Source organism: Colossoma macropomum, unplaced genomic scaffold (assembly GCF_904425465.1).
Source record: "Colossoma macropomum unplaced genomic scaffold, Colossoma_macropomum, whole genome shotgun sequence".
In the NCBI taxonomy this organism is placed as follows: domain Eukaryota; kingdom Metazoa; phylum Chordata; class Actinopteri; order Characiformes; family Serrasalmidae; genus Colossoma; species Colossoma macropomum.
Window position 1 is genome coordinate 29664289 of NW_023494792.1, and position 72089 is coordinate 29736377.

Below are 72089 nucleotides of genomic sequence, written 5' to 3' on the forward strand. Positions count from 1 at the left end.
GCGGAAGGCAGGATACACCCTGGACAGGTCGTCAGTCCATCACAGGGCAGGTTGATGTTGTACTAAAAGTATTTTTCTCTGAAGCAAATATAATTTTTTGTTTAACATTTTATGAAGTAATCTAAAGACAGTCATCTACATTCACCAAAGGTTAAATGGTTAAAGTGTTCAGGTGTCTTATTTGGGCCACTGCATCTTCAGATAAACAAGAATATCAACCAAATTAACCAGTGTCTTTGATTTTTTTGTGCTGAAAGTTGATGAAATAGTGTTCTAATCAAGTGTAAATAAAATTCTAGTGACTGTGTCAAACCAGTGGTTTTTGAACACCACTACAGCAGGTTACAGAGGCAGCATTCAAATTTGTGTATGCCCAGTAAGGCCCAAGTTTTTCTCCAATCGCTGGAGCCATCCCTGCCGCAGTTGTTGATTAAATCCTAACTTCACTATAAAAGAGCCATGGAATCAAGATAAATGTTTGTGATAGAAAAACAGCATAATTTTGGTGTTGAATGAAATGAACAGCTATAACCTTGTAGAGTCTAGCAATCATGTGGACCTGTGTTATTGACCATTTGCGCAAGTATTCGAGGTCACCCTCCAAATTCCATTGTCATGGCTCTTCAGTATGGCTGCCATACTCTTCCCCCCTTTCTTTCTCTCTCTCTCTCTCTCTCTCTCTCTCTGATAGCAATCCTGGAGAACTGGGCTCAGAGTAGCCTGGGATGGATTAGTCTCCCTGTGCAATCAATCATGTTCCTTCTGTCAGCCATTTGGAGAGCTGCAGGGGGGCATCCTCGGCATCCACAATCCTCTGCTCCGAGGGGTCAAGGGCAAGTCTGCCATTGGGGGCTCTTTGGAGTCTGCTCACATGTGCCTCTGTGATGACTAAGTGGGAAACTCTAATTTACCGAGCCAATTGCAAATAAATGCGCACTTGCTCACATGCTCACTCTTGGACCTTGGGGCCTGGGCATATGGGTTCATTTTCAGCAGTCCCCAGTGGTTAGTTGACCTATTGGACTCTTTCCATTAGAAATTTTAGTCAGGGACGTTACTATGTAATCAGTTAAGTCATGATTTTCATGGAAGTTGTTTTAAAGATTGTTAGTGAAAATATCTGTGAAAAGTCCCTCTGGAGAACTAGCGGAGGCACAGAACTGTGCTGATATGAATTAAACAGAGGATGCAAACTGTTCCTATATTTTATAGCCACTGTTGGGGCCTATTAAAATCTTTTACAGCACTATTATGAAGTTTTAAGAAATGGAAATAGAAATCAAATTTCTGTGCATAAAAAAAAAAAATACAGTGATGCTAACAGAGCTTAACTAACGCTATTGTTTATGGGTCTATGAAAAAATGACATGCCCATCTAGATGATTAGCAGAATCATCTAAATCATCAAAATGGCTTTAGTTCCATCACTTAACAATAAATATTATGCCTCAGGTAGCAAAGACTGAATCTTAAATTAGTGTGTTTAACTTACTGGGCAAAATGAATGGAAATAGACTGACAATAAAAGGTACAGAACCATATTAGTCAATGCAACTGCATGTTATACTTTTTGTTTTCAAGTAATTGCAAGAATGCTGCTTTTTATCTGCTTATGATTTGATTTTTTAAAAACAGAAATAGTAAACCGCAAGCCACCTAATTTCAATAAAGCCTTTAAAGCCAATAACCTTTAACAAGATTAAAGTGGAGAGGGCAGATACAGCACGCATGTAAAAGGAAATGACTGCACATTATGCAAATGGATGCATTAAAAAGATAGCACTGTACAGACTTGCAATGGAGCCAGGTCAAACCATTCCATTCCCCCAAGACAGGTGCTACACTTCGTTAGTCTAATTTTCATTGATCATTATCAGACTTTTATGCTGGACTGCAGGCATCCTTGGAGAATGCATTAATGTGAAGAACCCAGGGCTGTTTTCCTGTAAATGGCAAACGAAGCGGCTCGATAACGTAATTTCAAAACCTCAGTCAGGACACCTCAGGTGAGATGGCGAGCAAAGACGAAGGCAGAAAGCTTTCAAAGAGATTGAACAATCGTGTCCATACACAGTCCAGAATGGCAGAATGCAAAACAGCTGAATATGTGCAAGAGCAGTGGTCCACAAAAAAACACGCAGGTGGGTATTTTAGTGATTGAAACATAGGCATACTGTGCATGTCGAATCTGGTCAAAAATGAATGAATTCATTTTATTTAATTATATTTTTTAATACTTACTTAATTTTTACAATGTTTTATTTTAAATTACATATTTCTCATAGAACATGGAGGCCCACACTCAACAATAAACTGAGCAAGAGATATAGCTGCTTAAATCTTTTTATTTCATGGAAAATTGCGTTGAGGACAGCATGAGCTGAAACATGTCTGTTTCTTTTTTGAAGGGAAATCAGGACATTACAGACCCCCTAGCTGAATTCAGTTGAAATGACACAATAAAGCAACTGATGCCAACTCAGCCACTATGACAGGTGGTTGTGTGATGTACATGTCTATGTGAACCAGTACAGTTACAACTAAACCATTTTACATTTTTGGTAACAGATAAAGCAATATATCCAAATCTGAAATTCTTTCAGTGATATGACGGATGTTTATTTATGTTATTTATTTATGTGAACTCCCCAAGTTGCAAGTGTATTTTAAAACAGTATTATTGAATAAGTACACAAACAGATGTTATGGAAAAATGTATGTATTTCTGAAGAAAAATAGAATACTGGCCGATATTTATTGGATATACTGGAATTTTTAATCCTCAAATATCAAAATCGGTATCGGTCTTAAAAACCCTGGTCGGTCGGGCTTAGATTGTAATCTGTCTGTTTCTCTTCATACTTTGTTAGCCCCGTTTTACTCTGCTCTTCAATGATCAGGACCCCCACAGGACCACCAAAGAGCAGGTATTATTTGGGTGGTGAATCATTCTCAGCACTGTAGTGACACTGCACCAGTATTATTCTAGCATGAGTGGACTACAGCAGTGCTGCTGTAGTTTTTAAACACTGTGTCCACTCACTGTTAACGATATTAGACACTCCTACCTTGTTGGTCCACCTTGTAGATGTAAAGTCAGAGACAGTAGCTCATCTGCTGCTGCACTAGTTTGTGTCGGTCATCTTCTTGTCCTTCATCAGTGCGTCACAGGACGCTGCTGTCTGGATATTTTTGGTTGGTGGACTATTCTCAGTCCAGCAGTGACACTGAGGTGTTTAAAAACTCCAGCAGCACTGCTGTGTCTGATCCACTCAGACCAGCGCAACACACACTAACACACCACCACCACGTCAGTGTTACTGCAGTGCTGAGAATGATCCACCACCCATATAGTACCTGCTCTGTGGTGGTCCTGTAGGGGTCCTGACCATTGAAGAACAGAGATGCAGAGTATGCAGAGAAACAGATGGACTACATCTGGAATTGTAGAACTACAGAAAGCATCTATACATTAAGTGGAACTGATTAAAAGCCCTTTCTCCACTAGATAAAGATGATATTGAGGCTGATATTGTTGCATAGGCAACAATGGAATCATTTAAGCAAGCTGATGGTCTTGTATAGTGTCATACGATTTTGCTATAGAGCCCAGATTTTCCCTTATTTTCCCTTTATTTTCTTCCCTACTTTGTAAACGTCCAAGAAACCAAATGACATCACTATAATAATTTGGCATAAAAGAAAACATAAGAGAGTATTGGAAACACTAAGCCGGCTTTGGTCCACTGCAGTTATTTGGCATTGTTGAGTCAGCATGGAATTTAAATCAGAATCATGCAAATTGCTGCTTGCATTTTCCATTGCTCATCATGTTGATCTGTCTAACGTAATGTTTCAAATAAGTCATCATGAGATTCCTCATGATAGAATGACGTGTCTTGACTCCGAAAGTACACCCAGGCCCAAAGACTTCATTGTAGAGCGCTGGCATGACATCATGTGTCTCAATTCTGAAGGCGTTAAGTGACCTCTGTGAGTTCTTCATCAAAGAGAAGGCCTTTTCCCCCGTCCTACCTCCCTCTGCTGTCCTGCGTGGGCTGTATGAAAATAAAACAGTGCTAGAGGGAAGAGGGCCAGTTATCTCCTCTGCTGCCTCACGCAGTCAGAGCTCCATGGTTTCAATTAGTCCCCACTTAGATGGGCTCAAGACAGCAAAACACAAAAGAAAGTGGAGCTGCTGGCTAGACACTGAACCGTGACCATTGTTCCATCTACAACAGCTTCAAGTATGATTTTTCCTGTTATGTTTTTGAGCACTCATGCTGAATGCCAGCAATCTGTACTTTATGAAAAAATATCAATACATGTCTGTACCTCAGTTTGAACCCTTAGAAGTCTAGAAGTCTCTGCATGTGTGCTATGTACCATCAACAATAGATATAAACAGGCAATCCAAAAATGTCTTTAGATCAAGGTCTGTAGACCAGGATTTGCAGACAAGAGCATGATAGGCAAAGGTCGGCAGACTGGAGGGTTTAAAGTCTGGTGTATGGCATGATGACTTAGGAAGATCTCTGCAGGCTGCGAGTGCAGAAGGATAAATCACTGTTCAAACAGACTGGGCCAGTGCTAATGTCGGTCACAATATGCTCTTGAATAAAGAACTTCATCAATGTATCCAGTCTCCTGACTCTCTTCATTTGGCACAGAAAAAGATCTACAACAAGCCTTAATCCAAGTCAGGTATAGACAATTTTCGAGCAATAATGTAACCTTTCAAAACTCTCAGGGTGTTGTGCTTACCCTCAAAGGCTATGGGTTCACCAAATGGCTGACTGAGGATCTGAAACTAAACACAAGTGACTCTTACAAAGCAAGAAAATACTATAAAATATATCTAAACAGCAATGTTTGGCCAGCACTGGAAATGTGATGTACTGGCCACTGCACGGTGTTGTTGCTCAAACATGATCATCAGAGGTTGTGATCTCATCACAAAGCATGCAAAACAACACATAAATAAGCCAGAGGCATTTTGGAATCAAGTGCTGTAGACTGATTAAACATAAATCAAGCTCTTCAGCTACAAGGTATGTTTGGGGAAAAAAAGAAGCAGCATTTAATGAAAAGAACACCTTGTCGACTGTTCAGCATGGGGGTATATCTGCTATGCTTTGGGTTTGTGTGGCAGCCAGTGGCACAGGAAGTGTTGTGAGGATAAGGGAAGACAGGATTCTACTAAATATTAACAAATCCTGGAAACTAATGTCCCACAGTGGAAAAAACTGAAGGTGGGGTTGGATTACAAAAAGATCATAACCCAAAACATACATCATAATCAGCTTTGAACCAAATGTTAAATTTGTATATAAGTAAAAAATGTGTATTAAAAGTTGCAGCAGTGTGTCATATTTAAGTCTGTTCCATGCAGAGGTGGTGTTAACTTTGTAATTTGAAAAGGGGTGACCAAACTATAGGCCATGAAACCCTTGAAGGGTTAAACTCCCATAATGTAACACTAGAGGTCTGTTTTTTTTTTTTTTCATTTTCATTTTCATTTCAAGTTTTCACTTAATACAGCAACTAAGGTAGAGAGAGATGTCCTTTATCACAAATATCTAGTAAGGTACTTCAGTGTAACATTGAGAATGCAGAGGAAGATGCAGACAAGCTTCATTATGTAAGTTTAAAAATTCTCTGAATCCACAGCCAGTGTAAGAATACAGGTGCACAACACCAGGTAAACTCAATCATGAACAGAGAATATATAGAAGCATATACACATATTCTCCATCAATATAAAGAATGCTTTCACAAAGTAAAGAACTCTTTAACTATGCAAACGGTCTATATAGAACTATTTTCTTTGCTAAAGAACGCTTGAAAAACCATCTTTAAGTGTGTACCTGAGTACCTGTGATGAATTTAGTTACCCTTCTTGCCAGGGTACCAAGCCTACAGAGCCGGAACAAATGAGTGGATCTTGAAATGGTGAAGATGATAAATTGGGTAGATGCAAACATCACAGAATCATCATGCATCATCACTTAAGTCAAATGACCACTATTTAAAAAAAAATTGCTATCCTACTTTCATGGTTCGGTGAAATCGATACAGGTAGTGAACCAGGGAATGGATAGTTCTCAGTTAGGATTGGTAACTGAACCATGCTGTACTGCATTGCCTAATGCAAAATGCCTTAAGTTAGGACTTGGCAGTATGATAATATTTATCATTATTGTGAAAAATTACATCACAATATGCTTTTCTGAGCATATCATGCATATCGTCAGTATTTAAAAGCACTTCTCAACTGCCTGTTTGATTATAAAGAGAGCATAATTAGACTGTTTAACTGGATTTAGTGCAGCACAGTATTTGAAATGTTGACTACAAATTGTTATATTCCTAGTTTTAGATGATTTGTTTAATGTGGCTCTACTTTGCATTTTCTAACTCATTTTTGCCTTATTGCCCACCTCTACCTTTAGTAAGTCAAGCCTGGAACAATAATGAGTGTGGATGGAATACAAAGTTCAAAAATATGATGTGAAGTTGGTAAGCATTCATAAAGACATATACAACACACAAAGACTGCACATAAACAAGAGAATGACACAGGAAGACTCTCCAGAGGTTCCTTATGCCCTATACAGTGCATTACATATGCACTGAAATATGGCTTCTACACCCAACTAGCACGATATATGTCCAATAGGGAGACATTTGCGATCCAGCCATAGAAGAACTAGACACAGGTGAAACTAACCAGAAACAGGTGCAAACAGTGTTTGAGAGGAGGAGCTAAGACTGAGCGCCAAGACTGAGATATAGCAGGTGAAGACAAATGCCGTTACTTTTACTTTGCAGAAGAAATAGTTTCTTCTGGCTTACTTTTTTGAGGGTGGACAACATGGACCGGCTGCTGACTGGCTACAGCTGCTAAAGGAGAACCCTATGCTGAACACTTGTGATATTTTAAACATCTGGTATATTTATATAAATTGTTATGGCTGTATTGATTCAAAAAACAATAATGCTGTTAGTCCACCAGACCCACTGAGTAACAAAAACATGAACACCACACAAGGGTTAAAATATGTGAGAGAAGAAGCATTTTGGCCAGTAATAAACAAAGGCAGTTATTCGGATACTCTTTGGGGCATTTAAATACATATAACTGGAAATTATTAGCAGTGTGTCATTTGTTTGAATTTTATTTGCTTTTAACAGGTGATGATACTTGGATCACTTCTCTCTCCAAAGCCAACAGATAATGAATTACCTTTAATTTAAGTGACTTCTAATACTCACTACAGAGCAAAATTAGGCTTTGAAGACTCATACATTTATCTGGGCTGCATATACAGCTGCCAAGTCATTTACATACTTCACCTAGCTTAGTCAGTCACAGTCCAAGTTATTGCTCACTGCTTGCAGGTTACACAGAACAATTTATTGGAAACAGTGTGGACCTGACACTGGCTTACTTTCTAATCATAACCACATTGTGTTCATGAAGGGCCAAATTGCCAGAGACAACATGTAGACTTATGCATATCTTTGACAAAAGTTAGGGTTAATCCGATGTAAAGTAATTTCAGAGGATTCACAAGATTTGACGTGTACTGATCCATATAAAAGTCATCTTACTTAGAGATCCTGTTAACAGTAATGCTGACTTTTCAATATGCCTTTAGTATAGGAAAAGTCCTAGAGGGTCAGTTCATGTAAGCCTAATGTAATTAAATAGTGGGTTTGCAAAGCTATTAGCAATTAGAGTGTTCACACACACACACACACACACACACAGAGGCTATGAAACTGTACTATTTGCCAATCAGTAACTGCTCCAACATATAGCTGTATCACTAGCTAGCATAGCTAGCCTAATTAACAAAAGATTTATTGACACTGACAAAAAAGGTCAATGTACCTTGGTTTACTGGAAGTGTACTTTCCCTCAGCTCTTTATTTGACACATTAAATCTCAATATGATGCATTAAGGAAATCTATTAAAGGGTTTTCAAGGTCATGGTGAAGGTCCTGGGCGTCACCAGAGGTCATACAAGGGATTTTTTTAAATAGGGATGCACTTGCCCTTGCTCCTTCTGAGCTAGTCTTAGTGAGCGATTTAGGAGTTCACAAGAAATTTCAGTGACCAAAAAAAGGCCCCTGGCAATATAGACATTAGCCCTGATTCGTTCACATATTGTATACTGACAGTGGTCAAAAACACAGCAGACACTCTGAGATGCTGCACACCACATATTGAATGATACAGTTGTATGCAAAGGTTTGGGCAAATGACATTTCGTTGATTTTTGAAGTGAAAAGAAATAAACGCAAATGTTAATGCACAGTTTATATTTGATTAACTTAAAAAATAGTAATTGTGGAATGTGCAAAAGTTTGAACATTATTAAGACAGTACTTAATAACACTCTATTTGGCAGATAAAAAGCTGTTTGTAGTCATCTAGGGGTCTTTCTGTTCTTGATTTAGCAATTTTCACCCACTCTTCAATACAGAACGCTTCTAGTTCAACAATATTCCTGGGTTGTCTTGAATTCGCAAAGACCTTACAATTCACAAGATCTACCCACAGATTGTCAGTGATGTTTAAGTCAGAGGACTGTGAGGGCCATTCCAAAAACTTCAGTTTGGATTTTGTGAAATACTCTCTACTGACTGTGTCAAATTTGCCTCCAGAATGTGATATTTTGTAGAATCTATTCTTCCATCTACCTCTGCTTTGTAGGCATCAATTAACATCATTTTCAGATCCTCAGTCAGCTGTTTAGAGGAGCCCATGGCTATTAAGTGTTAAAACAAGGTTTCAAGAATTAGAGCATTTATTACACTCTGGATTTTTCATCAACTTACAATTCCTAATGAAAATTCTTGACCTGCCCAATCAGCCCTAATGAGTCCATTAAGGCCTAACAACTTCATTCAGTTCTGTGACTTACAACTGGAAGTGTGTCTCAACTTGCACATGCCACAATTATTTTTTTGTTTTCTATTTTTAAGCGAATCAGATGCAAAATGTGAGTGCAATGACATTTGCAGAAAAGTGTTATCACATCAATTAAATAATTATAGGAATTGAAGATCATGAGTACATTTGATCAAACTCATTGTTGGGCTGGTAAAGTCTCCAATCCTGTGGCTTTCCACTCGTAAAAAAAAAAGATAGTTCTTCAAGGATTCTTCAGTAAAGGGAATGGTTCTATTCAGAACCATGAGTTCTATATAGAACCATTTCATGTTTAAATGGTTCTTTGCATGGTGAAATGGTTCTTCAGGTTGATGAATAATGTGTTTTGTATTGACTTATATAGAACCTAGAAAATTGTTCTATATAACACCAAAAAGGGTTCTTCTACTCTTACAATCTTGACATTGTAACAATAGCAGAGCCCTTTTCAGTGCTATACAGAACCATTGTCAACACATTCTCCATCAATCTGGAGACCCATTTCACTATGCAAAGAACCATTTAAACATGAAATGGTTCTTTATAGAACTCATGGTTCCAAATAGTACTAAATAACCCTTGAGGAACAATTTTTAAGAGTGTAGAGTACTTCAAATGAACTTTCCTGCTTTTCCATATGACTTTAGGATTTATATGACCACCAAACTGCCAAATGAGGACTCCTAGCACAGAAGCCATCACCAGCTGGAAGAGACCAGCACTGTGAGATCCTCCTTCCTACAGGACTGCTGTGAGCATAGCTATGTAAATGCTTGGGGATAAAGCATTGACAAGTTAGTTCACTGCAAGCATCTCTCACTATATAATTTATGACCTCTGTGTCGACAATATAGAGAGCTAAAAAGCCAATAAATAAAAACTCCCCTCTGAAGATTCTGGCCAAACCTGTTATAGATGAGCTCTAACTTAAAACTGTGAGAAAGTTATGTGCATTCAGATGAGTCTCCTGAGCAGACTGGTTCCAAAAGTTTTTTGCATTCTCACATACCGTACCCTAGACTCAATGTAATACCTAACAAAATCACAGCCAATAAGGTCCTTAAAACCACCAGTAAGTAATGGCATATTAATAACGGGGTTTTCCATGCAATTGGCCTGGCTGTCGATTCACACCGCCGCAAGGGAACGTATGGTGCATTAAATCTCTATCACATGCTAATTCAGACTCATTTCCTCAAATCTTAAAGGGCAAAGCACAGACCACCTCTTTGTTCACAGGCTTTAAAGTGCTTTAAGAGAGCTTGAGGGTGACTGGGTGCGACATTAATACTCTCACAAGCTGACCTGAGGCCTCCTTGGTCATCCTTTTCAGCTCAACTGTGCTCCATGCACAGACAACATTGAGGGCTGATGTGCCATTTCTACAGGAAAGTGTTGAAAGCATGTTTAGTTATCCTTATTCATTCAGTATATGTAGCTAAATTCAATTTCACGCTGATCTAAAGTAGAATCACCAAATGGTGATCTGTACTTTCCTTTCCAAGTACACTGTTCAACATGCATTACAGGTTGGATTACATAAGAAAGTGAACACATGCTGATAACAGAAGGGCATAAAAGCATAAAACAAACCACAAAGTCAAAAATGCTTATTGTAATAGGAATCAAGATAGAAATGGACACATTTACTGGATGAAATGAAACACTAGCTGGCTACTACATGCAAACATTCTGGAGATTGAACCTCTGTGGTGGTTTTATTCGCAGGGGTTGGTGGATGATGAGGAATGTAAACATTCATTTTTATTCTACAAACAAATCACTACCAACACATCTTATTTAAGCCACCACAATTCACTGCACTTCAAACAGGCCATCCGCCATGTTGTTACCTCCTCACACTGGGCGCCAACTGGGATTCCCAAAACTACATCATCTATGACTATTTAAAGTTACTGCTAACATGTGCAGGCCAGTTTTATCAATCATGAAAACAAAAATAAACAAAAAACACGACCGCATACAGTCCTTGGACGAGTTTTTAAATGTGAACAAAAACTTCATGGTGGCAGTTGGGGTTTCTCACAAACCCCTTTATCAAGGCTTAACAAACTTGTACCAAGAACTTAGCATTTTTATTTCTACTTTGTCATAACACTTCTTCTCTTACAATAAACAAGCGTGTTTCTTCTCGTGTTTATGGTCCTTGGCTGGAGCAGCGTGCGTGATTACATCACAGACATCAGCAGCACAATTAAAGCCATTCCTCTCACATGGAACTGGATATTGCCAGAAACCATAAGCTTGATAAACAACAGATGCCTCTGCTACAAAAAGCCATTTTGTCCAAATAAGAGTCTAAATAAACCGATGCGCATTCAATGGTAGCTCTTCTTCTGGGTAATTTTTCCTTTTCAGTTCTCAATCTGAAGTGAAATGTTGTGTTAAATGAGTACAATGCATGCACTGTGTTTGAATTTCATCGCTATCTTTCTCGGATATCTGGATTTTTTATTTCAGGCTTCTGTTACAACACCAACATATACAACGTCTTTGTGACTCTTGGAAAAGCCTTGTTTTAGTCACATGTTAAAGATGATCTCTGATTATGTGAGCATATTCTGGCCTGGTATCCTTTTTCACAATCAGCCAATATTCAGGCTGTATTCAGCTTGAGATGCATTCAGTAATCTATCATATTCACTGATATTTTTGAGAAGAAACCTGCCTCATCGGTTCGACAGAATTCACAATTTCATATCGTTTACATTTTCTTTCATCAAAATTCTCTCACTACATCACCCAGCATGCACTACTCGAATACATCATACATGGGAATCCCTGTGGTGTCAACCAACCCTAACTGGTGACCCAGCCACTGAGCTATAGAAAAATGGAAAGAAGTCTGTGACTTTATTGAACAAATAACGGACACCAGAGACACATTTTTACACTTTCAGCCTCAGAAAAGAAGTCAAACTGAGGTAAGGTGTCTAGATAGCCAGATAACTACCTTGCTAACTTTAGCTTGTAGCTTTCTGTTCTCACCTGACGAGTAATACATTCTATCACCTGTAATGATGACTTAAAGATAATTATTATAATTACATGAGTGCAGATAGATAGAAGATATTTGGCTTCCTGGCACTGACCTTAGCTATCTCCCTTCCTTCCTAGCGAAAAAGAAAAAACAAAAACAAAAACACTAAAATTCACCAAAAATCCCAAACCCAAAGCAATTGTAGTGTTTCAAAAATTCTTCCTACGTCTCAGATACTTCTTTGGAAAGGGGGTTTCCTAGTATTCAGCCTGGAAAATTTCACTTTAGAGACAGGCCCAGATTATCATGTTATAGGCCCCTGGGCGTAAAATGCTTGGTTGGCCCCTACATGGCTACCCTTTTTTCTGGTGGTCACCTAATTTGAGTGTAATTGCATGTTCCAACTAAGCTGCAGTATGTGGTACACCAACTAAAATCAGGTTATTTAAGTGGTTCACACCTCCTGAATGACATATTTCTGTTAAGTGTGGTAGCCTGATGTGAAGGTAAATTATGTCTCATTTATTTGCTGTTGTCCTGGAGGAACTGTGCTGACCTGCTCTGGTCAGCAATATTAAGTTGCCAAACAATACATTTTCCAAACACCCTCTGGCATGATATGAGGTTATAGCCTATTGTTGACAGCAGTGCAATCATCATCCTATATAATTCAACTCCCTATAGTGGTAAAAAAAACAAAACAACAGCAAGATTACATAAACATTAGCGAGAACTCAGATTAATAGAAACCCAAGAAGTTTTCATAACTCTTGATAAGCACAACAGTTATCCCTGTGAATTAAACTACAATAAATTAAAATCAGACAGCTGTGAAGTGCATAACAAAAAACAAAGAACACAACACCAGCAAACTTAAAAACCCAAACCATCAAGCATCCTAAACAAAAGCATACTGCCACGGCGTGCATGGAAAATGTACATGGACCATTTATTTCTTACCTTTGATGCACAGCAGTAGATGGTTCACAGATCACTGTTGACAACAACACAGCAACTTTTTTCAGTTGTAAAAGACACAGAATGATCCGGGCTTGCCTAAAGACCCACTGCAGAACCACTGTAAGATGTGAAAAATCATATTTACAACACAGGTAGTGATGGTTACATTTTCCATTTTGGTTCAAATGTCTACTATTTGAACCAACAAATATTGTATAATATTAAACTTTATTGCAAGTCTTGTGTAAAAGCCTGGATATCCTGGATACACAATTTCAATTTGTCTTTAATGACTAGAATTTTGATTATGCTGGTTGCTGTAGTGATCATTTCAGAGTATTAAATACACTCTACTGTTCAGAGTCCTCATCTTTTCATCTTTTCAGTGACACCAATCAGATGTATTTTCATCCAGTGCCAAATCACTGCATCAGGGAAAAATTGGCTCAAGATTTACACTGTCTGCTTTTCTTCAAACTATAGAGTTGGAACAGTTGTTCCATGCTATATAACTCTGACCAGAGTGAAGTCTGACATGGGACTAGTCTCTGTAAACCTCTGTCACAGTAAAGGAAGCCCACATGGGCACAATAATGGAGAAGCATCTTTTTACAATGAAACCACAGAGTGGGTCAATTTCTCTCTCTCTCTCTTTCTCTCTCTCTTCAGTGAAATTCAGTATGGTTTATTGCCATGACCATATTTAGCTGCAGAACTGGCAAAGCATCAAAGAAATAGAAAATATTTGATTATGAGATCTAAATCTGTTCAGATAATGACAACAAATCATGATGTTCACTTTACCAACCAAATACTGCATTAGGCATGCTTAAACTGAAATAAGAGTAACATCCCGTGTTCTCTTCACTTCCTGCGACTGAAGCTGCTAGAGTTTCACTGTGGCCATGTCACTAATGCAGAGCATGCCCCTCTCTCAGCTGTTCTCCTTGGGGACCAGTTCCACCTGGTTCTCACACAGATCTCATCTTCATGTGCACCGTGTCCTCTAGTCACAAGATTCCAGACTGATTTTGTGGGTGGGCGTGCGACCGGAGGCACGTGTGTGTGCCTATGTGTGTAGGGCCTATACTGGCCTGTGCAATGCCTGACTGACAGTGTGGGAATGTGTGTCATTAGATTATATCTGCTCTTTGCCTCAACCTGCTTTGTGGAGTTTGTACTGACCAAATGTAGATGAGGAGGGAGTGTATTGAGCTTTTCCAGAAAGTGGTTATGATACCGGTGCTCTGAATTTGACTGGGTGTTTGAGGGTGATATTGGACATAGTATTGTCATTATGCAGGTCAGATACATGCAAATGTTGCCTTTTGAAGTCTGGTTATTTATGTTAATGCAATATACACTATTAAGATCATGTTAACTATTAGAGAACATGTTTAATGTGATGCTCACTCCACCATTTAACAATGAGTTTTATGCTAAGATGCTTTGGAAAACCCAGTCCTGATTAGTTGTATCAGGTGTGTTGGGAACAGGGAAAACACTAAAATAAGCAGAACAGGGGTTCTGCAGTTACTGCACACTAGGCAGCTGCACAGACCTTTCCAGCTCATTCCGAAGACATTCATGATTGAACTTAGTCGGCAGCAATGTTTATGTAATTGCGCCATTCAAACATTCTTCAGTAAGTATCACAGGCCCTAAAGTGCAGACACAGCCACTATTTGTCTGTATTGCTGACTCTGAACAGGATGACTCGTTTGTGCCAAATTATGATCCTTCAATCTGCATGATGCAAAAGGAACCTGGATTTGTCTGACCAGCAACTCTTTCTCCATTTCTCAGTGGCTTTCTTGTTCTTCACTGGCAACAGTTGGCTGTTGTAGTCTATTTAAGACCAAGTCCAATACGTTGTGATATCAGAAATGACATTCTGCACACCACTGCTGAATTTGTACGTGATTTGTCTAGATGTGTTTCTTGCCATTCTCCTTTGAGCCCTCTGATCCATGTGCTGTTTTTGTCTGCAGGATCACTGTTAAGTTTTTGCATTTTGCACAATTCTTAGTACTTGAAAAAACAGCTATTCCCAGTATGACTGCTATTTGGGAGATGCTAGAGATGAGTGCTATTGTGCTATGTTCAAAGTCACTAAAGTCACGTTTTGCCCATTTCAATGTTCAGTGGAATACTAACTGATGCTACAAATGCTGTAGTACAACATGACATATGACTTGTTTGAGTAAATAATTTAAAGTCTAAGTTTCTCTTTCAATGTAGATCAATATGTCGGTTCAGTTTTATAGGTGCAGTGCATTTTATAACAGACATCGTTACAGCTCTATGGAAAGTTAGGTCCAGACCCCAAGAAGCTGAGGGCAACAGTGGCAGTCAAAACTCTATCAGAGCATTAAGAACCAAAAATGAGAGGAGCCAAGACTCAAAAGAGGAACCCATCCTCCCCTCATAAAGTTATGATAGTAGTACACTCAAATTATAGAGTAATGTGAGAGAAAAACCAATAACTGATATTAAAAGTGAAATATCTGGTAGACTACTAAGTGTACATTTATGTCACTGCTGTCGGAAGAAAACCATCTCCATCTTATCGTTTTTCAGTTTTTGGCATAATTTGAAAATGCCTGTCGCCCTTTATGAAGAATGGCCCAAAATGACTTGGGGAAAAAAGTCTGGTTCCACTGACTTACACTAAAAGTAGAGTAGATTTTTTTCCTTTTCCTGTCAAGTTTTCATTTTGGAGATACAAGGTTTTATTCCGACAACAGCGATATACTAAAAATGATAATAAAGCATTGTTAAGTAAGTAGACAGCTTATTTGAGTTATGAATGTAATCAGTGGAGTTAAAGGGGCATTCTGGACTAAAACAAGCATTTAATGTTTGTCATGTTAAATAATATGCACTGGCTCAGCAGTACCTCAGCTTCACTGGTTTGACAGACTTTTGTATCCTTTTTGTGTTTTCATACATCAGTGTTTTCTCACTACAATACCCAGCACTGCACAAACACGTCAAACAACCACCAACGGGAATTCCCCCAATCACGATAAAGAAATCTACTCATGTATCACTGATGAAGAGGCTGATAAATACAAACATTCAGCTTCCTAACAGTAACAATGGTTACCTGGCTTGCTTCTGCATTAGCCAGCTTTCAAAAGGTCCTCCCACCTTCAAGATACATCAGTCAGGCCTATGAGGACACCACTGTAGGGGGTGAGTAATCATGTTTACAACAGATGCAGCAATGGTCAAAACTGTAATTTTGTCCAAAGTGCCTCTTTAAAGCTCATATCAGGGCCTTAAATTGGCTTAGCGTTGACCAGCATATTCCCCTCCTGACCCGTCATGTATGGATTTATCACACTAGCTTTATAATCCCACTTTCTTTTTGGTGGCGGCAAGTGGAGAGTGCTAGTGCAGAGATACTGTGTCCATGTCTGTCAGCAACCAGCAAATAAAGGAGCACGAGAGCAAGAGCTGGGGGTCCCTCTGTGTTCCAGCAGATCGTAATCTCTGCTAAGAGCTTCTTTGTTCGAGCCTTTAACTGAAACTTAATTACCACTGAATGCTAAAGGAACTTACACAGCCTTTTTAGAGTTGCAGAAGCTGCCAAGTGAAAGAAAAGGCATGTTTCTTTTGGACATGTGCTCCTTCTGTGCCGTCAATTTATCTTAAGTTCCACAATTTAGATGAGATTCTCCCACTGTGTCCTTGAAATGGATGATAGTTCTTTGATGGTGTGATGCACCTGAATGTATGGAGCAGCGTTATGTCTAACAGGCCCAGCAGAAAAAAGTGCCCTGCCACCACATCGTAATGGTATGAAAATCTAATGACCCCTGGAGGGAAAAGCAGTAGGCGTCTCACATGCCTCACAAGATCGCTGTTTCCAAAACAACCTGTGGCGACGCTCGTCTATCTCAGCTCCCAGAGACAGTAAATAACACCACAATACCTTTTTCCAGTGAGAGAGAGCTCTTACATAAGAGCAAAAAGACTCCCTGATACTCAGCGTCAAGAGAAAAATAGAATTAGTGAATGGATGGCTATCTTCTCTTGTGGTTTATCAGATTATCTGTGTTTGTTGTGACCTCAGATAACCTCTGTGACCCCTCCTGGTCGCGTGGTTTCATGTTTGGGTTGTTCACCCTCCGCCAAACTTTAATGCTCAGAAACAATCTGAACTGTCCCGCAGTAAAAGTCTAGACAAGGCCTACTTTTTCTTTTTTCCCATCTGGCCATAAAGTGCTGTTATTATTCTCGCTTTATGGCTCCTCTTCAATTAAGCGGAGCGAGAGTTAAATCACCTTCACGCTTGCCTGATTATACCTGATGGAAATCACAGGTATAGAAATGTTCCAGCGCTGTTGATAATGAGCATCCTGCATCTCTTTAATGTTCTCAGGCTGCACACATCAAACGGTCCCTTCGCCCGCGGCCTCTTATTATCATTATTTTCAACCCCCCCCACTGTGCGTGACTAGGCTTGGTTAGGTGAAGTGCCCCGACCCTGGCCTTTCACTCCACACTCATTTTCAGTAGCGGGACAGTGACGTGGGATGAGTGAAAAGCCGGTTAAAATGATCCCACATGGGTATTGGTGCTTTTGGTTCTCTCTCATTCATGCTCTCTATGCGTCTCTCTCTCTCTCCAACTCCAGTAGGCCTTGTTTGTGTACTTTGTCAGCTTCGGTACAAAAGGACAGTGTGGTTAATAGGGCCTCACAGGAGCTGCAGAGCATTTAAAGATAACAGCATCAACAACGACCCCAGATGAGCAGATTCTTCAGAGGTGAGCAGGAACACTGTTACACATCACAGTGTGTGGTTAGGATGGTGAAACATATCAGGCCATGCATCTACCACAGGAGCGTTCTCAGCATGTGTGGCCCAAATCTCCCTCCGTGGGAGTCCTCTTTCATTCTCATGCTGAGTCTTCAAGGTAAAGCTACGGTTAGTGCTTTTGATCGATGAGCAAATCAATCAAAGACAATCCTCTGACCCCTAACAATCAGACGTCTTCAGACACAATGTTCAACATGTTCGGCATACCACAGCGTGGCGTCATTTCCTGTTCCTCACCTATTTGTTTTATCCTTGGACATGTCCGCTGTTAACGCTGTTAACGACTGGGTGTCAGGCCTTTTTATGGCCATCCTCACATCACGGCTCAAACAGAAACTCAGCTGACTCACTGTTCAGGCTCCTACTTGTTATACTTTAGCCTATCTCTCCTTCAGTATCTGGCATTACATAAGTACATTTTAACCCTATCAGACCGGCTATCAGACCATTTTTTCCCAGTGAAATAAAACACTGAGCTATCACAGTAAAACTAACCATCTTTTTATAAGTTATTCTTCTATATAATATGAACAGATATTTTTCCATTTGAGTGTTAAATTGTAATTTATCTATATTTCCAAATATGTGTTGCTTGCTGGCTAGTTTTACCATTGCTTCATAGCTTGCAGAAACCTTGAACTTCAGCTAAAGCTAGCACTTATGTAGATAAGTTATCTCGCATTTTGAGACCCTTTCTTCTGGCTTTAGAGGTTTTACGGTTTTATGTTTTTGTTTTGTGCTACAGTTTCTCAGTTATGTTCATGTTTTGGCAATAAATCCTGACATTAACGATCACATCTGAAGAGTGACGCAACTGTCTGTTGCTTGCACTGAAAACATACCTCCAAAATGTACAGTTTTAGCAGTGAATTTACTTTAAAGAAAGTTTAATTACAGAATATGTTTTTACAACTACAGCCACTTTGTGAAAATGGACCTTTTTTTCCACCTTTAAACTACTATGTAAATTAGCAGAAAAACTAATAGTTTGTCCTGCTGTTTTGTGTATCAACAACTGCCTGCTTTTGGCTCTTGCAGGTTGTTTAAGGACTAACATGTACCCTTACAGTACACTGGAGTACTTACTAAATGACAACTCATTAGCTGAGGTTGTGCTAAATCTTGGGATAGTAAATCACAGTGGATGGTAAAATCAGAAGGCAATCACAAAGGCATACAAAAGCAGAAAGGCCTTAATGTAGGTCTAAAAGAATTAACTATGCAGCCAGAGAAAAATCTCTGCAGCAGAGATTTCTGTTCCTCTCTGTCTGGGATGAGAGCCACTCACACAAATCTGAACCCTAAAGGTCCTGCATAATGAACTCCCTCACTGAAAAATAATCAGAAGTGACACAAACAGTGACAGCTTGAGAAATGATTTGACAGTGTATGTTCTACCAAAGTCATATATATAAGGTTGCATGACAATTAATTTATTAATTAGAGGTTACACGATTTAATTTTTACTGGTCGACTAGTTATTTTAAAAAGCAGTCGAGTAGTCCATTCGTCATCATTACAACATTAAAAGAAACATGAGTGAATTATCCTACCTTGGATAGGATATTACGAAATGTCCTACCGTAGCGCTTATAGGTAGCGCAGCACATAAAACTGTATGTATGACATTTTGATAGGCTATTTCACCGTATCAGATAACGCTATCAGCAGCAAAGCTTCAGGTATGATATTTTCATGGCCTAAATCAGCCCATCAGAAAATGCTATACCAGCACCAAAATGTATTGGTAGGATATATTGATTACATAAATCTCCTTAGTAGAAAACGTTACCAGTATTGAAAGAGTAATTATGATATTGTGAGTCTGAGTCTGTTCTAATTTAACATTAAAAACACATGAACATTTGGTAGCATAAATCTCCTTATCAGTAACGTTAAACGTTACCAGCATTAGAAGAATAATTAGGATATTGTGATCGCCTAAAGCAACTTATCGGGGAGTAAGTAATAATATTAATTGAAAATATGCACTGAATTAACGTTAAAACACAACAAAACGTTTGAAACATTAAGTTACTACACTATAGTAATAATATGCGCATGCTCAGTAGGACCGCTTGATGGTTAGGACAAATTGATAGAGCACCGGCTCTAGCAGCAGATGCTGTGGTTTGAGGTGTGAAGTGTTCACCGTAGAAGAGTTTCTTTGTTGTATTTCAGCACGTTTCAGTCTCAGGAACAGAGTTTCCACCGAAATACACAGACAAAACTGTGTGCTAAAATCACCACCGCTCTCAGAAAATCACTTCTCACAGGGAGCACAAACTAGCTGAGCCGCGCTCAGACACTAGTGCTTCTCATCGGGAAACAAACGACTGCATCATTATAAGTGACAGTAGGAAGCAGCAAGTAGCCAACTCACCAATAAGGCTTTCAGAGAGAGCTATAGGCCTACAGTCGCTGAAACATGATATCCTATTTGAACAAGTTATTCCCGAATTATGTTTGGAACTGCAGATAACAAGTAAACGTGGTATACTTTGCCGACCGTGAATTTGAGAGGGAACTGAATCAGAAGCAACACCGGTACGTTTGTTTTTGTTGCGCTTGTCGCGCTAAACGCTCTGTGATTAGTTGTTTTGATTGGTATCATTTTGTGTAGCATTTCCACTGTAATAAAGAACTTAAGGCATCATGTTTAGCAGAAAACTGGTTTCTGTTCTCACCTCCTGCCTCTTCACTGCAGTTTTTACCACTGCTGTATTTCACACACTGTCCTGGAGTTATTAGTCGAATAGTCAATTAATTTATATATATACAGGTATCTCACACATATTCACTTGCAATAAACTTATCTCACCCATTCTTTTAGATGAAAACAGATATGTTTAAAGTAGATTAAAGGCCTACCTGTTTTTTTACCCAATTTAGTCCTGTCCATTTCCACCCGCTGGTTAGCACCACCGCATTGTTTCAAACTACCGCTAATGCAATGTCCCTAGACAGCTTGACACCCTTGGAGACAGCTTAATGTGAAAGGAGAGTGATACCTGGCAATTCTGTTGGGCTACATCAGCTAATAATAAATGGTTTTATTCTGATGATTGAAGTGTAAGTACTCAGGCCTTTATCTCCAAACAGTGATAAATAATTATAGGATTTTGGGTGCAAATCTGGGAGTGGACTGCTATGATACAAAAGACTGAGCCCCTGGCACGGATGCGGGCCCCAGTTATCAACGCCTGCAGAAAGTTACTTTTGGTCACATATCACCCCCTAATTTTTGTGTTCCTGATATTTTTGGGTAAATACAGCAGTGGACAGATTTAAAGTTCCTTTACTAAACTGAGCAAACTGAGCAGGCCTAAGCAGTTGGGCAAATGATTCAATTTGATCAGACTTTGTGTATTTTTTCCTTTTCACCGGAAATGTAGTGGAGCATGAGTGGAAAGGCGGCAGGATTCATATACAAGTGCAGTTGCTCTCCCCACAGACAGGACTTCAGCTCTGATCTCTCCGTGCATCCATCAGCCTGAACCTCTCTGCCCACTCACCAGGCCGGCCGGCCTGACGCAGCTGCTGTTCCGGAGCACTACGGCATATGGGCGCAGGGCGGAATGAACCGTGTTACACAACTAGTGTTTTCTGCTTGAACTCAAGGCGTACGTCCTGTGCCTGGGGCATCGGGTCGGGAGGGAAGTGAGCGTCAGCCACAGTGGCTTCGGTCTGCTGTGAAATAGCCAAAGCTTGACAGAGCCTCATGTGACGCGCTGTGTTAATGTGACCTAAAAACAGCATGACAACAGAAAAGAGGAGATTTGTTATACAAGCGATGTGTGCTGGAGGATGCTGCACAAAGAAGAGAAGATTAGATGAGAGAGAAGAGGAGAAGAGAGAAGAAAAGAGGATATTAGATGAGAAATGAAAGGAGAGAAGAGGATGAGAAAGGAGAGGAGATGAGAAGAGAAAAAAGCAGCGGAGAGAAAAGGAGAGAGGAGAGGAGAGGAGAGGAGAGGAGAGAAGATCAGCAGGCCCAGATCACCAAGTAATCAGCTCAATGTGGTTACCTTTTTCAGTGGTGAAGCATTTTTTAAGATATCTCAGCAGATTACATGAGGGCTGTGCAGCATCACAATGGCAGTGTACTAACCACAGTGTCATGCATCTCACCTATGAATGCATTTACCTGTGTGTATTTTATTTTATTTTTTTTCTTTTTGAAAGAGTGTTTGGTTCTGACCGACCAAGCTGGGCTTATTTACAGTCAGGTTTTAATTGGCTGTAGAAACAAACCCCTTGAATTAAATATTTCTGTATGGTAGCTATATATATGTATATATATATATATATATATATATATATATATATATATATATATATATATATATAGTCTTTTGTATATCTGATGCTTCAAATTCAAAGTATATTCACAGGAACATTAGCTTGATGGAAAAAAACAGAAAAAATCTTAGGACAGTGGAATGGTTGCTAATCAGTGCTTGGAGGAGAAAATGAAACAGATGTTCAGGAAAGAAGAGAAGAGTAGAGAGAAAATGAGGGAGAGAAGAGGAAACAGGAGAGAGAAAAGTACAGAAGAGGACAAGAAAAGAGAGGTGAGAAGATAAGAATAAAGGAGATGAAATGAGAGAAAAGGAGAAAGGATACAAGAGGAGAGTAAAAGAGGAGACGAGACAAGAAGAGAACAGAAGAGAGGTAAGAGGAGGTGAAGAGGAGAGGACAGAAAAGAAAATAACAAGAGAGGCTAGAAGAGGAGATGAGGAAAAGAAAAGAGAACAGGAATGGCAAGTAGAGAAGAAAGTAAAGGATATAAGCAGAGAGGGGAAGAGAGAAGAAGACAGGAAAGAAAAGAGGAGAGGAGGAGTGCTGAGAGTGGTGCGTATGCTCTGCTTGTCAGCTGAATGATGGATGAAGGCTCAGTGATTACAGATCAGGTTCTGAGGGACAGTGATTAACTCTGATTGTGTTGAGGCCTCTCTCTCTGTGAGCACTCAGACAGCTGGGGTACAATCACTCCATCCTTCACGCTCTTCCACCTGATCTCAGGTCAGACACGGGGCCAGACAACAGCAGCCAATTAGTGAAATTACACAAATCTGGACACTCCTTAACCATCCCTCAGGAATACGCTTATAAAAACAGTGAAAAAAATCTGATCACTGGAAGGTGGACAGTCACTAGATCACTACATGGCTTTTTTATTTTTCAGTTCTTCTTTCAAAATGGAGTGGGACAGTGTCAAAAAACAGCTTTTCTTAACCATGACAACCCTGGTAACACTACAGTACAACAAAGCAGAGCAACTGTCAGCTACTTTTAATCTTTAACCATCCAGGTAAACATCCCACTGAAAGTCCTGGTTGCATTTCACCATAAAAATATATGAATGCTAAAGGTTTAAGTGACAAATATTCACTTGGTGGTTTGTTCATTCAGCTCGATTCAATTCTTGTACAGCTCAAACACTATATCACTCAAAATGCTTTGCTTAATTCTGACTATTATAACTCAATAACACAGGATGATGTTATTGATTTCTTTAGTTTGCTCTACAAAAGTCGTTTCCACAGTTCGATAAGGATTCTCCCTGCAGGCACACATTCTCTGCCATGCTCAAAACTGGCCTAGCCAGGGCTAGAGTGGGACTTGTTTTCGAACCAGCCCACCCCAAACTCTCCTCCCCCCCATCTTCAGTTCTTACTCTTTATTATTTCTATGCTACACAAAGATAACCACTAACTAGCGAGTGATAAGTTGAAAACTAATGAATGCTTTTTATCTTAAATATGACATTCATGACACTCAATATGCTGCAAATTAATGCTGGCTAAGTAAGTTTAGTTTCATATTTCTCACTGCCCACCTGCTTGGACATGTCCTCATCCTCCTTAAGTAGCTTTTTTATTCTTGTCTTCTTGGTGCCACCTTGATTTTTGTGCAGCTCCCACTGATGTCCATCTTTATGATTCACATAAGAAAATGCATCCTTAAGGCAAAAAATCTACCGTGTCAGCCAGTACCAGATTCACAACATCGCACTGAATTTGATATGCTAATCTATGGAGGTTTCACCTTACAGGCATCTGAATGTAGCTGCTACATCATTTAAGGTGGAATGGGAATGGAGAATAACAAGCTAATGTCAGTTTCATCTAGTCTCTCCGCTGTATGACACTCAGTTACAATCAGCAAAGTGGCAAATGAAAGCATTTTAAATATAGATGACACATCTCATTTATCTCATTATTACAGTATGTTTTTTTCCTACATCACTATGGACAGAGTCTCCTCTCAGCACCACACTGCACTCAGTCACATGGAACTAACCACTCTGATCTCGGTCAGGTCAGATTTACATGCTGGACCTGAGCACTGCGGCCAAGATGTCCACCTCCAGTCTTCTGCTTCATGAGCTGCTGTTGTAAATGTCTTAATTACTGTATATATTTATCTAGCTGTCCTAATGCAGATAAAGCAGACTCGCTTTACATGGACAGCATGTTAATGTTTTCCATGTTTACTGCAGTGAACTTGGATAAACAGATGAAAACTAAATCAAGAAAATTAATCAGGAAGAAACATGCAGATCTACCGTGACAGTAAACAAAATAGTTTAGAATGCCCCTTGGTCCTGCGTCCGGCCTTCAAACTAGCCCTTCTCTATTAAAAACAGCACATTGTGATGACTCATGAACTTCATTCTTTCTCTATTGCTGTAAAACACGGCCGTAGTTAATGTGCATATCAAACAGAGTGTTCAGAAAAAAGGATTTAGAGGAGAGTGAAAGGAGACAGAATGTAGAGGGAAGAGAGAATGAGAATATTTAGAGCTGGTAGATCAGAAGGGTGTTTATATTAGTGATGAATGAGGGCCTGTACTTTCATGAACTTCCTCCTTCACTGCACTGCACTGCACTCTCTCAGCCCTTCACATTTGGTCCTGCATGTGAAGAGATGATTAAATCAATTGTTTTATATATGAATAGTAGGAAAAATCCCCTTTAAAGGAGAATTTCACACATTTTCACACATTTTTCCAAATATTGCCTACATCGAAGATGGTTTCATTTGCTGCTGGTCATTCTTTGACATGCAAAGCTGGAACAAAAAGCGTATTTCTTCATTGAGTTTTTCTGGCTAAACTGGAGATAAAAGAACGTTTTTGTGAAAAACCAAATGTACACAGTTTTTACTCATCCCAGATGTAGTCGATCAGGCAAGACATGTCTAGTGTCCAAATTTTGCTTCTTTAGTTTTGCACTGGAGCCACAAGGCTAACGTTGCTAACAAACACTAGAAGTCAGTAGTCACCTAATTCTTTGTAAATACATTCTCGAAACTTCTCTCAACTTGCTCAAACTGCATCCAGGTCTTAAACCTCCACAGACTTACTGATGTGCTTTAGGATAGGGAATGCTTGACTATGTAGCTGAACGCTGGGGGAATTCCACAGATTTGTCCGAGTTTCTATATAATTCAATGGTTGAGATGTAAACAAAGTCGTTGAGAATGGTCTGATGTGAAATGTTTCTTTGAAGAGAAACTCTTTACAGTGGTGGTGATAGGAACCAGGGGTCATGATGTCCACCACAAAAATATAGCCATTTTACTTACTATCCAAAACCTTCAACTAAACCTACACGTCTTCTAAGATTTTATATATGATGGTAATAATAATAAAATAGTGGTAAATCTAAAAAACTCTTGTCCAAGAGTTTTGAACGTACAGTATAATGATGCATCTCGATTTTTAAAGATTTTTATGTTTCTAAACAATTTAAAAATGGCAGCTGCCAGCTATATGCAGCTATCACCATGTCCTGAGATATCTTAAGACATGTCTGAAAACACACTTATTAAATACCTCTTAAGGCAGGTCTTAAGAAATGAAGACATCTATAAGGCATGTTTACAGACACAGTCTTAAGGTGTCTCAAGATGCATATTATTTATTTTTTAATACAGGGTAGCCACAAAATTTAAAAAGTCATACATTTACTTTAGCCATTCTTTATACTTTACATACCTTTTCAAGGTACTTACCCTTAAAAGCAATTACTGTTTTTTTTTTACAATTACTATTTTACATTGTATAAAACAATTAATGATGAATAGACCAATAGGAATACTCCAGAATCATTTCAATAAAACTTTCTTACAATAACTTACATTACCAATTTGGAGACATTTTTTTGACTGCAGTGACTTAAGAATGAACCTTGTTCACTTTAGGAGCTACACCTACCTTAAAGGTCACTATCTGTTGTCACGTATGATTTGTTAGTCTCCCTCTACCTCGTTCATCTTTGGTTTCTGACCAGCAGACTACAGCAGACACATATGATCTGAGAGGTGGACCACTCTCAGCTCAGCAGAGACACTGATGTGGTAGTGTGTGTGGTGCTGGTATGAGTGTTTTGGACACACCTGGAGTTTTACACGTCAGTGTCACTGCTGGGCCCACCACCCGAAAATGTCCAACCAAGGGCGGCTCCTGTGGCCAGAAACTGACTGCTGATGAAAAACTAGAGGATGGCTAACACAAACTGAACACCAACAGATGGGCTTCAGTTTCTAACCGTAGACCAATAAGGTGGAAGTAGAATGTAGGGGTTTCTAATAAAGTGGGCAGTGAGTGTAAATGAATACATGTAGACAAAATTCATAACTTGTGTTCACTGCATGTAAAATACGCAGTGCATGATTAAAAAACAACTAGACAACTATGAGTACTAAAATCCATTAGCCTCTTTTTCTTCTGTGTTCAGTGTTCAGTGTTTACTGCCACACTGTGGTGAAACAGATGCATTGCATTGCTCTCTTGTACTGGCAGTGAGCTTGGAGAAATCAGCTTGGTCTAGCTTTGCTTAGCACCCAGAGTGAAAACATCCTTGCAGGCATGTCTTCATTCATTCATTCATTCACTCACAGAGCTCGTCGCTGTAGTCTGCTGTGCCTCTACAGAGCTGCAGGTTAGCGAGCTCAGGGCCCTGTCACCCTGATGAAGCAAACAGGGCTGAACTGGACACAAGCAACAGCTCCTCTCTGGCAAGAGAGCCATATGCAGCTATTTGAGGTTAGGCGCTGTCAGCACAGTTATAGCCTGGGGCTGAGCCTCCATGGGACAGAGCACATTACAGATGATGAGAGGAAAAGGATGTGGCTCTGGAGCTCACTCAGATGAGATGAAGAAAACAACGAGCACGCATTTTGCTACTACTAAGTCCACTACAGCATGAACCTATCCAGCAAAACATCTGATATTGTCAGTAATTTACACTCAGCTGAACAAGCTAAACATGGCATTTTTTTTCTTCAGATTCACCAATATTTTCCACAACTGTGCCACTATAAACATTACATATAAAAACTCATAAGACACGTGTATGATCACTAGTTGTTCTGGATAGCAAATAAAATAAAATGACTGTATGGCTAATGACTGGATTAAGTCATGGCCATGACTTAGTAAGGCGTGAGAACAACATCCTAATGCGTGGCCACGACTTAGTAAGGCATGATCTCGTTACCATGCCTTACTAAGTCGTGGCCATGACTTAAGTATCTCTTTCCTATGCCTTGCTAAGTCGTGGTCACACATTAGGATTTCGTTTCCACTCCTTAATAAGCCGTGTCCATGCATTATTTGTATTTATATGGGACGTCACCAGCAGGGCTCTGTACAAAGTCCATGCTGGTCTGGTGCTGGCTTAGCTGCTCACCCAGCATGGTGTTTTGGATGCTGGTTGGCCAAAATACCAGCATCCAAAAGTCAACATATGGTTTTGATGGTGATCAGCAAAACTTCCGTTGCTGATGACCTGAATACCAGGTTTTGCTGGAGACCAGGTATGCTGGTCTGTGCTAGTTCTTCTAGCAGTGATCTCAACCAATGAATTATGACTTTTCCTGACTTAAGGTTTGAAAACTAGACATACTGTGGCAGACTGACAATTAGTTGCGGTTGTCATGTAATACAGTATATGGGTGTTTGGTTGCTTCTGGTTGGTCTAACCCACCAACAGGCAGGTTAAAATCTCCGTCATGTTAAATGTCTCCTGCTGAAGACAATGTTGTTGAATACAGGCTAAACTTTTAATTGCAGATCTTGTGATTTGCACTTCTGATATAAAGTAATTAATCTTTCAGCCTTACAGTGAATTGAATAGAATCACTTATGGAAACTTTGAAAAAATGGTGGTATTCCTCTTAACCTAATGGTTTGAGTCAAATGCGTGTATTTAAGCATGAGATTTGCATGATGGTGGGGTATTCACTTCCATTACTTGGTAGTTAGATTAGCCTTATAGCTTTAGTGCAAAACAAGAAGCAAACTTCAGACACCAAACAAGTCTTGACTGAGGGACTACATTTGGGGTAAGAGGAAGCCTGTAAATTAGATCATCCACTGAACTCACTTTGAGCAGTGCTATTTTAGGTACTTGGTAAACAGTTAAGCAATGTGTGGTATTCTGATACTACAATGCCTCTGTCTCTCCATCCATGCGGCATCCTGTACACTGGGTGCCAGGAGTGGTTAGGTGCCAAATTTTTCAGAGGCCATGTTAATAAGCAGTGCCGAACATTGGGTTCTTGTTCTTTACAGGCCACACACTTTATAATTAAGGACCTATCCACTAAAACACTGCTGTGCGCTTTTAAAGAAGGTACGTTTTGAGAGAATGGAGCTGTGGTACTTCTTGGGGGAAAAGCAATTTCTTGACTGGGTAGGTAAATAATCCAGTATACTACTATCTGATACCTTTTCTCCAGTGACTATGTAAGCCATGACCATGTTAACTTGTAGACAGCATCAGTACAATAATGTTGGACCACTGAGTTTCATATGTAGAACAGTGCTTCTGACAAGTAAAAGAGTATTGTACAGTAAAACAAAGGAATTTTTACTGTGTATTATACTGGCTTACATGTCTCTCAAAAAACATCCTAAAAACTCCAAATCTGTGTTTAGATGTGCTCAAAATCTCTTGTTCACTCAAAGCAGGTCTAGTTCTGCTAATGGCATGTTATGCATTCACCCCATCTAGTGGCCATAGGATAAAATTGCATCAAATTGAAGGAATTCAGTCCTTCCAAGTGTGTTTGATGTTGGGCTGTTTCCCAAATCCAACGTCTGAAGTCTCAGTCTGCAGTCTGAGATTACAAACACAAAGTAAAACAGTCTTTATAAGTTCCTAAGGCTCACACTTCATGATTTCCCTGAGACAGACTGTGGCGTAGCAGGACGAATCCAAATCAAAAGACAGTGTCAGGCTGGCTGTGGAGTGAGAGGGTGATAGCCCCATGACGTGCGGCTCCTCTTTAACATGGAGGCTATAGGTGATGTCATAAGGGTAAGCCAATAGTGGGCGGTAGCACCCAGGAACGTTGAGTTTGAGTGAGGTGATTCTGAATCGGCATGCACTCAGACCGTCCTGCGCCAGCCTGTCCTGATACCACTTGCCAAGAACGTTCTCCGGATACTTCACACTGTTGCCTGGCATGGGGAGGACCACCTGAAGGATGATCGAACACACAAAGAGACAAGCAATCAGACAAGAAAAGCATAGATAAGGCAGGGAATATACAGCGCATAATTAACAACAGCAGCTTTTTTAACAATAGCAGCAAATGATGTTTTTAAAGGGGGATTCCAACTATTTTTCAAAATGTCTGTTCAGAGTGGTTTGATGTGAAATGGTTTACTGTTGAGAAACTTACTGACTTCTTTACAGTGGTGGCGATAGGAACCAGGGGTAACAATGTCTACAACACAAATATAAATTTTATTTACAATCCAAAACCACCACTAAACCAACATCAGTCTTCTATGAAAATTTGACAATAATAAAATATTAGTAAACCTTTAACAAAAAATTCTTTAGGGTTATTTTGCATTTTTACATTCTTCATGTATCCATTTGCCATGTCTGAGTTGGAAAAAAAAATGCATTTTAGGCCTATGCCTGATCTTAAAACTCAAGCATCAGGCAGTTTATTTATAACCCCTTAATGTAATAACTTTCTGTGAAGGAGCTTTCAAAGCATTAAACGCTTCAGACGTCTGGTTCCTATCACCACCACTGTGAACAATTCTGACTCTGTAAGTTTCTCCATAACGGATCATTTCACATCAAACCACTCTTAATGAATTTGTTTACATCTTAATGATTTAATTATGCTGATTTTTTTTAAAAATACGTGGAATTCCCTTTCAAGTTACTTGAGTATCGGTTAAAATATTTGTCCTACTTGACATCATTTTACAAAGATATTTATCTAAATTTAAGAGGAATAGAAGAGAAGAGAGTAGCTGGACCTGTTCCAATGAGAAGACATTGTCTTTTTCTTCTGCAGGTGTAACAACATGGACCTGAAGAAAGATAAATGTAATAATAAACATGACATCTTCTTGTATCTCAGACTGAAAGTAGACTATTATGAACTGTCCAAAGGTTGTAGTAACAAATTCCATTTACTCTGCACCAGGCACTTAAGAACACTGTACTTCTCTATTCTAATGCTAATACGTATACTCATACTCAAATGTACCTGCGAGGAGAATAATCTACTTTTTACACTTTTTTTTACTCATTTTTGGGTTTAATATGATTCTGCTCTGTTTTGTGATATTCTGGACTGTTATGATGTTACTCACACCTCTCACTTTCCAGCTTCAGAAATTTTTTTTTTTATTTTACATCAAAATAATCTGAAAAAGACAATAATAGAGTTTCACAAACTTCACTACTTCTACTCAAGTGATTCTTTGGTAGCTACTTTTAATTGTACTTGAATCAATATAAAACAATGTGCCTTTATATGAATATGGTTTAGGGTCAAAACAACTAATAGACATTATTGATAATGTTGAAAAATCACTGGCAACAAATCTTATCAATTAGTTGTCACAATGACATTTGTGCACCTCATTTACATCACTTAAATAAAAGAGTGAAAACAGACAGCAGAGACTACAGTACAGGGTTATGCATGGAAAGACCACATTAGCATAATTTAAAACGATGTTTTTTCTAAAATGTGTAAAACTGAGCTCACATTTGACAGCAGTGTGAATGTCATTTGTGAAGGTCTAGAGAAACACAAAAATAAAAGCTCAACATGGTGGAGTAACCTGCAGTAAAACTAGTCAAAAGTTAAAAACAGCATGATTTTGTCTGCTTTCCAGCAAGCTCTATTTTGGTTTAGCAAAAATAAATACTGGCTGAAGAGATGAGCTGCATTTTTGTCTAATATGGCTAAATTGCACTTACTTGCTGCTAACGCGGTAATGCATACAGACCTGCTCATTCATACGCATACGTTGGTGATGCTGCTGATTACTGCTGTGTTGTCAGCAAACTTGATGATTGTGTTGGAACCGTGTTTTGTGATGCAGTAGTTGTACAGTGTGTAGAACACGGGTAAAAGGACAGTCTTGAGGGCGTCCTGTGCTAAATATGAGGGAAAGGTGTGGTCCCGCATCCTAACAGACTGTGGTCTGCAGGTGAGCATGTCCAGAATCCATATGCCCAATGCGTGACTTATTCCAAAAGTGTTTAGTTTGGAGACCAGTCTGGAGGAGATGAGGATATCAAAGGCAGAGCTGAAATCAGTAAACAGCATTCTGACACAGGTGTTCAATCAGTCCAGGTGGCTGAGTGAGGTTGCATCGCCAGGGAAACCGCATCATTAGTAGATCTGTTCACGCAGTAGGCAAACTGATGGGGGTCCAAACTCGGAAGACTGCTCTATATCAGCTTCATATGAAGCACATCATCACTATGGGTGTGAGAGAGATGGGGCGGTAGTTATATATGCTTGAGATGATGGGCTTCTTTGGGACTGGAATGATGGTTGCGGCTTTAAAGCAGGCGGGAATGGTCCACTGAGCCAAGGAAAGGTTGAAGATGTCCGTGAAGGTGGCAGCCAGCTGGTTGTCACACGCTTTCAGGATACGACCTGGAAGGCTAGCTGAACCCACTGCTTTCCAAGTGCTCTCCTCTGGAGCTAGTATGAGTGCCGACTCCTCTGTGGAGGGAGGCAGGGCAGTGGTGGTTAGCTGAGCCTGAGCAGTGGTCTCAAAGCGGGCATAGAAAGTGTTCAGTTCAGCAGGGAGGGAGGCATCTGTGGTCACTGAATTACTGACTTTGCTCTTATAGTCAGTGATTGCTTGGATCCCCTGCCACAAGCGTCAGGGATCCAAGTTGGTGTTGAAGTAGGCTGCAATTTGTGTGCTGTACTTGTGTTCTGCATCCCAGATGCCAGCCTTTAGGCTGTGTCTGGCTGTTTTAAGCTCCTCACTGTTGCCAGATTTGCATTGCATGCTTTCAGCAGATTGCGGACTTCATTGTTCGTCCACGGTTTTTAGTTTGGAAGTGTGCAAATTTGCTTTGTTTGAGTCACATCATCCACACACTTCTTGGTGAATCCAGTGACAGATATTCATTTACATCAACCAGAGTCTCTGTTTGCTGTCGTTTTGAACATGTCCCCGTCAGTACACTGAAAGCAGTACCATAACACTGACTCCGCCCCTTCAGGCCACAAACCGTTGCTCTAACCCATTTCAGCAGCTGCTGGTATGTGGGCTTCCTCAGTAGATGAACGTGGTCACTCTTACTGAATGGAGGCTGGGGGTGGTGCTGACATTCGTGTAGACATGATCCGGCATGTTTTCACCTTGTGTCAAACAGGAGACATGCTGATGGAACTTGGAGAACACTGTTCTGGAATCAGTCTGATTAAAATCCCCTGCGATGATGAGAAAATGTTGTCCAGTGTGGAGATTTGTAAACTTCTTTTCTGTGTTTTCATGTGGATGGATGTTTTTTTTTTAAAAATGCTAACGGTACGCGTATGTTTACTGCTGTTTGATGAGTAGTAAACATGCTTTATGGCCCTGCATGCCTGACATGGCTGATAACCAGGCTGCCTCTGTGTACTCGCTAATGTCAGGTTTCTTTACCTGATGTTACAGGCCACACAAACTAATGCATTTATCTTTGCTTCAATCATTAGAGGAGAAATATTTTGAACAGCAATGTGAAGTTCTTGTAGAATCCAACTACCTCCATAACAGTACTTGGACTGCCATGTACGATTTGTTCACGCACTGTTTTTTGTTTTTTTTTTGCTTTCTGCACACTGAGTAAAATAGCATTTTAGAGGGCAATGCAGAAGGCATCCTGTGGCACAGGTAAACTTGCTATAAGTACGATTCAGAAAGTAGTGTAGGTGTTTTATGTTTGAAGAGAGATTGTGCAAAAGGAGGAATAATCCTTTGCTTAATTTGTTAAAAGAAACATTATTTAGTTAATAGTTAGTTCTCGACAGACTACTGGCTGCACCAACCCCCACCCATGATCAAAGCCATAATGAACTGGTCAACTGGTGGAGATCATCATTAGCTGCAGTCCTAGTATCATTTTATGCTACTCTAGATTCTTAAAAATAAAGGTGCCAAAATGGGTTCTTTGCAGGATGCTACAGAAGAACCACTTTTGGTTCCCTAAAAAGGTTTTCAAAGAGTTTTGCTTTTTCAAAGAGCCATTTTTGTAAATGTGATGTGGGTGAGAAATGAACCTTTTTAGTTCTTTAAGTTTAAAAAATCTCCACACAATGTAAAGGTTCTATTAAGAGTTAAGTTGTTAAAGAACTTATATTATCTGAAGGTTCTTTAAACTTGTACAAGGTTCTCCACAATCACAAATCTCTTTTCAAAAAAATGGCACTGCTCCAGGAACCTTTATTTACTTACCTCTGGAACTGCCATATTACTGACATGCCTATCTAGTCAGTCCTTACTTGTTCTTTAAACAGTACTTCAGTCGGTGCTACAACAGTTTTCACTTCAGCTAAAAATCTTGACTGGACTCACCTGAGCTGTGTCAGATTCTTCTGTTGCAGAGTTATCTCTCTGGGGCCTGGTGCACACCAGATCTCCCTGCACAGGCCGGTGTGGCAGTGTATTCAGCCTGTAGGAGGCTGCCTCGTTCCACAGTCGGCTGCAGTAGGCATGCAGGTAGAAGACCCTCATGCCGTGGGGCAGGCTGAGCCAGGCTCGCCCGCAGCCCTCCTGACCGCTGCCGTAACGGTGCAGCGCCCGCAGCATCAGCCTCTCTCTAGCTTTATATGCAGGCATCAGCAGCAGGCTCTCTTTGGCATTGCCTGAAGAACAGTGTACAATTGTGTGCAAAAGTCTGAGCACCCCTGAATAAAATACCTGTTTCTTTTTAATTTTCTGAGAGAAAATAAGTGCACACACTTTAAAGGGAACAACGTTTCATTTTCTGCAGATTTTAGTGCACAATTTCTATTTATTTGCTAAACTTGACACATTGGGGGGGGAAAAAAATCAATGTTTTATAAAATATAATATCTCCTCCCAGTATGTTAAATTCAGCAAATAAACAGTAGTTGTGCTCTCTGTAGAGGATATGTAACTGACTTAGAAATCGACAAAATGTGTAATCTGACCAACGGTGCAGTTGCATCCAGTTGAATGACTAGTAACAATGGAAATAAATCTTATATCTGGGAACACAGGTGTGTTGTGATGGTGGGCCACTTGCCTGTGTGGAGAAAATGCCGCTTTGCTTTGTTCTGGAGGTCTTCGCCTTCCTCCGGGCTCAGGAACAACCTGACAGCAGCAACCTGAGAGAGACACACCATTTTGCTGTAGTGGGTTTGCCAAGTGCTTAAGTATAAGGCCGGGTATTGTGTAACTTTTGTCAATACTGATACTCGGCTTGAGCAATATCCAGAAACAATGAGCATAATATTTTGTTGTTAAAAAATCATGGTAATCGATAACATCGCCTCACCCTTGGCTGCGGCTTAGACCTTGTTTACATTCTGTTTTAGCATGAGCAGATTTTATGAACTGTTTTCATGAAAAGCACATATTTAATAATGTAATACTAAGTAACAAATGATTTTTTCTAGAAACCACTTTGCCTCTCATTTTGAAAGTTGTTACTGCAATCACATGCTCCTGATATTATGAGGTCATGATGACTTGCACACTAATATCGCCCCCTGCTGGAGAAACCTAGACTGCAACAGGGGCTCTGAATGAGTGCACTGCAAAGCCACGTCACGCGCTTCACTAATTATAAAAAGGAGATGTTTTCCTTCGTTACAGCAGAGTCATTGTGCAGTTCAGCTATAGACGCCTGTGGGAAATCATGAAGTAATTTATTTTCATAATTTACAACTCATCTGAACCGTCACGACACTTAATCAGTGCACAGAATGCTTATAATTTTCCCCAGTTGTAATTTTCCTGAGACAGTGGAAAATTGAATCTGTCACAATTTATCAGATTAATAATCCACCCCATAGTAACACACTGTTTCACTGTAAAAGACAATAAAACAATGTTTGTACATATTGTTTAATGTTATTCAGCAGTTTGGTCCTCTTTAAGTTCTCTTTCTCAACACGGTGATTATTGGTGTCAGTTAAGCCCATCGTCATGAGCTTACTCTTCAATCATTACTGATGTCCAGGTTAGGCCCCATCACCCAGGCCTAACCAACACCGCTACCCTAACTTTGATGCAGATTCCTGCATGATACTTCTATCTATACCAGCGTGCTCGCTGTCCTGAGCACGCAGTGTCACTAGTGATTGTCAGAGAAAGTGCCTCCTGGCTCAAAACTCCATCTTCATTCAAACTGATTATACTACCAGTATATTTCATCATATTATTATAACACCATCTATTTCAAGGCTCGTTTTCCTGTCTTTGAACCACAAATACAAACTGAAAGAGTGGTTTAAAGGGGAATTCCACTGATATTTCTAAATTCCTTCATAATTCAATCACTGAGATGTAAACAAAGTCTTTTTGCATCAAATCACTTTGCTGCTTTTTAGGGAAACTTGGACTTTGATTTCTTTACAGTAGTGGTGATAAAACACAAATACACAATTTTATTTACTATCCAAAACCACCGCAAAATCTATGTGTTTTCTAAATTTATGTAATGTTGATATTGATAAAATAATGGTAAATCTGAAAAAAAAAAGAAATCTTCTTTGGGGACTACTTTGCCTTACAACACCCTGCATGTATGTGTTTTTACCAACCACTTTATGTAATACCTTTCTGAGAGGGAGCCTTTAGAGGCATTAAACTCTTCAGATGTCTGCTTCCTCTCACCACCACTGTGAACAATTCTGACTCAGTAAGCTTCTCTAAAATCATGCATTTTACATCAAAGCACTGTAAGTGATTTTGTTTACATCTTAATGGTTTAATTACACAGATATTTTGAAAAATCATAAATAAATGTGCATTATTCTAAATTTGGCAGTTGGTGAGAGTAGCCAGTTACACCTGGGGGAGAAGTTAAGGGAGCCAGTGAACAAGCCAGACAGTTTAAACAGCTGCATCCCATGTGAGCTGCCAGGTCATAAGGCGTCTGCAGGTGTATTGTTCCTTTAAAGAACATCATTTTTATTTTACATGTGAAAAAAATATGTCTCTCTGCTCAAGCCGCCAGCTGGAAAGGAACTTCCGCACTTGGATCTGAAAAGTGCAGCTGTCTCACTCTCATGAGATTATAACGGCCTGTGTCATCAGGACACAGGTCAGATAAAAAAATCTAACCAGGATGCATTGTACTGAGCCAGGCAGTGATAGATCAGTGCCGCATTAAGTTGAAGAAGTCTATTAAGTGCAATGGTGTGCACAGGTACTGAAATTTGATATTGAATGATGCCAAATTGTCAATACTATGTACTATGAAAAGGAATCTGGTTGGTATCATAAAAGTCTAAAATTTCTAAACCCAGCCCTACTTAAAGGGGAATTCCACTGATTTTTAAATTTTCACCAGAACTTAATCTTTGAGAGATAAACAGTCATTCAAAGTGGTTTGATGTGAAAAAGCTCATCATAGAGAATCTTTATAACTCAGATTTCTTTACAGTGCTGGTGATAGGAACCAGGGGTCACAATGTCTACAACACAAATATAGCCATTTTATTTACTATCCAAAACAATCTGTGAACATTAAGCTTTTCAGACGTCTGGTTCCTATCACCACCACTGTGTACAATTCTGTCGGTTAAGTTTCTCTAGGTAGTATTAAAGTTTCACCTCAAATTTCACATCATCTAATGTCTTTACATCTTAATGAATTTATGATGCAGAAACATCAGTGGAATGACCACAACACAGGCAAAATGAGCACTGTATAATAAGTTCTCATGTCCGCTGTGTGTGGATGGGCCACACTTGCATAGAAAAATATATCAGATTTGACAAATTCAAGGTCTCAAAATCAGGGGAATCGGTACAGATTTCTACAAATGAAAACAATCAGATTTGTTTAACAATCCACCATTCTCCATTTTCCCCATATATTGAATACATCTATTGCCAGTCACTCCTTAGAAGCACTAGTCTTGACAAAAAGGTCCTCAGAACCTGAAAAAAAACTTCACTGAGTGCATCAGCTAACAACAAAAAAGATCAATAAAGTAAACTGAAAAGTCCTCTTACCGTATCTTCCTTCAGAAGTGCAAGTCCAACTTGGTCAGCTTGAACAGTCTGGCTATTTCCAAACCTCTGAGGTCCGTAATAATTCACAAAGCCCCGAGCCTGCAAGGAGTGTTGCCAGAAGTCAGCAGAGTTATTTCATCTGGAGTTCACTCTGACAAGCAGTGATAATGTGAAGTCAAAATGAACTGCTCACTGATGAATTAGATTCACCTTCACATTCTCCACAGCCTCTTTCACAAGCACTTCCAGGTCTGATGAACTACATTTCCCATGAGGCTTCAGGTCCCGGATGACAAGGTCAAAGTGGTTGCCCTGTAGCCTCCCGAGTCGAAGTGGTTCGGACACTGGATGGATATTAGACAGCTGCATTCCTCTCCTCTCAAACTCTGACGTCTTCTCCAGCAACCTACCACCAGACAAATCCCAAAACACTGTAAAAACACCACAATACACACAAAAATGTTACATCAGGCTTTTCTCTTTTTTTTTACATATTTTAAAATGCATCGACAAAGCAGAAAAATTAAATGCAAGATGGTGCATGATTTAAACAACAGGGCTTTATCGAAACAGAACTATAAGGGGTGAGACTTTATATGAAATGTATGGTGTAAAACAGCTAAAAGTAGAGCTGAGCAATTTTGGGAAAACTAATTGTGACCTTTCTTGAAAAATATTGCGACGGCGATTTAAATCGCAATTTTCTATAAAATAAGCTCCAAACATGTTATTTTGGCCAAGAAGACCACAATATCTACTTTTCTGGCTTGAGGCTTAAACACTGGATGTACTTTGCCAGAATGTTGGTTAGTTATGGTTGTGATGTCACATGGGTTTTTGGCTGCTTCTGATTGGTCTAATTTACAAGCTCATGTTATTAGTTTAAATTTCCTCACTTAAAACTTGACTATGTTGCTTATAATGTAGGCTGTGATTGAAAAAGTAGTAAAATTGCACTCTTTTGAATTGCAATTTTAATATTAAAAAAGAAATAATCCTTCAGCCCTAGCTAAAAGTGTATAATTTTATAAATCATAAAACACATCCTGTTTTGAAGGTCCCTCTGTTGTTTTTATATAATTCAATGGAAATATGTATAATGTACAAAACTGGAAGTTAGCAAGTAAGTCAACATTTATAAAAGTTTATTATTGTGTTTTAATGCTGTTTCATTTCATTTTATATCTAGATAACTGCAGTTGTGCTGTCTGTTTTAACCCAGCGTGACCATCTTTGTGGAGGAGTGTGAATTGTTTTCACAGCAGGGAGGTTTTCATCCCTCCATTTTATTCATAATTGTTGCCTAGCAGTTCAGCACAGGTTCACAACATTTCACACACAGAGAGCCAACAGTGCCCTAGTTAATCTGATACAGTTATTGGGAAAAACAAACATTTTAGTTACATATATGTGAATTAAAAATGATTAGTCGATTTCCATCCCACCAGAGGAATGGCTACTAGAAGGCCTGCAGAAAGAGGCTACAAATGTTTTGATAATATCAAGTAGTGAAACATGAACTGCACATAGAAATACACGTTAGATGCATGTGATGCACAACCTTTTAACTGTGAGATCAGTGACATGCAGAGTGGAGTGGCTTTATGGATGGCAACGGCAGATAAACGAACACATGGCAGAGAAATGATGTTTGGAGAATATGAGTCTTGATGGTCATATCTGGGTATGTTCTGCCCATTACCTCTCTGTGGAGATCTTCTTCACTACCATGGACTGGTAGGTGATGGCCCTTTTGTCTTTGATGCCAGCATAGGAGAAATCAGATGGAAGAACTCCAAGCACTGCTGCCATGTAGCTGATGGCCTCCAGAGTTTCAAGGTTTTCTTTTTTCAGTGTGAAACCTTTTTGAAAAGGAGGATTAGACATTGGTACAATCGTATTCAAAAGTTGGGTCAAACTTTTGGTCAAATGACACGTTTTATTAATTTTCTAAGTGAAAATAAGTTACCACATCCTCTACAGAGAATGCACACATTTTAACACACAGATACTAATTATTTGAATTAGTTGAATTATTTGAATTAGTTGAATTTAACATATTAGGGGGAAAAAGTGAACATGAAATTTGGCCTGTGAAAAAGTTATGGAAGATTTTATACAGTATTTTCTGTTTTTTTTCTGTTATGCTAAACTTAGCAAATTAAGTAGAAATTGTGCACTAAAATTTGATGAAAAAGGCCTTATTTTTATTAGTTACATGTAATGGTTACATGTAATTTGGACTGGTAATGTTCAAACCTTTGAATATGACTGTATATGCTGAAGATCACAGAACAAGAAGAAAAGATGAATAATCAGTCAGTTCTCACTGGTTTTTACAGCTTGTCTGATTTCTCACAAATCTCTAAGACTTTTCAATTGAGATCTTTCACTGAAAACTGTATGACACAAATTTGGTTTTCTTCTAAACTAGGTGCTTTATGTTGGTTCTCCACTTCAGATCCTCTAATAGTCACAAACGAAGCATAACATTGGTTCTAAAACCCTTCTTGATTTTTTTTAACCAGGTGATGAGAAGTGCAGCTGTGACAGGACTACACTCTTAAAAAAAGACAGTTCTTCAAGGGTTCTTTAGCAAAGGGAATGGCTCTATATAGAACTATTTCAAGCTTAAATGGTTCTTTGCATGCTGAAATGGTTTCTGAGTTTGATGGAGAACGTGTTGTACATGGTTCAATTCAGAACCTTTTTGAAAATGGTTCTAAATAGCACCAAAAAGGGTTCTTCTGTTGTTCGAACACTCTTAAAAATTGTGCTTCAATGGTTCTATATAAAACCACGAACACTCATAGAACCCTTTGCATGATTAAAGGATCCTCTGCATCATGAAAGCGTTGTTCAGATGGATGGAGAATGTGCTGTAGATGGTTCTATATAGCACCTTTTAAAAAATGGTTCTATACAGCTCCCAAAAGGGTTCTTCTATTGTTATGGTGCCAAGCTTGTAACAATAGAAAAACCCTTTTGGGTGCTATATAGAACCCTTTTCAAAAAGGTTCTATACAGACCCATCTATAGCACATTCATGCACATTTTCCATCAAGCCTAAGAACCTTTCTGTGATGCAAAGAACCCTTTAGTCATGCTAAGTGTTTTTTAAGTGTTCATAGTTCCATATAGAACCATTTTCTTTGCTAAAGAACCCTCAAAGCACCATCTTTCTTAAGAGTGAAGCTTGGCATTGTAACAATATTAGAACCCTTTTTGGTGCTATACAGAACCACATACAACACATTCTCCAACAATCTGAAGAACCATTTCACCAACGGTTCTAAACAAATCTACTCTCTTTTTAAAAAACCCTTGAAGAACCACCTTTTTTAAGAACGTACTACTCACCCTCCCTCTTTCTCTCTCACCTGTGTAGGTCTCCACCTGCTCTTCACTGTCTGAAGCCGTCCTCTTCCTGCTCTTCTTGCCCTGGTTTCCTTTCTCTCTCAGCCTCACTGTAATGGCAGTCTTGTCCTGCTCTGCAAAGCTCTTCGTCTCCACCAGCTTCCCAAACCTCCTGCTGACGAAGTGGTGGACGGACGTCCGGTGCTCCTTGCTGTCATCAGGCAAGAAGGTGAAGGCAGAGCCAGGAACTTTGGCATCTATGAACCTGAAGAAGTCCTCTGCTTCCTCCTCAGAGACCAGCTGAGAAAGCTCTCTGAAGTCTCGGTCCACTTTGACCCGGATCTCCGTCTGGTGGGTGACGGTCATTAGAAAGGGGTAGTTATGCCTCACTGCTCTGTGCACACTGGCTCGCTGCTGCTTGTCAGGAAAAGTGCCAAGGGTCATCTCAGTGTCCTCTTTTTGTTCCTCACTACATGCCACAGTTTTGCTGGCAAACTCTTCTAGTGCCTCATTGACAGAAGAGCCCAGAATTACATTCAGGTCAAACCCCTCCTGGCTCAAAACTCCATCCCCATTCTGGACCATGCTGGCCATACCAGCAGTGACCTCACCCAAGGATGCTTTTTGGGAACACTGTCTGACTTCAGTACTAGCCAACTTTGTGGGTTCCTCTGGCCTATCTGTCCTGTTCACAGGTCGCCCTTGGACGTCTAATTCAATGACCACGAAGTCTCGGGTTGAGTTTTTGATGCTGCCACAGAAACCTTCGTGGTCAGACATAAAGCAGGGCTGAGTGTCCCTCTCCATTCCGACTCTAGGTTCGCTAACTGAAGACAGGACTGTTAAACACTCGTGTCCTTTAGAGCGGAGGTCTCGGTACAAAGAGGCGACATTTTCACAATATTCACATTACGATACGCAGTAATTTAGTTATTAAAACGTCATGTTCTTTAAATATCTTCTGCCGCATAAATATGAACTGAACACGTTGTTCTCGGAGTTGTTTTATTCACCAAAAGCCAAAACGCGAAGTCCAACACACACAGCGCGCCACACTCACCCACCCACATGCAGTAAACAGAGGAGAAGTTCCGGCCCGCGTGCGCAGCCCGAGAGGAGGAGCTCATCTCTCTTAAAGGCACAGAGACTCTAAAAGCGACTTAAAGCAGTAGTTATTAAAAAAAACCTCGAAAAAAGCTCCAATTCTGTAAGTTTTAAAAGATGTTTTGGGTGTTGTGTGAAATCTAAACTAAGATACGGCGCAAAAATGATGACATGTGGCATAAAAATGCGCTCAATTTTGAGCTTACCTATTTTAATAGTTCAAAGGGGAACTCCGCCGAATTCTCAAAAATTCTGAATTGAATGGTTAAAATGTAAACCAAGTCATTTACAGTGGTTTGTGTGAAATGCTCTGTTCTAGAGAGGCTTAACGAGTCAAAATTGTTCACAGTGGTGGTGATAGGAACCAGATGCCCACCTCTAAGAACTCCCTCACAGAAAGTTATGACATGAAATGGTTATAAATACACTGCCTGATGTCTGATATATGGTTTTATTGTAGTTTTGTGATAAAGTTTTTGCTTAAAATATAATTTAAGCCATGTATTTTAATCCATTCACAGCAGAAAAGTACAAGTAGGGCATTATATAAAATAGTCCCCCCAAAAAAGTATTATTTTCAGATTCACCGCTGTTTTGCCGTTTTTAACACTGCATATAAAAACTCATAAGACGTGCAAGTTAACTGGTGGTTTTGGAAAGTAAATAAAATGGCTGTATTGGTGCTGAGAACCAGCTGATCTGTGCTGGTTTATGATGGTCTGGTGCTGGTTATAAAACAGGAGAAGAAATTGGACTTTCAAAATGACTACCTGACTACTGTGTATATGTATAACAGTAATGATGAAAAAAAAAAACCCAAATCATTTAGATCCAAATTAGTTTTTAAGTTTCTAAGTCAGTCACACTTTAAATAATTAAACCTTTGTCACTGATTATACAATGCCACTGAAAACACAACAAATATATGTGAATGTACAAACTTCAAAAAATTGGGACAGTATGTGAAATGCAAATAAAAACAGAAAGCAGTGATTTTCTAAAAACACAATGAACTATATTTAAACAAAAACACTACAAAGACAAGTTTTGTACTTGCTTATCAACACATTCATACACTTACCTCATTACCTCACACTCATTCTGAAATTGGGGCCTGCTAGATTGGCCTGCCTGCAGTCCAGACCTGTCTCCCATTAAAAACTAAGCTGAGGAGTTGTATAGCAGAAGAATGGCAAAGCATTCCACTTTTCAAACTGTACTGACAGGTGTCTTCAGTCCCTGAACGATTATTAAATGTTGTTAAAAGGAAAAGTGATATAGCAGTAAACATGCTCTTGTCCCAACTTCCTTTTGGAAGGCATCAAATCTGGAATGAGTGTATATTTACAAAAAAATTGCATAAAACATCACATACTGTGTTCTTGTACTATTTTCTATTTAATACAGGTCAAACAGAATTCACTAATCACTGCTTTCTGTTTCAGTAGCCCTAGCTTTTTTAGAATCAAAGTTTGTATGTAGGTTAATCTTAGTGAAGCCTCACTTTTCACCCTTTTTCACTTAGGGAGTTCAATCTGCTCGAAAAGCAGGTAGATTTATTTGAGCATAAGCAAAACACATTGCGAATTAAAGCTTGAAAAGAACTCAGTGTGTATACTATCCCTCAAATTTGGTAGTCAAATTTTCTTTCACATTCCATGCGCTTTAGACAAATGAAGACAAACAGATACGTGCAATTTAAATATTTTAATTTCCCTATCTCAAACATTTTGATTTGTTAAAAAAACACAGAGACTTACACTGAACAACGATGTTGACAATTCATTCTGAGACTTCATAACACTCTTGTACAAGAGAAATGTTAACAGTGGTTTGCCTGTTCAGTAGATGGAGCTCTCCTCTGAATTCTGCTATTTGTAGTCCATTCCCTTCTGAGAGGTTATAAAGGAGTAGTGCAACTTTTATATTTTTTTTTAGAAAGATTGCTTTTGTGGAATGTGTGTTTTCTAAAGTCAAATATGGTGCAAAATTGGTGATCCCCCCCAGGCTTCCATTGGCATAGAACAAGTCTGTGTTTTTCTAAAAGCTAACAAACAGTATAGTGCAATATTCTCCAACAGCCGGGCTATTGTTTCAATACGATGCCAAAATCTGAGGAAGAACACAGATTAGTGAAGCTAACAGAGTCAGAATGCTAACAGCTAATAAAATTTTATGCAAAACATTTTGGTGAAGATACTTATTCGTGATTCAAATGACAATGATATAAGGATGATATTGGACTGCTGAACATGCCAGTGGTTTTAGACCATTTTGAACTCTGATAATTGAATGTTTGCATTTGCAATGTCACTTTCTGTGCACATCTTGTGTAAGAAGCACACATTTCACAAAAAAATCCTCTGAAAAGTGGAAGAAAACAGTCTTTAAGGATGGACTATTGGACTGTTCCTTCAGTGGTTCCTTCAGAGGTGCTGAGTAAACTCAATGCATGTTACGTGGAAGTGAATGTCAGGGAATGGAAGCAACCCACTGTTTTACATGGGAAACATTCTCCGAGACGAACGCGATGGCCACTAAGACAGAGCACATTTGATCCGAGGTGTTAGACAACATGATCTGGACATATCAGCCGTTCAGGCTTAGAAAAATAGTGTTTCTACGAGTTTAGGTTTCACTTAAAGAATGTGAAAAAGATTTCGATGCTGAGAGCATCACTTATTCAGATTTCTCAGACAAAACGGGTCCTTTAGAAAAAATTCCTCTCTATTATCAAAGTCCTCTACATTACAAATCACAAAAGGAGTTAAGACCTACAAATAAATGCACATAAAAAAATCACGATTTCTTCATCATTTGTTGCACTCGGCAACTCCTTCATTAAAATGATCCAACTCCAAAGCAAGAGGGCTGCACAGCTCAGACGTTTCAAATGTCAGGACACTATTGATTAACTCAACCTCGGAGTCATAAGGTTGTTGTTTAGGCAAAAAGCAATCAACGGCTGATATTTGACTAAAACAGCAAGCGAGTTAATCAATAAGATGCAGACAAATGGAACAAAAACAGCTGACCGTTCAGCCTTCCTGAGTCAAACAATTGCATAGGGGCTACTTAAACTCAGCCTACGAATAGTCCTGGCCTTCAATCCAAAGTTGGGTTTAGTATGCGTCTAAGAAGCGAGTCCATTTTCCAGCTAAACAGTGTAATAGTGTTAAGTTCCTCACCATTATTATCACAGATAGCATTCCTAAATGCACCTGAACGCTTTTCAGACGGTCATAGATTAGTGTTTTTCCTTGTGCATAGATAAAGCTATGGGGATGTGGGCTACAGGTTTCAAGGTAAACTGGGAGGTAATTTATAACAAGGGCTCACTGTACCACTGCTACTCTAAACGAGCAAAGAAGGGAGTTAATCGTCATCCCCGTCTCCTGGAGGACGTGTGATTCTACGCCCTCCCCTCTTCCCCGTTGGACCCTTGGGCTTGGCAAAAGCTTGTTTGTGCGCGTGCTGCTTGGGGTGCACCTCTTCATACAGGAAATCACTGGTGAGTTCTTCACCATTATCAATCTCCAGCTGTAAAAAAAAGTAAACAAGTCAGTTATTAGTAATCAGTAAAGGCCACCTCAAACCAGACATGCAGCACTGCATCTTGCATCATCTAAAAATTCGACACATGCTGCTCAGTGACTCTCAGCACTTCTCAGTTTTTCTAAGTACCACCACACACCACTTATTTGCTATTACTGCATTAAGTTAAACCTAAAACACATCCACAGAAAGCTGAAGTAGGTGATTTGTGGTTTACAATTTACACCAAGTAAGGCAATCTGAAGTCTCCTCAGCTAATGTTGCTAGCCTAGTCTATTTGTGCCTTGTGTTATTTTGCTGGCAAACACTGATTTTGTGAAGAGGTAGCTTTATTCCATTAAATCTGTAAGAGTAGAGTGTAAAATCCTTATATGACACGAGGATTTTAGGATTTTCTACGAAGCAAACCAAGGTTTTGAGAATGGGAATGACTGCAGACTTTAGAATTGGTAGTGAAGATGCAGAATCATGGGCAGCTTTTGCTCACTTGGATCAGTTGTTTACAACAAAGTATCCAGCAGTAAAGAAAAACGACAGATTGGCACTCAGCAGAACAATGATGAAGGAGCTTGAAAAGATCATAATGGTACAAACATCAGAATTGTCCAGGCTATGGTTTTTTCTGCAGTTCTTTATGGATGTGAAAGCTGGACAGTGAAAAATGAGACATGTACAAAATGTTGATTCTTCTGAACTTTCTTGGAAGGCTAAGAAAACAATGTAAAAGGATTCTTGACCAAATCAAGCCTCGCTTGAAGCCCAGATAACCAAACTAAGGACAAAGTGTGGACGCACATAATAATAACAATACTACTAATCTTAATAATGGAGTGTAAAATGAACTGAAAACTATATACTTTGTTATGTGAACTGACGCTACGCGGCGTGGTGTATCCGGTGCATGGTGGCCTGAACACAGTTTTTCCAAAAGGTTGATTTTTACAACTTTATTCCTAAAAAACATCCTAATTAGTCTTTTGAAGTGTAATATCTTACCTTTTTGGCAATTTCAATGTGCAGATTTTTCTCCACCGTGTCTATGAGGGGGTTTTTGCAGCTCGAGTACAACATCCTCTCCCGAATGCTGCATTTATAGCCAGGCATGGAGTAGATAAACACTGTAAAGATACACAGTATATGACTGATTTGCTTAATAAAATCATCAGAAATGAAAAACACGGTACATGAAGTTAAAATTATGTGGTTAGCTTTTTAAAGCTGCATAGATCTATTGTCAGCAAAAGGACAGCTTTAAGAATATGGAGTCACCTTTTTCTCTCTCTCTCTCTTTACAATGAGAAAAAAAAATTCTTTTACCTGTGGACTCCAGGTAGTCTCCTTCATGTGTATGTTTGTAGAGGAAGAAGTGGTAGCGTGCAGCATCTTTAGGGATTCTTTTCGGCAGGTCCTTCAACTCTGTCGGAGCTGTGCTGGACAACTTGATGGATTCCCTCGGAAAATCAATTTCCTAAAGCGAATCCAAACACATTTAATCTATTACTGCCCATAATTAATTGACTCCCTCTGAGATATTTCTATCACAAGCTGACACTGCAGGGGTGAATTCCAAGTTTAGTTGTGTGGCATACATCATGTGTAAAAAACACCACCTACTTAATAATTTAGCTCTTATGTTAAGGGAAAAATTGTAAATTGTACAGTTGCAGAACTATAACAATTTTCAAGAACAGTGATCACTGCACATGACGATACATGACAGCAGGGGTGGGTGATACAGCAAAAACGCCATGCCACGATATTTAAAGACATTTTCACAACACACACCACAATATTATGACACATAGACACACAATGCACCAGTAGAACCCCATTTTAAAAGCTGCCATCAAAAACTCTGGATACAATGATTTTTATTCAACCTTTTACACACTGAACTGCAGTACATCTAATTAAACATGCCTAATGATGCTCTCTTTTTAATGAAACATGCAGCTGCTCAGTGTCCTTTAAGCACTGACAGTATTAACAATAGGAAAAGCAGAAAAAAACAGATTGTGTATCACGGTAATGACAAAATATCATCATATTGCCCACCTCTAAGTGATAGTACTGCATTTGGTTGGTAATCAGGCATCACTTACAAGCTGAACATAGTTTACTCTCTTCTCTCTGAACTGCTCCAGGGCCTGAATAGCTTCTCTCTGCATGGGAAAAGCTACACCCTGCAGAGTCTGCTGCTTTGTGTCCACGTGGATGTCTGTCTGCACCTGGAAAGACACACATACGCACACTTATTTCTTCAACACACTGCCCAGCACCATCTGGAACTGACAGAGCTTATGCAGTCACAAAGATAAAGCTTGCAGTCTCAGTCTAGATCCTATTAGTGATTAGTTTGACTACATGTAGGTAATAGTTTTCACTATGTTTTAGACTTGAAGTTGCTGCAGGCCTCAGTGTGCTGGCTGTTGCCATGGAAAACACATTTTCCAAGAGGCCAGATGAGGACACTACTACATACGGCTGTTGGCTAGAATGCTTAGCAATGACACAGCGGGTCGCAAAACGAATCCAGCTTGGTTTGTGCTGTGACCTGGATCTGCTCATCCATTCACAACTCCTAATCCATCTACACAGTGTAACCCTTAGGAGTTGAAAGTTATTACTTTCATTCTGCTACAATATTCACATGTAATTACAATTTGATAATTAGATTACTAATAATTACAGAGTTAGATTTCATAATTATATTATGCGGCAACATGCACAGTGTGAATTTGGTGTGTTAGATTGAGGCAAAAAATGTGAATAAAGGAGACATGAGACTCATGTCTCTAATGTTTTAACACGTACGACCCGGAGATTTTCACTCTCAAGAAAAAGATGACTACACATGATTCTGTGTAAGTATAGACATCTGCGTGAGTGTGTTTGGGCAGTAGGGCATTGTTTCGACAGTACAACCAGAGTAAGTAAACATGGAAGGAAGCAAGATGGCTACACTAGTGGCAAAGTGGCAAACTTGGCTTGTACTTTAATAGTTGCATACAGTGAACAAGAAATGACAAATCATTAATTGCAATTATTTATATGATAATTATTCCTCAGCTAAAATTTCATCATCGTGACTGACCCAGACAACAGGAAAAAACACACAAAAATATGGTGTGTATACGCTGCTGTCAGTCACCCTGTAAATCCTGAAATAATAATTAAAAGTCAGGAGTTCACAGGAGTTTTTCAAAGCACATCATACATCTTTACGCATTAACATCCCACACACACAGGCTCAAAAAGAAGATCCGGCTCAATGTTTAGGTCTCAAATGCAAAATCAACATTATACTGATGAAGATATTATGATAACAGTGGATAATTCACTCACATCCTCACCAGATTTTGACTGAGTTGTCTTTGAATATTCTTTGAACGTGCTCACAATCATCTGATTCATCCACATAGGGGTCTCAAGCTTGAACAGTGTTACAAACCGTTCTTCCGCATGTCGCATGCAATTACACATTTTCACCAGAAATCCTCAAATCCCCAAAACTTACAAAGTGTAGCTAATTACATAGGCACTACACGATTATACGTTTATATTCATGTTCTGTATCAGCAGTTTTCAGTCTGCAATTCTGGCTTTTTTACGGATGTTACAATGTCAAGAAATGACGAAAACATGGCAAAAATTCAAAGGATGTTTTTTTCCCTGGAAAAGAACATAGACACAACAACTTTTCATCAAATTCATATCATAGTAAAATATCTGCTCTTCTACTTACAAACACAAACGTGGCATTGATTGAAAGTTTAGAACCTGCACTTTTGACAGAATAATAATTTCACCATGTTTTTGTTATCGCCAGTGATAACTGGGACTATGAAAGGTTAAGGGATCGGTTTTGTTCACAATGGCAGGTTGTATTTATTCCCTACACTTTCAAAAGCAAGAGGCATCTCCTTTATTTTCCATCAGAGGTGGCTCCTGTTCACCTAAACTTACAGCATACGGCTTATCCAGTCACAGAGACGCCACGAGATGGACCTGCTTTCGCATCCATCCACTTAATAGATGCAGTCTCTCACAAAATGAATAGTAAATATCTCAAAGCCTCTTTTCTCTCTGCCCACAAATGTAGCTTAGTGTGGTATTATCTTCTTCCTGCAGCTGCTGATCTACTGAGGGGGACTGCTGCTTTGCAGTTGGCTGCTTTTTGGAGGCTGTCATTCTGAAACAGCCAACGGGCAGCTAAAGAGAGCCAGGCCACGCTTTTGTGGTTTTAGAGTAAGCATACGGCCTATACATCATAAACAGCATGTTCTACATTTGGTTACATGAAGTAGTCTAAATGAAAGAGCATTTATAACTATATGTTTGAGAGAGTATTTATAACTACATGTGTCAGCTTGCATTAAATGACATCCAAAAATATACTGGCATATGCTGAAGACTGAATAAAGAAGAATTACATATAATAAAGAAGAATTACATCCTAGAACAGGAGGTTTGGGATATTCCAAACTCATTCAATAAACACACACAGTTTATGAAGACAGTTTCACTGCATATATGAATCAGACAAAACCACTGGCTTCCATGGCTATAATATCTAGGGACCAGAGATGTGGAGACAGATGGGAGATCCACAGCAGAGAGTAAAACAGTGATCTAGGCCAGTTTCTAATCTGTTCAGCACACAGTGAAAAATCAATGCCATACACAGACCCAGCAAGGTCACATGACCAACAGCAGCCAGCATTTTGAAGCTTCACTCACCAACTTACGGAGAGCGTATTAAGGGTGAAATGATTTCAATACTGTATCAAAACAAAAATAAAATAAAATAATTGAGAGATGCCACTGGAGTACCAAAATCTAAAACTGCATCACTGATATACCCCTCAGCCTCCTATGACGATTGGCCTGTCATGATCATAAAACTTTATCTACATAAATAATAATCATTAAACAATTTGATTGTCTTTCTTTAATTCATTGTATGCAACTATTAGAGTACAAGCCTAAAGTGACCACGTTGGCTGATGAGCTCTCTTTCTTCCTAGCTACCAATACTTAGTAGCTCTGATGACTGATGACAGAGAGCTCAAGCTCAAATAAACAAACATTACTCACCGCCACACTCTACATGTGTTGTAGCACCAAGCCAGAAGTTTTTTTCTTGTTTTCGTAAGACCAATGATGTGTCTGAATAAATGCGTTTTTCTGATTTCTTTTATTTACATGAATATGTCTGAAACCACTGGATGAACATTCAAATTCCCATCACAATCCGTCTGCTGGCAGACTGTGAAAGTTAACAGCTGCAGAAAATAACTGCGATCTAGCATTTATTCCAGTAGGGCTACAAATGGATGAAATACAGGTATATTGCCGATTTATTGCAGCAGCCCAGCGTCACAAAAACATGTTCTTCTGGAGTACAACAAACATGCCATCAAATACCAGTTTGAAATATCAGCCGAATCTTGCTTTAGAATCGAAAAATGTATTAGACCTGAAAATATGTGTTGCTGTTACACCTCTGGAGCACATGGATAAAGCTGTTCTAAATGGTGTTCTCTGTCACACAGGTTCAGTTATTATATATAGATCAGTAACTGCAGTATTTGTTTCTGTCAGCAATACTAAAGTGCCAAAACTGTTTAAGTAATTCTTGTTTCATGTGAATCTATATTTCATGCGTGGGTGGCAGTGTACTTGACTAGCTGCAGTGGTACCTCATTGAGTTTGATTTGCCTCAGTTCCTCCTCAGCAGCGGTCAGTGGGAGTGGAGCAGCCAGGGAGGTCAGGTACCTTTTATACCCGTTTAGAGAAATGTCATCCTGGGCAAAAAGAGGTCTGTTAGCAGGTCCGTAATAGGGCTGCATGATGTTGACAAAATATTAGCACTCATATTTAGTGTTAATACTGGCATTACTATATACATGCGATCAATATGCCTTGCAATTTATGTCTCTTCCTCTCCCCAAAAGACCATCTTCTACATTTGTGCCATAAAGCTGTGGTACTACTCAAAAAGTCACAAAATATTGCAAAAACGCATGGAGCTATCAGTGAAATGATCTACATTTGTATGTCTAAATTGATCTTGAACAGCTCAGCAAAACAGCCTGGACTACATGTTTTAATTGGGCTTAGTTTAGGTTGACTGAGACCTCAGACTATAACAACTGAACCGTGCTGTTTACATGACTGTGCCTTAGTCACACAAGCACTCTTATTATTCAGACTAATATTCAACCACTGGTGTGCATGCAAATATAGTTACTGTGATTGGTTAGTGGTATCATTTGCATTTTGTAGCAGTTTTGCAAAGGGCAATATTGCAATAACAGTTCATAACTGATATACTGTGTAGCGCTATTACCTAATAGGCAATCACACTGACATTAAACGTACCTTAGCAGTGCCAAAAATCTCCTCTTTTATGTGCCCACCACCAAATTCTTTCTTCAGTGTGGCCCTCGTAGCAGCGTACAGCATCTTCTGCCGAACCTGAAAATGCCATGTATGCGTTGATTCCTTTACATAAGAATGATCAGAAACAAATGCTGTGTGTGTTTGGGTTTGCAGCCATTTGGCTGGCACAACAGTGTTACTGAACATCCCAGGAAATAATTAGAATTGCAAATTATCCACAGTAGTCCAGCCCGAAACACGACGGTGTATTTTCTGTGTTTGACCTCTCTTCTCTTCACAAACTATAACACAATGTATTGGTGTGGAGGGGGGCGGCACACTACTGTGAGGCTTTTAATGCCAAAGAGCAGACCATTAACAGACAAAGAACCAACATGAACGGAAACGTGTAGCTATACGCCCATGTAATTACACAGTCTTAATGACTCGTGTCTGCTCCACGTGCTCAGTCCCACGTATTAAAATAGCCATAATTTCTTAACACAAAATTCTGAACATGATTTAACATTTTCCTATAGTGTTTCTATACATGTACACTCCATGTGGCTCTATCAAAGTCTAGATGTACATGTGTCCGTCTGACTTATCCATGTGAATATATCATTCTTGGAGAAAAACAAGCTCAGAAGTAAGGCTTTTTATCCCTAGGTGTACTGACACCTCATCTAACCTTTTAACAAAAGTGAGCCATTGAGGATACAGTTACAACTGTACCTAAGAGAGAAATACACCACTACTGTAGTACTGATTCTGACAGTGTACAGTAACAGACTTTTCAGAGAGGCTTTTTTGTTCAGTTAAATCACTGCAATGTCGGTATTACTAAATAATGAAATTTTAGGACAAGCATGCACAATATAATCTTTAAAACCAAGTGGAACATTACACTATACAGACTGTGAAGAAAGGACTTCAATGCTTTCACTTTATTACATGTGGTCCCTTAAGTTATTGAATTTAAAATGATAGTTTAGTCAAAATGCAACTTACACAATTTTCCCTCTTATCCCAATAGAAGCAGATCAGAGCTATAGCTTTGCATAGCTTAACAAAAACATGTGTTTTGTCTGTATCTTGGTCCATTTCATAGAAAACAGATGACATACAGCGTCAGAAACGGTATGACTGAGTCTTTTTGAGACTACTTAACAACTCAACACAATTTATGTATGCAGTTTGTACAGTGTTAACTGGTATACATTTAAAAAGACGGTTCTTGAAGGGGTCTTTAGTAAAGGCAATGGTTCTATTTAGAATCATGAGTTCCACATAGAACCATTTCATGCTTATATGGTTCTTCAGATTGATGGAGAATGTGTTGTATATGGTTCTATACGGAACTTTTTGGTGCTATACAGAAACATTTTCAAAAAAGCTCTGAATAGAAACATATACAACACGTAGTCCATCAATCTGAAGCCACTGCCTTCACTAAGAACCATAATTTCTAAGTGTGTAGAGTATAAGCTCCCATTGTTTGTTAACTACATTAACCTTGTAGCTCCAGCGCAGGGGTGCCAAACTCAACCACTAAATATTTATAAAAAAAAAAAATCAGCAAATCTGAAAAAAAAAAAAAGGGGGTCACTATGTTGCAGTGCATGCTGGGGACTGTAGTGCATCTCAGGGTGAAACGGGCTACTAAGAATAGAAAATTAAAATAATTTCGCAGGCTCAACAGGACTGTGTCACGGGCCTGACTTGGCCCCAGGCCTTGTGTTTGACACATGGGCTTTAGTGCAAACCTTGAACAAACTTTGAACACCATGTCATTGCTAATCAAAGATGTTTTGAGAAAGAGGAGAACTGTAAATTTGGCCATGGCTTTAAGAGAAACACATACTAACTGAACAAACACACACACTATGAGCAGCCTCGCTCATCTCATCTCATCTCATCTCATCGCTTATTTCCATAGATAAAGTAGCTGAAAACAGTCCGCAGGCTTTCCAACAAGCCATGATTTGCATGAAAAATACCAACAGTGTGAACGTTACTCACAGGTGAGTGGTCTGGTGACCACGCCAGGAAGATCCACTCGTAGCCCTGATTATTGGTGGTGTCTAGCCTGTAGAGGAGGTAGGATGGCATATCATCCTCCAGCAGAGGGAGAACATAGCTGTCCCATTCCTGGTCCCACTTCTTGGCTGCTGGTTTACTTCCTCCCAGCACAAGCTGTTCTGAAGAACAAACCAGAGATGGCAAGCTGAACAGCCACGGACCTCTCACCTTATATGGATGCTTACAGTCATAAACAAACCTGAACGCTAACTAGACACTCACCTCCAGCATAGCACCTTATATAGACAACAACAGGCACGAACAAAACCTACAGAGGTGCTTTATTCACCTCCAACTTACCATTTTCAATCACGACTTTAATCAGACGATACTCTCCGTTTCGTGCCTTCGCAAATACGTCCTTCACTTCAGCCGTGGCTGCGGAGAGAGAGTCAACAAAGAGGCCGTTTAGTGCTGGTCAGGAGCAGATCTGAGCTGACAGAGCAACAACTGAGGCAGATTTGGACGATGAATGTGAGCGGCGTCTCTGAGGAGGCTTTGTCTTGTTGGGACTTTGGACAACACGGGTAGCATTCTAGCGATGAACCAGCCACTCAGAAATCATCACCAAAGTGCTATAAGATACAACCGAGCTTCGCTACAGGCAGAATACTTCACATTCTTAGCTTCAAAGTCCCAGCTAGACTGGCTAGACTGTCTCAGAAGAAAAGGAGGAGCGATATTCACGAAGAACACCGTGCTATATAATACATGAGCTTAGTGAAACAGAAGTAGCCTAAACAGTCTTTAAGTAAAGGTGTTGTTACCTCAGTTAAACACTAAAGTAGGAGTAAATTTAGCCTAGCTACCAAAGAAACACGTCGAGTAGGAGTAAAGAAGTGTCAGGTCCTACAGAAGCAGAGCTACGGGGCTCTGACCTATCAGTACAGAGACTTTTTTATTCTAATATTATTATTACTATTTTTTCTATTATGAGAAGGTCCAATGTGAGAGATGTATGAACAAACAGCAGAACAGTCGAGGTGCTGCCGAACCAACAGAACAGAATCAAACAAAACCTTAAGAAATAATCAGGAAACAGGTGTGAAAGAGTTAAAATGAACTGAGAAAACTTGGAAAGGTTTGAATAATCCTCAGAAAAGAACTAATTCATCAGAACTGCAAACGTAAACGTGAATATTACTCGTCACTACTCACTTCAGATCACCCTGACTATAAAACTATCACTGCTTTTGTGTTTAAAAGGGCGCCGCGCACAGTGAAGCTCATCTGAATCTGAATGACTAACCAGTCCAGACTTCCTTTATGGACTTCATTAGAAAGACCTTTGAAACCTGCTGGCTTCTTCGCGACTCCTTAATGTCCTATAACTCTGCGGGTTGTATGAACAGAGCTAACGTTAACTCTCGGTTCATTTGCATGGCCGCACGAGAGCAATAAAAGCCAAATCGCACTTGACACAGATTCCTCTCTCTCTGTCTCTCTCTCTCTCTCTCTCTCTCTCTCTCTCTCTCTGCGGCTCTGGTGCTGCTCAGCTTTTAACACAAGCTTCAGAAACACCGGTAACGAGGCTGCGCCGTCTGTGCTTAGCAACGCGCTCCAGCAGCAGATCTGATTATCAAACAGGCAGTAAATGAGACCTTAGTACCGTGTACCGCGCCGGAGACTGTCTACCTGCCTACAGGCGGTGAAATGGTCAGTTAGCGATGGTCACAGCTTTACCTTGGATGCCGGTTTGGTGAGACATCGCGGATCTGCTCAGCTTCTCTTCGACCGGAGCAGCACAAACACGGAAACGGAGCGAGCGGCACAGGCCCCGCCCTCTGGCGTGACGTCACAGCACAGGCCCTCCTTCGGTCACATGACAGCGGCTTCTTTTTCTTTTCTTTCTTTATTTTTTTTTATTGTAATATTTCAACAGTGCAATGCATTGTTCAACAAAGCACAAAAATACACACAATCATAGACACAATCGCAATCGGTCAAACAAAACTAATGATAATAATAATAATAATAATAATAATAATAATAATAATAATGATGGTTGTGTAATGTGTTTTGGCTTTTTTTTTAATGGGTTGATAACACAGTATAAAGTATATGTATATATATATATACATATATATATATATATATATATATATATATATATATATATATATATATATATATAGTTAGAATAAAGTTTATAATAGAATGTTATTTTGGATATAATACAACAATCAATCAAAACATTGCACTTTATGATTTGTTACTAAAAGTAGTAAAAAATGAAAAAAAAAAAATAAGAAGGTGTATAAAAATACTTGTTCTCTCATTGGCTGAGGCAATGGGGGGACAAGCAACCTTCTTGCCACCTCTTTGTGGACCACCTTTGGCCTGCGGACCCCATGTTGGGCAGCCCTAGATGCTACTCAACTCGCACATGGCAACAGACAGATTACAGTCTGCAATTGAAGCAAGGTGGCTCTGTTTCTGATAAAATGAATGGGGAGTTTATGTGGTGGGGAGCTGAGAAGGGTAGAGGAGTCTAAAATCATTCTCAAGTAGGTGCTGTTAGAAGCTATTTAAAACCAAAGGGAGGAGTAAAAAAAACACTATCAAGTACTGAGTTCCTAAAGAACAGCAAACAAACATTTAGTACATCTTCAAGTAAGTAGAAATCTGTCAACATTTGATGAAGTATATCTCTGGTGTACTTAAGGTTTTGCATTAATACTCAAGATACTAGTTCCCTTGATAGGAGAACAGGTTAAGTAAGCTTAGTAAGGTTCAGTGAAGAATCTGACAGAGCGTGTAGTTTAATCTTGACCTAGGCCTACGTTTGAGAATGTTGAGAATGTTGCATGCGGGGCCTGATCGGACCTTGCAGCTACAGGAATTTGTGAAGTGCAGGGTGGGGCTGTGAACTCCACCCTACAGTCTGGCTATATAAATACTCTGCCAGACTGCGGTGTTGATTCAACTGCTTTGTGTGTGTGTGCGTTTGAAGAAACCACAGAGTTAGGAGAGAGGTGTGGCACAAGACTATAGGGAAGAAATGACATGGTAGGAGAGGACTAACTGCTGTGGATTAGAGGTTTCTAGGAAACACACCCTATGGCACAGAGTCTGAAGAACAGAGGTGGACATGCTCCCCTGCGATTCTACCAGTGAACATTTTGTTGTCGCTAGTATAATAGATTTGATGTTGTTAGATTCAAGTTTTTATCCAATCAAATGCTTGCATGTTACTCAAGTACTGGACACTGAAGACTGTCTGTGACTAAAACCTGTACAGTAAGGCAGCCTTACTTCACTTTGGAATAAGAATAAGAAGCTTTTTCTGTGTCCGTTACAGTTACAGTTTGAGCAACAGGACCTGAAAATAATCAAGTTATAAGGATGTTTGGAAAATAAAGTGGATTGTTATAAGATTCCATAGCACATTTGCATGTTTAAGATTTTTGGGCCCATTGCTCAGGAGTAAATGAACAAGAATTAACACTAAAGCACAAAAAGTTCAACTAAATGCAACTAAAAATGACAGAATAATTCTGACCTCACTATATGGTCTTTTCATCGTAAAGTAATCAGAATACATTTCTAAGGCACTGATTACAAATGTAGAGGATACATATATTTTGTTTGTTTGCTATTCCATTAACTTGTAGTATTATTGTTGGAGATCATTTGTTTTTATATGTATTTTACAATGATGGTGATAGGGACCCGGAGACACAATGTCTACAACTCAAATATAGTCATTTTATTTACTATCCAAAATGACCAGTGAACCTACACATCTCCTCAGTTTTTTATGTACAACCCGTTTCCAAAAAAGTTGTCCAAAATGTAAATGAAATCAGAATGCAATGATGTGCAAATCATTTAAACCCTATATTTCATTATATAAATAGTACAAAGACAACATATCAAACGTTGAAATTGAGAAATTTTATTGTTTTTTGAAAAATATATGCATGTTTACCTCTGTGTTTCATCACCTCTTCTTTTAATAACACTCTGTAAGTGTTTGGGAACTGAGGAGACCGATTGCTGTAGTTTTAAAAGCGAAGTGTTTCTCTGTTCTTGTTTGATAAAGGATTTCAGCTGCTCACAGTTCAGGGTCTCTTTTGCCATATTTTTTGTTTCATTACGTGCCAAATGTTTTCAATGGGTGACAGGTCTGGACTGCAGGCAAGCCAGTTTAGCACCCAGACTCTTTTACTGCAGAATCATGCTGTTGTAATACGTACAGAATGTGGTTTGACTTTGTCTTGCTGAACTAAGCAAGGTCTTCCCTGAAAAACACGTCATCTCAATGGCAGCATACGTTGCTCCAAAACCTGTTTATTGTTCAGCATTAATGGTGCCTTCACAGATGTGCATGTTGCCCATGTCATGTGCATTAATGCACCCCTATACTATCAGGGATTCTTGCTTTTAAACTGTATGCTGATAACAAGCTGGGTGGTCTTTAGTCCAAAGTATGCAGTGTCCATGATTTCCAAAAAGAATTTCAAATTTTGATTTGACTTTTCCGCTTAAATGAGCTCGGGCCCAGAGAAGGTGGCAGTGTTTCTGGATACTGTTTATATATGGTTTCTTCTTTGCGTTTTAGAGTTTTAACTTGCATTTGTGGGTGCAGCGACGAACTGTGTTCACAGACAGTGGTTTTCAGAAGTGTTCCTAAGCCCATGCAGTGATTTCCAGTACAGAACAATGTCTAGTTTTAATGTAGTGCCACCTGAGAGCCCGAAGATCACAGCCAGCCAATACTGGTTTTCAGCTTTGTCCCCTTGCATACAGAGATTTCTCTGGATTCTCTAAATCTTTTAATGATACTGTGTACCCTAGATGATGAAAATCCCCAAGTTCTTTGCTATTTTATGTTGAGAAACGTTATTCTATAAACGTTATATTGTTGCACTATTTGCCCGCACAGTCTTTCACAGAGTGGTGAACCCCTCCCAATCTTTACTTCTGAAAGATTTAGCCTCTGTAAGATGCTCTTTTTATACCCAGTTGTGTCACTGGCCTGTTGCCACTTAACCACCAGGTGTTATTTTTAAGCATTACACAAAACTTTACCAGCCTTTTGCTACCCCTGTGCCAATGTTTTTGAAATGTGTTCCTGGCAACAAATTCAAAATGATCATACATTTTTCACAAAACAATAAAATTTCTCATAGCATCATTGCAATCAACATCATTGCATTCTGTTTTTATTTACATTTTGCACAGCATCCCAACTTTTTGGAGACAGGGTTATAATGTTGATAATGGCAAAACATTGGTAAAATAAGTTTTCTTTGGGGACTATTTTGCCTTTCAATGCCCTGCATGTACCTCTCCATCATGAATTTATTTTTGCATGTCTTAGGAATCAGGCAGCGTTTTCACAACCTCTTCATGTGATTACTTCCTGTGATGCGGCTTTTAGAAGCTTTGGATATCTCGCTTCTATCGCCATGTTGTGAACTATTTTTGATTGTTTAGAAATGAGCATTTTCACATCAAACCACTCTGAATGACTTTGTTTACATCTAAATGGTTTAATTATGCAGGAATTGTGGAAAATCACTGGATATGCCTTTAGCATTCATCATGTAGGTGTTTATAGCAGATAACCACTAGATGATGCTATATCCCAAACTATTTAATGAGCACCTCCGCTCTTGGCCTGGGTCAACCCATGTTAAAACAGGGCCTATTACAGTTAGAAAGAAAAGATCATTTTAACACAGACAGAACTGATAGCACTCTGTGTGTTTACTCCATCTCCTGACTGTCCAGGACTACAGTGTAATTTCATGGGCTGGGTGGATGAAGGGAGGTTTACTGCACCTTTAAAACTGCACCTTTAAAACTGCACCCAGACACAACACACTGAGCTACAAAAAACAAAAACAAAAAAACAAAAAAAACAAAAACAAAACACCCCAAAGGCGCTGTTCTACACACACACTTTCAGCTACCCCCTGACAGTTGGCCTTCCTCTAATGAGAAAATAAATGGACCAATCAAATGCTGCCATCAGGTGTTTGTCCAAGACTGAGAAGCCATATCAAGCTATGCACAGGGGGCCATAAGTCAAGCTGTCTGCCTCAGAGGAGGGGGGAGGTGTGTATGTGTGTGTGAGCCTCCACACACATTTCTCAGCCCCAAATATGTGTATTATCACGTGTCAGATGGTAGTAACAGTCATAAATACCATTCTAAATCCTTACCATGCATCACAACAGAACACAGGAGATCACATTTTAAAGGTCATGTGTAGGTCACATAAACAACACTCTAGAATAAAGCCAGCTAATCACATTCAGAAAATCATATACATATCTTGATCCAAGGTGCACAAGCCCCACCAAACAGATGTCAAGCTTATTAAATACCTAAAAAAAGGGCAAAGGCAGTGAGGCATAAAATGGATGGCTGCCTCTTGGTTTTATGGCTGTGGAAAAGCAGTGAGTGTGCCCGCGTCCATCTGTCACTGCTTTTCTGGACTTGCTTTAGCACCAGCCGTCTGGAAGCTTTGGTATTTTTTTCCCCACCTTTATTCTGACAAGCTCCACCTGCTATTACAAGCTAGTACTGTCCGGCCTCCTGTGCTTGGACTCTCTAGCTAAACTACTAGAACTACTAGCCAATCACTGTATTGGAGGCCGACCGTGTTTAAAAACAGGTGGGAAAAAATAAGCCGTTTGAAATTCCTTGACCGCCACAAAAATAGCGTTTTATAACATCTACATTGGGCGCCACTTTTAATTGCTTCTGATGGAATTTGCAAACGATTGTAGGGACCACTTGAATGTCCAGGTTAGAGGCAAAACATCTGGCGCCGAAGCGCATGAACAACTAAACTGCAGTCTGCAAAACTGCTCAATAAAACATGAATGGTGTTTGAGCACTGTGGGCAACAGTGTTTTGTATTCTTTCTAATGAGATCTAATGCCTGAATCAATGTCTTGCTCCATTGCTTTGTCAGAGGAAAATGCTATGCTGTACTTAGCATAATATGCCATGAGAGCATGCAGTCAGGGTGGTTCATTCTTCCAGTGAGAGTCAGAATATAAAACATCACTCACTTTTTGATGGGCTTAATCAAACACATAATCCATCAGGAAAGCGGCAGTAACCAACTATTATCCTATATTCTTTCACTATCAAGGGCAAAGAGCAGCTTTGAGGCCTTTTACATAGTACTTTGTGGTTTCAATTCGGATATGATGTGTGACATATGCACTTATATTAATACAAAATGCCAAATATGCTGTCTGTGCTTCGTACCTCAGCTACTGTATTTTCAGCACTTTTCTACTTTCTTTTGAATCACACACACTCTTTCTCTCTCTACTCCCTTAAAGGAATAGTTCAGTGAAATCATCACAGTTTTCCACTTACCTCAAATGTAGGTGATAATTTAAGAAATGTTTAGTGTCTGAGGTTCGACTATTTAGTTTGTATGGAGGTTTATACCCCAACACCATTACGGTTCCCTACATCATCACACATGCTTCAAATAAAACTGATTTGCTAAGTGGTTGTTAAGTCCATTAGCCATAAAAAAAAGTACATCGCATAGCAAAAAACAGGCGTAGCAGTGATCTTGAACCCTGATTTTTTTCATAGATAATGGGATGTCTGTGTCTGACAGGACTTTAGTCTTAAATGGCCAGAAATGATCTTGTAACAAGAACGTCTGGGGACAACAAACGTAAGTTGGGGGTTCAACTGGGGGAAATTTCTAAACCATTTAAATGTCTTATGACAGCAGAGCTCACAGTAGGAGTCAATGGTGTGCTTGAGTTGTTAACCCATAGATGTGGCGTAAGGTAGAATGGCAAAAAAAAAAGGTCTTCCCAAAAAACTACAGTTAAGCATATAGACATATCTCGTGTGCAGAGAACACAACATACAGTAGAAATACACACCACCTCTTGTAAGGTGAACACTTCCATCAGCTAATGATAGCATAGCTTGTTTTACTTGTGTTATTAGTTGTACTTGAAATATTAAAAGAACTGGGACTAGAGTAATTTGGGGTGGGTTTCAGAGGGGGTATAGACTTGTTGGCGGTGGATCCGGCACCAAAAGTTTGACAAGTTGTCCCCAGACGTCCGGCCTAGCAAGACTAAAACAACACAAGCAAGTTTACATGAGGTTAATTTAGAATTCAGAATGATGATTTAGGCGTGCAGTTTGGCAAGTGCTAATAGATGTACATATGCTTCCATTACTTGTTAGCTCCATTTGCCTCATAGCCGCAATGCAAAACTAAAGAAGCCAAAAATGCCTTGCCTGTTCGCCTACATATAAATTTGATTCTTTACTGAACTATCCCTTTCACCGTGCTCTTGTTGTGGGAGTGAAAGCAAGCCAACATTAAGCCCACACTTGTGATCTACTGATCCATGAAGTGATATTCTGGATAGACTGATGTGGCTTCACTCTGTACAGCACTGATTTATGCATGAATCAAGAGATGAAGGACATCGGAGTGCAGGCACAACGCAACACAGTCCATGTTATTATACTCATCTATTACGTTTGCCAGCGATGGATGATGGTAGACACGTTTAGTTCCACTCTGGGAGGAAGAGATGATTTTTCTTTTCTCCTTTCTTTCCTTTCATTTTTTTGTTTGTTTGGGGGGGAGGGTGCATAATCAGCTCATCTGTCTCACCGGTCACCAAGGAGCCGGATACATTCATCATGAGAGGGGGTGGGCCTGTCCTCCCCCCGTCCCCCCTTCCGACAGGTATCAGAGTGATAGAGAGGTTGAGGGAACTGCCTCGCAAGGGCGCTACAACTTCTCAACTGAAAACATGAATTGCTTCCTCATACAGGGAGTGTTTATTCTGTATTCATATTGTAGTCAATTAGTATGATAAACTCATTGAAACGAGAAATTCTGTTGACCACATTTGTGTAAGGAGAAGGAGATATTTTATTATGACTTGAATTTGATGAAAAGTTATTTTTGTATGTAAAGTGTTGTTTTGCACAAAGAAAAAACATCGTTTTCAGTTTTTGTTACTGCTTGACAAACCAAAAGGGTCAGAAGTGCAGACTCAAACCTGCCAATTCAATGTAAATTGAATGAAAATGCAGTTCACTATGTAACTATATAATTAATTACTATACACAACTATGCATAAGGCAAGATTCTACACACAAAAAAAATTGTTCTGGTTGTGTTGATTATCCTTCAGATTGTTAGATCAATTGCATCTATAACATCAGGAACAGTCTCACGAGGCCCCTGGGCACAAGCATTTTTGGAGGCCTGCGCACCTCCACACTACAAAATAACCACGATGGAAAGAAGACTATACCTGAAAAATAACCTTAATAAACAGCTTGTGTTTGTGTGGGCTCTGAACAGTGCTGTTAAAAAGTAATATAAACTAAATAATTAATTCACAATGAATGTGCAATAGCATCTTTTCCACAGTTACATTTGTGCATTTCGGTCATTTTAAATACGAAGGCAGGTTATGGATTTAGGGGCCTTTATTTCACTTACTCATTTCATTTTTGCATCTTCAGTGGACTGTCCTCTGTGTTCTGTGGCCTGGAAGACGGAGGCCCCGGTCAGTAAACCGTCTCTGTATAACATGCTTTTTCTTAAACTATTATGATAAAAATGTCAAAACTCAGCAGCACAGCAGCACAACCAAGTCAAGCCCTTTATCACTGAAAAGCTTTTTTCCTACAAATTTACCTGGAATATGCATTACCTTTGCCTCATGCACAAATGATGCATGTTTTCTGAGATCTCACTGGGTAAAGCAGTTCTGAGGCTGATTCTTTATCTTCTCAAAATGATCTTTTCTTTACATTGATAACCAAAATTCTCAGTTTCCAGAACACCTGCATTTATGAAGTTTTACATGTTAATTCCTAATCCTATTCTGAGGGTTAATCTAACTCTAGACTTAGTTAAGCTTTGGTTAAGGCTTAGTTTTAAGACTCTATTCAGAAACTACTGAATTATTTAGTACCTAACTTGAAACTAGTATGTAACTCATGCCCCTGATTTCTTACAGTTTAGGGAGGCATCTCAAGGAAAAAAAATCTATGAAATGCCCAATTATGATGTATCTGGCTACACATACTACCACAGCGAAACATTGTTTGCATAAACATTTCATTTGGTAAATAATCACATTCATCCATCTGGCTGCTACACTAAGAATCCTGGATTTTCTATTACTGAATCAGTGAATCATGAGGGAGGACATGAACCAAGGTCTTATGGGGGGGGCGAGGCCTTTTTTGTTATCGATTTTACCTGCTACGTCTATATTACAATTGCTCAGCATGTGAATAAGACCCAGAACAGGTGGGGAATCAGCAGATGGCAGCAGGCTTTAGCAGTGTCAGTCCTTAAATGAAGAAAGGAAAGAAAAGGCTACAATAGTGGGAACTGTGAGCTGCTGAAGGAAATTCAGGTACACAACAGCAGAGTTCTACTTTGTTCAAGCTTTCTTTCTTTCATCAATCACTTTCTTTTTCTACCTCATCTTCATTGGCTGTTTTCAGTTCAAGTCCACATTTCCTTACCCCAGAAGCCTCAGTGGACTGCTATACATCTATTTCTACTATTTATAGATTAAAATATTAAATATTGTTAAACTTTTTCTACCCTGATGGTGAAGGAGCCTGCTGCACTGTACAGCTCCTATTCATACTGCAGCTTTCAGGATAAATCATGCTCTAATCCCTCACACAGATTTAATTAACATCAGCCCATTTACACACAGCCCATTCATCACCTACTGCTTCAGCTCGCTGGGTGTGTGAGCGAGAGAGCGAGAGAGAGAGAGACTGTGTCAGAGAGGTGCTGAGGGATGTATGTTCAGTGGTGTTGGGGGATGATGTATGTATAGCTGATAAGATAGCTATAAAAGCTATTAGAAATGCCTTTTTAGCGTTTAGCACGATTGCAGCTGGTTATGGAGCATGATACCCTCTGACCCACATCATTCGATTCCTCTCCTCCTTGTTCATCCCCCATCCTTTTTTCAACTTGCATGGTGGCAATACACTGCTATGGTTTGTGAAACCTACATGCTGAAAAATAAAGGCTTTTTTTTTAGAGCCAGTGGCACAGATTTCATTTTAACTTTGGGGGGACGCAAAATGATATGATTAGTGATACAACCTGTTTTTTATATGAAGTGTGAATTTAAAGAACCTTTTTAAAGTTTAAAGAACTGTCACATAATGTAAAGGTTCAATAGCAATGAATGCTTTTACCACAGTGGCCTTAAAATGTGTTTTTCTTGGAGGCTTCAATAACAGTGCTGGATTATATTTGTATGATAGAAATGTGTTTGATTTACAAAACTGGAAGCAAACTGGATTTTGTCTTCATAGATGATCAAGCAAGTCAACAATGCCATATTCTCACCCCTCTTTTTTCTTACTGCTCACTAGCAGCTCAACACAGAGTCACAACATTTCAAACTCATAGAGCCAACAATGTCCTAGTTAATATGATTACAGAGTTACAAGGGAAAAAAAAATTAAACATATTAATTGATTTTCATTCTGGCAGCAGAATGGCCACTAGGGGGCCTGCAGAAAGACACTACAGGCTTTCCCTAGAAGTGTATGTTAAAGCTGAGGACCATTTTTGAACCTTTCTTTTTTTAGAGTGTTTGAGACCTTATTCTGGAGTGTGGATTTATGTTAACGCTTGGCTTAATGTGAGCCCATGAAACTAGCTCCATTAAAACAATTTAGCCCTTTCATTTGAAAGAGTATCAATGTTATGAATATTACAACGGCTCTGCGAGCTGTTTGAGAGGCACCTGTGGTTCATTTAATCCATTTCCAATTCTGTTTCCACATAGAACATCTACGCAATTCTGCCTCTAACTAGGACTCTACAGTCCATTCCATGTAATTTCTCAGGCTTGGTGCGTATAATCAGGCCAGTCTATTCCTGCTCTGTGCAGGGGGCGCATTGTGTATTCCAGCCCAGGCTTTTCACACACTGTCAGGAAATGTAGCCCTAATGAAGACCCCAGGGGTTCTGCCTTACTGAGTGATGCACGGCCTCATCGGAACGGACCCGCTCCATCCCGCGAGGAGAAGGCCGGGGGAAGCCGCTGAGAAACGATTAGAGGGTTGGGAACGTAACCCTACACCGAGTTAATGGAGGTTCTACACACTGGCCTACAGGCATATGGGGAGACTTCCTGATAGAGATATTGAGCCTGTCCTCAACGCGAGACGAAGGGGAGTGGAGGATGGTTAATAAATGAAAGTGACTGCCACCCGTGACAGTTTTATATTCCTGAATAAGAGCTCTGTGGAGAGGCTTGGCAGTCCATACTAAGTAGGGGCTACAGAGCGGTTTAGTGAGAGTCTATCTCTAATCCACTCTCCAAACATCTGGATGGGAATTGGAGTAGAGAGGCCTGGTCAACTGCCATTTCAGACTTACTGCAGACCAGTGGGTATTATCCCATGTACTGCAGTATTTGCAATTCTGGAAACGAATAAACGCCATCACCGTCACTAAATCAGTCCTGCTCTCTGAACGTCGACGCCTCTCACGGGCAAACATGACCTTATTCTGGGTGTGCGTGATTTGTCCTTTAGACAAGTGGCCATTTCTCAGCCTGCAGGGGTTGATGAATGACCCATCCGAACGCAGGAGCTGATTTAATCATAGGCTGATTTTGGTGGTACACCAAAACGGCAGTGAATGGCCTCTCTGAATTGCTCTTATTGCATTAATATGATAATCCAACCCTGCAGGGGTTCATTGGAAGAGATTATTTGACTCTAAGTGAATAATATGCACAGAAGATCACTGGTGCGTTGCTGAGGTGATGTATCAGAATGGACAATTACTGGAAAGAAAACGAAGGGATCACCAAGATGCACTATTTAATGTCTACGTAAACTGAAATATTAGCATTGTATATACAAATAAAGTGAAAAATTCAGTATTACAAAGAGCAAGACCATTTGCCACACAGTATAAACTTCTGACTTTGAATTACGAGTGTGAAGTCAAGAGTTTATACTTTTTGTGGCTCCACATAAGAAGCATTAAGAGTCTCTGTACTTGGACATATGTGTAAGAGTCAGACGGCCTCTATGAGGGTGCTCTCTCCAGGTGTTCGATGTGACCAGATGTTCACTGTAGTTGTTGAGTGAACGCCTTTTAGAAAATTGCTCTATATAGCTCCAAAAATGGTTCTGCTATTGTTACATTGTCAGAAGAAACTTTTTTGGTTCTATATACCATATACAACACATTCTCCATCAGTCTGAAGAACAGTTAATCATCCAAAGAACCCTTTAAGCATGCAAATGGTGTTTGAGTGTTCATGGTTCTATTTAGAACCACTGTCTTTACTAAAGAACCCTTAAAGAACCATCTTTTTTAAGAGTGAATGGTATCCAGTTTAGAAATCCAGTACATGTTTGGTACCAATGACCATTTCAAATGTCCAGCTGAATCTCACTCCAGAGTAAGGAGGTGTTTTAACACAGAGAGAATCAGTCCGATAATTTGCCTGGGTTTACCAACTACAATGTAACTCTGAATATTTCTAGTGACATAACTGATAAATTGTGCATTTCTAATGTAACATATCCTTAATGCTATTTATAAATCTATGCACAATGCATGTCCCCCAAAATTGAAATGAAACCTACACCACTACCCACTACTGTCCAGTTTCTTAACAACCTACCTCACCAGTTATCTTCCATCAACACAGACAGTCCTGTTGTCTTTTTATCTGGATCTTTTTCATAATGCATCTCATTCATCATAACTGGTTTACCTTCACAAACTGCAATGTGATATATCCATTATTTATAACTTCAAAATCTTGAATATGTAGTCTAATGTAAACATCTATGTTACTGTTACATGCACGCTGATTCAATGCCTTGTGAGCATCAACTTTTTTGAGACATAACAACAGCGAGTGAAAAAGCAAATTAACTGTCATTTTTTATTCACTGTAAGTGTATGGGGAGGCCCCATTACCTTATTTTTGCACTGGGGCCAATAAGACTGCCACTTGTTACAGCACTGACACAGTTGATGAACTGCAGATGTAGATTACAAATGAAACAAATGATCCAGAAAGCATGCCAGAACTATACAATCATGTCCACACAGCTTTGACTCCCACCTGCACTCAAAACCTGTCAGATGTGAAAACATCTTACTACAAAAGCAAATTAACTGGATGCTTCCAACTTCAATATGTACAGAGCAGTCCAGAGAGATCTAACAGGCAGGAGAATTAGAGAGATTATAGATCAAAGACAAAGGCTTGAAGGACTGTGGAGGACAAAGAAAGACTCTTCTTTATGTGCCTCTGTCCTCTAATCGAGGCAGAGCAGGTGAGGGCGTAGACCGAGCTCTCCCATCAACCACTGTGGGCTCATTAAAGTTTCAGCTGCATGAATAAAAGAGCAAGAGTTTGCAGTGTTAGTCCTGGCTGAGGGAGCGGGTCACAGCTGACATGTTTTCCCTTTCCACTCCCATGTACTTCACACTGGGCTTATCTAATTATTGTGCATTTTGAGATGTTTAGAGCCCTTTTTGTCATTTTTAAAGCGCTTAGTGGGGAGCTTTAAAACTATAGGACACAGAGGGAAGTGACAGCTTTTGGAAAATAAATAAAATAGGAGTTTCCCACTTCTAATTTTCTGCTGTTGCAGCAGATGGTGTTCAGTGAGCTAGTGAGGCAGTTCAGGTTGGAGGGGAAATCCACTTTGGGCCATTAACACTTGTGTACTTCGCATATGTGCTTGTGCGCTAATCAGTAATAGCTCTGTTCCTCATAGAAACCTATTCAACTTCAACGTCTTTTATACTTAATCACCAGCCACTTTATCACAGCCCCCTCCCTTGTAGCGCCACTTTGTACGTGTATAGTTAGACACTGTTGTTCATCTGTTGATCCACAGTTAGCATTTGTCATCCTCTAGTCCTTCATCAGTGGTCAGTTTCTGACCACAGAGCCCCCCTCGGCTGGATGCTTTTGGGTGGTGGACCACCCTTAACCTATCAGTGACACTGATGTGTGTAAAACTCCTGTGCTGAGAATGGTCCACCACCCAAATAATATCTGGACGACCGCAGTCTTGTAAGAAACTGATCAATGATAGAGAAAGGATAGGGAACATTGTGAGTAAGAACAGATGGGCTCCAGTCTACAAATGTTCTCATACAGTACTGTGCAAAAGTCAGAGACAACCCTTCATTTGTTTAATTTCCAGTCAGGAAAAAAGCAGAACACTTATTTAACAGAAAATTACACAAAAGCCTCAGTACCAAAATATAATACTAAATGTGTCCACTCTCTGCCTCTATTACAGCTTCTATTCAGGAGACTTGCTTTCAGATCTGCAGGGATATTTTCTACACTTCCAAAGTTCAGTCTTAGAAGTTGGTTGCATTTTCTTCTTTTTATGGTCCAATTAATCTAAAACACATTCAGTGATGTTGACCTCTGGACTCTGGAGTGCTCAGTCCATTGTTCTGAGAGCACCAGCAGCTTCTTTGCTTGATTTGCAAAAGTTCTTCTTTTTTGTCCTTTATCTGCTTTTCTCAGTAATGGCTTCTTTACAGCTACACATCCTTTCAGACTCATAGTGTTGAGTTGTTCTTCTCACAGTGGAAGGATGGACAGAAACACCACTGGATTTTTGATCTGAAATAAGAGTGGAGCTTGATTTTGAGTCCCATTTTCTCTTCATCATAATTTTCTGAACTCTAGTTTTGGAGAGTCCTGTTTTTTCACCTTTTTCTTTGACTTTAACCTACTTTTATGCATCACCTTACATTTGATCTCCTCAGAAATATCTTCTGAAAAATAAATAACTTGTATTTGATGGCTGTTTTGACTGGAAATTTAATAAATGAAGTGACTTTTGCACAGTATTGTATGTTGTGACCTACAGTTGTGTACAAAAGTTTGGTTAAACCTGGTTAAATTACATTTTTGTTGATTTTCTAAGTGAAAATAAGTTAACACATCCTCTATAGAGAACACACTTCTGGACATTTTAATTTTACACAATTAATGAATTTAAAATATTGGACAAAAAAAAATGCCTGTGCAACAAATTAGGGCACATTTTATGCTTTTTGCTGTTGAGGATGTCTTCACTTAGCAAATCAATTAAACATGTCTTTTGACCAAGGGTGTTCAAACATTCGTAAATGACTGTAAAAGGTAGGCGGACCTCATTGGACATCCGAAGTAATAAAGAGAGCAGTGAATGTATGTATGTAGAGTGCAAATCTGAAATCTACAAACTGCACATAACTGACCCATATTTTCTGAATTAGTGACCAATTAAAGTCAAAGGGATTCTCCTTTAAGGCAGCTGTTCTTAATCCTACAGCCACATCCCTGCTCAAACAGATCTCTCTCGACTTATCCGCTAATTATCAAGCCTTTCGCAGGTTTTAATGAGGTATCTGTGATTTATTCCCTCCCTTCCTCCAACTCTCCCTCCACTTCCACCTCCTCTTCACAGGCCATTCTCTCTTCCTCAGTTCATATGCATGTGAGCAGGTAAAAGGGACAGAGAGAGAGAGAGCAGCAGAGAGCATGACTAATGGCAAGAGAGAGAGAGGAAGAAGAGGGTGAAAGAGGAGGGAGAAAGGGAGAGGAGTGTTTGATCTGTAAAGGAACACATTGCACTGGCACAGTGGAAGGTGTAATGTGTGTGTGGGCTGCAGTCAGCTGCTGCTCTCTGGCACAAATAACATGACATGGAGAAAAAGGCCCAGAAGACTTTGTGTGTCGATTCAGTCACTTAGCCACCTGTCACAGTTGTCAGATGTGATGGAAGTTGAAATGGCGTGCGCGCTGAGTAACGGGGAAGCTGCATTTGCATCTATTTTGTATTACTGAACTTCCTGCTTTGAAATGCTTTGAAACTCTCTCACAAGTGCTTCACAGAGCAGAAAAAGCTGATCCAGGTTTTCAAACTTCAGTGCATTTGTGTGAATCTACAACGCAAGCATAAATAAAGATAAGGTCATGCTCTCTCACTCTCTCTCTCACACACACACACACACACTCTCACTCCTGGGATACTTCCTTCATCTCTTGACATAAAGCAGGTAACCCACATTGCTTCTCCTCAGCAGGGGGGAAGAAAGAGGTGAATACTTGTGGTGAATTTTTAAATGAACTCTGATGAGTGAGAAGCAGTGAAGGTGACCATTAGTAAAGACTGCATGAGTTCCAGCCATTTCTACTGTATCACTAATGTTTTATCCAGAGAGTTTTTGGTTCATTAGTTTGTCTTTTTTTTTGTAATTATTATTTTATTATTTTAAATGTATATTATTTCTTTTACCACCCCCCCCCCAATTTAGCTGTTTCCAATTCCACATTCCACGCACTAGTTAGGACTTCCCCCCAGTCACATGATACCACCAGTGCTAGGAGGTCGAAGACTAGCACAGCAGTCCTCCAAGACCTGTGAAACCAGCCACTGCATCTTTTCGAACTGCTGCTAATGCAACGTCATTGAATGTGCTCAGAGGAAAGCACCAACCGCCAGTTCTGTTACGTCAGCTAACAGACGCCTGCGCCAACTAGCATCATGCTGAGTGATGGAGGGAGAGTGAGGCTAATTGTGCTCTCTTGGGCTCCCAGCCACAGATGGCTCTAGCATCACCAGGGATCTAACTTGCAATCTTCTGATGATATAAGTGTATTTTATTTCTATATTTATATTATTATGTATTTTTTCTTTTTGTGTTAAATATTTATTGCGCGTTTGTGTGTGGGAATATAAACATCTCCATCAAGCTCAACATCTTCAGTGAGCGGCTTCAGGAACTGCCAACACAACAGCGGATAAACAACCACCGAACTACCTATCCCTCTTTGGCCAACAACAGTGTACATGACAAAGACAAGTAAACAGAAGAAGACAAATGAGGAAAAGCAAGCTAGTTCATGTTCCCACCGGTGTGTGCTCTATGCTATTTACCTGGCCTCTTCAGTTGCCATGGTTGCTAGCCTGCTAGCCATGGTGCATGGCGGCCTCCTTTGTGAGGAGGGGCTTTGTAAACAGGGCTGGAGCACAGTGGAGAGGGAGGGGGAGGGACCTGGAAGCTGTACTCGTTCAAATTTTCAAGTCCACTCTCTTCTCAATCCTACATATTGCCGCTTTAATAATTGGAGGGCCTTGCATTTAAAAGTCCTTAAAACAATGCAAATTAATGAATATCCTAAATAAAGTAGAATGGTCACTAAATCATATGTGTATATATACAATATAAAATGCTAAGAGTAAAACAATTAAATGAATGATGTCATTCTAAAGAGCAACCGATCACATAAACAACATGCAAATTCTTGTAGCTTCCAGACATGGTGGAGCCTTCAGCCAAACGGCCACAGCTGCCGAGCCCACCA

The 72089-nt window shown here is 39.6% G+C and overlaps 2 protein-coding genes across 2 annotated transcripts; both read right to left on the reverse strand.

Annotated features, from left to right (window-relative positions):
- Window positions 1–28609: 28609 nt before the first annotated feature.
- pus7l (pseudouridine synthase 7 like) lies at window positions 28610–41651 on the reverse strand. Its single transcript, XM_036576818.1, has 8 exons — window positions 40608–41651; window positions 38930–39089; window positions 37438–37633; window positions 37228–37326; window positions 34286–34367; window positions 33592–33881; window positions 30031–30084; window positions 28610–29227 (listed from the first exon to the last, which is right to left on the reverse strand). Exons 1-8 carry the CDS (start codon window positions 41389–41391, stop codon window positions 28907–28909), a joined length of 1986 nt encoding a protein of 661 aa, XP_036432711.1. The 5' UTR covers window positions 41392–41651; the 3' UTR covers window positions 28610–28906.
- A 1729-nt stretch (window positions 41652–43380) lies between these two features.
- twf1b (twinfilin actin-binding protein 1b) lies at window positions 43381–55484 on the reverse strand. The gene is made up of 9 exons (XM_036576819.1): window positions 55393–55484; window positions 54010–54087; window positions 53650–53828; window positions 51628–51723; window positions 50946–51050; window positions 47346–47471; window positions 46561–46711; window positions 46240–46361; window positions 43381–45228 (listed from the first exon to the last, which is right to left on the reverse strand). The coding sequence occupies exons 1-9, from the start codon at window positions 55415–55417 to the stop codon at window positions 45064–45066; spliced, it is 1047 nt and encodes a 348-aa protein (XP_036432712.1). The 5' UTR covers window positions 55418–55484; the 3' UTR covers window positions 43381–45063.
- Window positions 55485–72089: the final 16605 nt, after the last annotated feature.

What these genes read in the sequence shown, in the direction of transcription:
- twf1b (XM_036576819.1), bottom strand. Translation starts at nt 55,417, where the DNA reads ATGTCTCACCAAACCGGCATCCAAG. An exon ending in AGATTTTTGGCACTGCTAAG is followed by an intron (nt 51,051 to 51,627) that starts GTACGTTTAATG and finishes CTTTTTGCCCAG; the next exon opens with GATGACATTTCTCTAAACGG. An exon ending in AGACTACCTGGAGTCCACAG is followed by an intron (nt 46,362 to 46,560) that starts GTAAAAGAATTT and finishes GTATCTTTACAG; the next exon opens with TGTTTATCTACTCCATGCCT.
- pus7l (XM_036576818.1), bottom strand. Translation starts at nt 41,391, where the DNA reads ATGGAGAGGGACACTCAGCCCTGCTTTATGTCTGACCACGAAGGTTTC. An exon ending in GCAGGTGGAGACCTACACAG is followed by an intron (nt 39,090 to 40,607) that starts GTGAGAGAGAAA and finishes CTTTTCAAAAAG; the next exon opens with GTTTCACACTGAAAAAAGAA. An exon ending in CACTTCTGAAGGAAGATACG is followed by an intron (nt 34,368 to 37,227) that starts GTAAGAGGACTT and finishes TGTCTCTCTCAG; the next exon opens with GTTGCTGCTGTCAGGTTGTT.